At 50.4% G+C, this 70,562-nt stretch overlaps 4 protein-coding genes across 5 annotated transcripts; 2 read left to right on the forward strand and 2 right to left on the reverse strand.

Annotated features, from left to right (window-relative positions):
- Positions 1–10,515: 10,515 nt before the first annotated feature.
- Positions 10,516–13,856, reverse strand: LOC103634831 (GDSL esterase/lipase At1g28590). The gene is made up of 4 exons (XM_008657421.2): positions 11,968–13,856; positions 11,602–11,841; positions 11,352–11,500; positions 10,516–11,193 (listed from the first exon to the last, which is right to left on the reverse strand). Exons 1-4 carry the CDS (start codon positions 12,209–12,211, stop codon positions 10,696–10,698), a joined length of 1,131 nt encoding a protein of 376 aa, XP_008655643.1. The 5' UTR covers positions 12,212–13,856; the 3' UTR covers positions 10,516–10,695.
- A 225-nt stretch (positions 13,857–14,081) lies between these two features.
- On the forward strand, positions 14,082–28,802 carry LOC100192076 (GTP binding protein). 2 transcript variants are annotated; one of them, XM_008656048.3, is made up of 3 exons: positions 14,082–14,469; positions 14,639–16,381; positions 23,321–28,802. In XM_008656048.3, the coding sequence occupies exons 1-2, from the start codon at positions 14,403–14,405 to the stop codon at positions 16,177–16,179; spliced, it is 1,608 nt and encodes a 535-aa protein (XP_008654270.1). In that variant the 5' UTR covers positions 14,082–14,402; the 3' UTR covers positions 16,180–16,381; positions 23,321–28,802.
- LOC103634832 (probable LRR receptor-like serine/threonine-protein kinase At3g47570) lies at positions 18,509–23,312 on the forward strand. Its single transcript, XM_008657422.2, has 2 exons — positions 18,509–22,065; positions 22,167–23,312. Exons 1-2 carry the CDS (start codon positions 19,287–19,289, stop codon positions 22,544–22,546), a joined length of 3,159 nt encoding a protein of 1,052 aa, XP_008655644.1. The 5' UTR covers positions 18,509–19,286; the 3' UTR covers positions 22,547–23,312.
- LOC103634833 (probable LRR receptor-like serine/threonine-protein kinase At3g47570) lies at positions 23,662–27,749 on the reverse strand. The gene is made up of 2 exons (XM_008657423.3): positions 24,576–27,749; positions 23,662–24,468 (listed from the first exon to the last, which is right to left on the reverse strand). Exons 1-2 carry the CDS (start codon positions 27,397–27,399, stop codon positions 24,089–24,091), a joined length of 3,204 nt encoding a protein of 1,067 aa, XP_008655645.1. The 5' UTR covers positions 27,400–27,749; the 3' UTR covers positions 23,662–24,088.
- Positions 28,803–70,562: the final 41,760 nt, after the last annotated feature.

Consider the following 70,562-nt stretch of genomic DNA (forward strand, 5'->3'; position numbering starts at 1 on the left):
CAACGGTCGGCCGCGCGATCGGCGCGCGACACGTGGCCGAGCCAACGGTCGGAAGGAAGCACCGGACTGTCCGGTGTGCACCGGACTGTCCGGTGCGCCAGATCTGCAACGGTCGGCAACGGTCGGCTTCGCTTTTTATGGAAACAAATCGGGCACCGGACAGTGTCCGGTGTGCACCGGACTGTCCGGTGCGCCACGAGACAGAAGGCAAAGATGGCCTTCCAGATTTGTTCCCAACGGCTCCTAGCTGCCTTGGGGCTATAAAAGGGACCCCTTGGCGCATGGAGGAGTACACCAAGCATTCCTACAACTCTTCTAAGCACCAAGACATCAATCTCACGCATTCGTTTCATTGTGATAGCATATAGAGCTCTTGTGGAGTTGTGAACTCTTTGTGTTGCGTTGCGAGCTCTTGTTGCGACTTGTGTGCGTGTTGTTGCTCTGATTTTCGAGTCTTGTGTGCGTTGCTCATTCCCACCTTACTCCGTATTCTTTGTGAACTCAATTGTAAGGGCGAGAGACTCCAAGTTGTGGAGATTCCTCGCAAACGGGAAAAGATCAAAGGAAAGAAAAACACCGTGGTATTCAAGTTGATCATTGGATCACTTGAGAGGAGTTGAGTGCAACTCTCGTCCGTTGGGACGCCACAACGTGGAGTAGGCAAGTTTTGTACTTGGCCGAACCACGGGATAACCACCGTGTCAACTCTGTGATTGCTTTCTTGTGGTTATCGTGTTTTGAGTTCTCTCTAGCCACTTGGCCATACTTGTGCTAACCCTTAACAAGTTTTTGTGGCTTAAGTTTTGAACTTTTACAGGATCACCTATTCACCCCCCCCCCCTCTAGGTGCTCTCAATTGGTATCAGAGCCGTTCTCTTCAAGAAAGGGACTAACCGCCCGAAGAGATGGATCCTAAGGGGAAGGGAATTGTGATCAACGACAAGGAGAAGGAGTCCTTCGTCAACGAGCCAAGGGATGACAAGTCCAATGACTCGGGCTCGGGCCACAAGCGAAGAGATGGGAAGAAGAAGAAGACAAGACGCATCAAGGAGATCGTCTACTACGACAGCGATGAGTCCTCTTCTTCCCAAAAGGACGACGACTACGACAAACAAAGGAAACCGGTTAATTCTAACTTTTCTTTTGACTACTCTCGTATTCCGCATAGTTCAAATTCACATTTGCTTTCCATTCCACTCGGCAAGCCCCCACACTTTGATGGGGAGGACTACGGATTTTGGAGCCACAAAATGCGTAGTCACCTATTCTCTCTCCATCCTAGCATATGGGAGATTGTAGATAGTGGAATGCACTTTAATAGTTCGGATAGTCCTATATTCATTAATGAGCAAATCCATAAGAATGCACAAGCTACTACTGTTCTTCTAGCCTCATTGTGCAGGGATGAATATAATAAAGTGAGTGGCTTGGATAACGCCAAGCAAATCTGGGATACCCTCAAGATCTCTCATGAGGGAAATGACGCTACCTTGCTCACCAAAATGGAGTTGGTGGAGGGCGAGCTTGGACGGTTCGCGATGATAAGGGGCGAGGAGCCAACTCAAACATACAACCGGCTCAAGACCCTTGTCAACAAAATAAGGAGCTACGGAAGCACGCGATGGACGGACCACGACGTCGTCCGACTAATGCTCAGGTCCTTTACCGTTCTTGATCCTCATTTGGTGAATAATATTCGTGAGAATCCAAGGTACACCAAAATGTCGCCCGAAGAAGTACTAGGAAAATTCGTCAGCGGGCGAATGATGATCAAGGAGGCAAGGTATGTGGACGACGCCTTGAATGGACCGATCAACGAGCCGCAACCTTTTGCTCTCAAAGCCACAGGGAACAAGGAGGCGCTACCCAGCAAGGTGGCGCAAATTGAGGCGGCCGGTCTTAATGAAGAAGAAATGGCCCTCATTATCAAGAGATTCAAGACGGTGCTAAAGGGTCGCAATGGACAGCCAAGCAAGACTAAGACCAAGGGGAAGCGATCATGCTTCAAATGCGGTAAGCTTGGTCATTTTATTGCTAACTATCCTGATAATGATAGTGACCAGGAAAAGGGGAACAAGAGGGAAAAGAAGAAGCATTACAAGAAGGCAAAGGGCGAGGCGCATCTAGGCAAGGAGTGGGACTCGGATTGCTCCTCGTCCGACTCCGACAATGAAGGACTCGCCGCCACCGCCTTCAACAAATCAACCCTCTTCCCCAACGAGCGTCACACATGCCTTATGGCAAGAGAGAAGAAGGTATGTACTCGCAACTCTACCTATGCTTCTTCAAGTGAGGACGAATCTAGTGATGAGGATGAAGTAGATTATTCATGTTTGTTCAAGGGCTTAGATAGATCTAAGATAGACAAAATTAATGAATTAATTGATGCCTTGAATGAAAAGAATATACTTTTAGAAAAGCAAGAGGATTTGTTGTATGAAGAGCATGATAAATTTGTTGAGGCACAAAAATCCTATGCTTTAGAAGTTAAGAGAAATGAAATGCTTTCTTTTGAACTATCTACTTGTCATGAAACCATTTCTACTTTGAAAGGTGTCAACAATGATTTAAATGCTAAATTAGAAGTAGCAAACAAATCCAATTCTTGTGTAGAACATGTTGAAATTTGTACTAGGTGTAAAGACTTTGACATTAATGCTTGTAGTGAACACCTAGTTTCAATTTCCAAGCTTAATGATGAACTGGCTAGTCTTAATGCTCAACTTAAGACTAGCAAGAATGATTTCGATAAGCTAAAATTTGCAAGGGATGCCTACACAATTGGTAGACACCCCTCAATTAAGGATGGACTTGGCTTCAAGAGAGAAGCTAAGAACTTAACAAGCCATAAGGCTCCCATTCCCGCCAAGGAGAAAGGGAAGGCCCCTATGGCTACTAGTGCTAAAAGGAACCATGCATTTTTGTATCATGATAGAAGACAAACTAGAAATGTAAGTCATGATGCTTATGATTCATATGTTTATGATTCTCATGCCATGTTTGCTCCTAGTTCCTCTTATGTGTATGATAGAAATGTTACTAGGAGAAATGTTGTTCCTAAAAGAGATGCTATTCATCATGTGCCTAGAAGGAATGTTATTCATGCTCCTAGGAAAATAGCAAATGAACCTTCTACAATTTATTGTGCTTTGAATGCTTCATTTGCAATTTGTAGAAAGGATAGAAAAGTAATTGCTAGGAAGTTAGGGGCAAAATGCAAAGGTGATAAAACTTGCATTTGGGTCCCTAAGGAAATTGTGACTAACCTTGTAGGACCCAACAAGAGTTGGGTACCTAAGTCCCAAGCCTAAATTTGCCTTGCAGGTTTATGCATCCGGGGGTTCAAGCTGGATTATTGATAGCGGATGCACAAACCATATGACGGGGGAGAAGAAGATGTTCACCTCCTACGTCAAGAATAAGGATTCCCAAGATTCAATCATATTCGGTGATGGGAATCAAGGCAAGGTAAAAGGGTTAGGTAAAATTGCAATTTCTAATGAGCACTCTATCTCTAATGTGTTTTTAGTAGAGTCACTAGGATATAATTTACTATCTGTTAGTCAATTGTGCAATATGGGATATAACTGTCTGTTCACAAATATAGATGTGTCTGTCTTTAGAAGAAGTGATGGTTCACTAGCTTTTAAGGGTGTATTAGACGGCAAACTTTATTTAGTTGATTTTGCAAAAGAAGAGGCCGGTCTAGATGCATGCTTAATGGCTAAGACTTGCATGGGCTGGCTGTGGCATCGCCGCTTAGCACATGTGGGGATGAAGAACCTTCACAAGCTTCTAAAGGGAGAACACGTGATAGGTTTGACTAACGTTCAATTCGAAAAAGATAGACCTTGTGCAGCTTGTCAAGCAGGGAAACAGGTGGGAGGCTCTCATCACACCAAAAATGTGATGACGACATCAAGACCCTTGGAGATGCTGCATATGGACCTTTTTGGACCCGTCGCCTATCTGAGCATAGGAGGAAGTAAGTATGGTTTAGTTATTGTTGATGACTTTTCCCGCTTCACTTGGGTGTTCTTTTTGCAGGATAAGTCTGAAACCCAAGGGACCCTCAAGCGCTTCCTCAGGAGGGCTCAAAATGAGTTTGAGCTCAAAGTGAAAAAGATAAGGAGCGACAACGGGTCCGAGTTCAAGAACCTTCAAGTGGAGGAGTTCCTTGAAGAGGAAGGGATCAAGCACGAGTTCTCCGCTCCCTACACACCACAGCAAAATGGTGTGGTAGAGAGGAAGAACAGGACGCTCATCGACATGGCGAGGACGATGCTAGGAGAGTTCAAGACTCCCGAGTGCTTTTGGACGGAAGCCGTGAACACGGCTTGCCACGCCATCAACAGGGTCTACCTTCATCGCCTCCTCAAGAAGACGTCGTATGAGCTACTAACCGGTAACAAACCCAATGTATCGTACTTTCGTGTATTTGGGAGTAAATGCTACATTCTAGTGAAGAAGGGTAGAAATTCTAAGTTTGCTCCCAAAGCTGTAGAAGGGTTTTTGTTAGGTTATGACTCAAATACAAAGGCGTATAGAGTCTTCAACAAATCATCGGGTTTGGTTGAAGTCTCTAGCGACGTTGTATTTGATGAGACTAATGGCTCTTCAAGAGAGCAAGTTGTTGATTGTGATGATGTAGATGAAGAAGATGTTCCGACAGCCGCTATACGAACCATGGCGATTGGAGAAGTGCGGCCACAGGAACAAGATGAGCAAGATCAACCCTCTTCCTCAATTATGGTGCATCCCCCGACTCAAGACGATGAACAGGTTCATCATAAGGAGGCGTGTGATCAAGGGGGAGCACAAGATGATAACGTAATGGAGGAAGAAGCGCAACCGGCACCTCCAACCCAAGTTCGAGCGATGATTCAAAGGGATCATCCCGTCGATCAAATTCTGGGTGACATTAGCAAGGGAGTAACTACTCGATCTCGATTAGTTAATTTTTGTGAGCATTACTCCTTTGTCTCTTCTATTGAGCCTTTCAGGGTAGAAGAAGCCTTGCTAGATCCGGACTGGGTGTTGGCCATGCAAGAGGAGTTAAACAACTTCAAGCGCAATGAAGTTTGGACACTGGTGCCTCGTCCCAAGCAAAATGTTGTGGGAACCAAGTGGGTGTTCCGCAACAAACAGGACGAGCACGGGGTGGTGACGAGGAACAAGGCTCGACTTGTGGCAAAAGGTTATGCCCAAGTCGCAGGTTTGGACTTTGAGGAGACTTTTGCTCCTGTGGCTAGGCTAGAATCAATTCGTATCTTGCTAGCATATGCCGCTCACCATTCTTTCAGGTTGTTCCAAATGGATGTGAAGAGCGCTTTCCTCAACGGGCCAATCAAGGAGGAGGTGTACGTGGAGCAACCCCCTGGCTTCGAGGATGAACGGTACCCCGACCATGTGTGTAAGCTCTCTAAGGCGCTCTATGGACTTAAGCAAGCCCCAAGAGCATGGTATGAATGCCTTAGAGATTTCTTAATTGCTAATGCTTTCAAGGTTGGGAAAGCCGATCCAACTCTTTTTACTAAGACTTGTGATGGTGATTTGTTTGTGTGCCAAATTTATGTCGATGACATAATATTTGGTTCTACTAACCAAAAGTCTTGTGAAGAGTTTAGCAGGGTGATGACGCAGAAATTCGAGATGTCGATGATGGGCGAGTTGAACTACTTCCTTGGGTTCCAAGTGAAGCAACTCAAGGACGGCACCTTCATCTCCCAAACGAAGTACACGCAAGATCTGCTAAAGCGGTTTGGGATGAAGGACGCCAAGCCCGCAAAGACTCCGATGGGGACCGACGGACACACCGACCTCAACAAAGGAGGTAAGTCCGTTGATCAAAAAGCATACCGGTCAATGATAGGTTCTTTGCTTTACTTATGTGCTAGTAGACCGGATATTATGCTTAGCGTATGCATGTGTGCTAGATTTCAATCCGATCCTAAGGAATGTCACTTAGTGGCGGTGAAGCGAATTCTTAGATATTTAGTTGCTACGCCTTGCTTCGGACTCTGGTATCCAAAGGGGTCTACCTTTGACTTAGTTGGATACTCAGACTCCGACTATGCTGGATGTAAGGTCGATAGGAAGAGTACATCGGGGACGTGCCAATTCTTAGGAAGGTCCCTGGTGTCATGGAACTCTAAGAAACAAACCTCCGTTGCCCTATCCACCGCTGAGGCCGAGTATGTTGCCGCAGGACAGTGTTGCGCGCAACTACTTTGGATGAGGCAAACCCTCAGGGACTTTGGCTACAATCTGAGCAAAGTCCCACTCCTATGTGACAATGAGAGTGCTATCCGCATGGCGGAGAATCCTGTTGAGCACAGCCGCACAAAGCACATAGACATCCGGCATCACTTTTTGAGAGACCACCAGCAAAAGGGAGATATCGAAGTATTTCATGTTAGCACCGAGAACCAGCTAGCCGATATCTTCACTAAGCCTCTAGATGAGAAGACCTTTTGCAGGTTGCGTAGTGAGCTAAATGTCTTAGATTCGCGGAACTTGGATTGAATTGTAGCATACATGTGTTTATGCATTTGATCAGGTTCATTCTGCATTTTGTTGCTTATTGTGGTGCTCAAGTTGTACCAACACTCCCTGGACCTCACAAGTCCGTTGCAAAGTGATGCACATGTTTAGGGGGAGATGTGTTACAACTTGACCCTTTGAGACTAACCATTTGCTTGAGTTTGCTTGATTTAGTCTCGAAGGAGGATTGAAAGGGAAAAGGTGGACTTGGACCATGAAAGACTTCCACTGCACTCCGATGAGAGGGTAACTAATTCCAAGTTCATCTCATGAAATCTTATTGCCATTTGCTCTTAATTGAAGACTTTGGTGAGGCAATGGGGTTAAAAGGCCAAGATTGATCCCGTTTTGGTGCTTGATGCCAAAGGGGGAGAAAATAAAGGCCAAAGCGATAAATGGATCAGCTACCACTTGAGAGATTTTGAAAATAGTAGGATAGAGTTTTTGTTTTGTCAAAAGCTTTTATTGTCTCTTATTGTCTCTATTGTCAAAAGTTGGCTTCTTGTGGGGAGAAGTATTGAGTATGGGAAATAGGGGGAGTTTTTGAAATCTTTGATCAATCTCTTTTGGAATGACTCTCTTTATACTTCAACATATGTGTTTGACTTAGAGATAGAGATTTGAGTTTGATTTGCAAAAACAAACCAAGTGGTGGCAAAGGATGATCCATATATGTCAAAATTGAATAAAACCAATTTGAGTTTTTATTTGAAGTGATTTTGCACTTGTGCTATCTACTTTATGTTGTGTTGGCATAAATCACCAAAAAGGGGGAGATTGAAAGGGAAATGTGCCTTTGGGCCATTTCTAAGTATTTTGGTGATTGAGTGCAAACACAAGTGCTTAAATGTGAAAATATGCCCAAGGATGAACAAAGTGCAAATCACAAGTTAAGGTATGTTTCTAAGCCTTAGTACATTGGTTTTGTGTACTAATATATTTGTCTAAGTGTTAGAAACAGAAAGAAGAAGAGAAGAGAAGACTTGGCTGTGTACAGCCAAGAGGCTGTTTCGGTCTGGGGCACCGGACTGTCCGGTGGTGCACCGGACAGTGTCCGGTGCGCCAGGCTGCCTCGGCCGAAGAGGCAGCTCTCGGGTTTTTCTCCGGCGACTTCGGCTAAAATTCACCGGACTGTCCGGTGTGCACCGGACTGTCCGGTGAGCCAACGGTCGGCCGGGCCAACGGTCGGCCGCGCGATCGGCGCGCGACACGTGGCCGAGCCAACGGTCGGAAGGAAGCACCGGACTGTCCGGTGTGCACCGGACTGTCCGGTGCGCCAGATCTGCAACGGTCGGCAACGGTCGGCTTCGCTTTTTATGGAAACAAATCGGGCACCGGACAGTGTCCGGTGTGCACCGGACTGTCCGGTGCGCCACGAGACAGAAGGCAAAGATGGCCTTCCAGATTTGTTCCCAACGGCTCCTAGCTGCCTTGGGGCTATAAAAGGGACCCCTTGGCGCATGGAGGAGTACACCAAGCATTCCTACAACTCTTCTAAGCACCAAGACATCAATCTCACGCATTCGTTTCATTGTGATAGCATATAGAGCTCTTGTGGAGTTGTGAACTCTTTGTGTTGCGTTGCGAGCTCTTGTTGCGACTTGTGTGCGTGTTGTTGCTCTGATTTTCGAGTCTTGTGTGCGTTGCTCATTCCCACCTTACTCCGTATTCTTTGTGAACTCAATTGTAAGGGCGAGAGACTCCAAGTTGTGGAGATTCCTCGCAAACGGGAAAAGATCAAAGGAAAGAAAAACACCGTGGTATTCAAGTTGATCATTGGATCACTTGAGAGGAGTTGAGTGCAACTCTCGTCCGTTGGGACGCCACAACGTGGAGTAGGCAAGTTTTGTACTTGGCCGAACCACGGGATAACCACCGTGTCAACTCTGTGATTGCTTTCTTGTGGTTATCGTGTTTTGAGTTCTCTCTAGCCACTTGGCCATACTTGTGCTAACCCTTAACAAGTTTTTGTGGCTTAAGTTTTGAACTTTTACAGGATCACCTATTCACCCCCCCCCTCTAGGTGCTCTCAGGTAGTGTCGGTATCAAAGTCAATGACGACATAGGCCACTACTTTCAAACAAAGAAAGGACTTAGACAAGGTGATCCTCTGTCTCCGATCCTCTTTAATATCGTTGCGGACATGTTGGCCATTTTAATTGAGAGAGCAAAGAATACTGTTGACTTAGTAGGATTAGTACCACACTTAGTGGATGGAGGACTCTCTATACTTCAATATGCTGATGATACTATCCTATTTATGGAACATGACCTCGATAAGGCCAAAAACCTTACACTAGTGTTAAGTACTTTTGAGCAGCTATCGGGTCTTAAAATAAACTTCCATAAGAGCGAGCTATATTGCTATGAAGAGGCTAAAGATTTTGAGCATGAATATGCAAATCTTTTTGGGTGCAAAACTGGTTGTGTTCCCTTTAAATACCTTGGAATCCCCATGCACCATAGGAAGTTATCAAACAACGACTGGAAGATAATTGAGGAAAAATTTCAGAAAAAACTCAGTAGTTGGAAAGGAAAATTTTTGTCAGTAGGGGGTAGGCTAGTTCTGATTAATTCTATGCTTACTAGCCTTGCCATGTATATGTTGTCTTTCTTTGAGATACCGAAAGGTGTGCTTAAAAAACTCAACTACTATCGCTCACGTTTCTATTGGCAATGTGATGAACACAAGAAGAAATACAGGCTCACTAAGTGGAGCATCTTGTGTAGGCCTACAGACTGTGGGGGTTTAGGCATCCAGAATTTGGAAACCCAAAACAAGTGTCTTTTGAGTAAGTGGCTTTTCAAGTTAATTAATGAGGAAGGCATTTGGCAAAATCTTCTAAGAAGGAAATATTTGTCACATAAAAACCTTGCCCAAGCTCAAAGACAGCCCGGGGATTCCCATTTCTGGTCTGGACTCATGAAAGTGAAAGACCAATTCTTACATTACGGACGTTTCAAAGTTCATAATGGAAAGGAAACTAGATTCTGGGAGGACAACTGGGTTGGTGATAGGTGTCTTAAAATCGCCTATCCTAACCTCTATCAGATTGTGCGCAAAAAGTTCGCAACGGTAGCCGAGGTGCTAAGCACCACACCGCTAAATGTGACCTTTCGAAGGGCGTTAACGGGCGTTAACTTGGAGTCGTGGTACAAATTGGTGGCATGTGTCCTCAGCACTAGCCTTACAGGTGATAGGGACATTTTTATTTGGAATTTACACAAAAGTGGGGTATTCTCAACACACTCTTTCTATAGGGTATTGATTTGTGATGGTATTGTTCCACTTAAGTCCCCAATCTGGAAGATTAAGATACCACTTAAAATTAAAATTTTCCTGTGGTACATCAAAAATGGAGTTACTCTCACTAAAGATAACCTTGCAAAGCGGGATTGGAAAGGAAATCTAAAATGTTGTTCGTGTAGTTCTCTAGAGACTATTGAACATCTTTTCATCCAATGTCACTTCGCCCACTTTATTTGGAATACAATACATATCACCTTTGGAATTCAACCTCCCTCTAGCACCCACGACTTGTTTGGTTCTTGGCTTGCTGGTTTTCGGCCAGCATTTAGAAATCAGATTTGTGTAGGTTTTTCTGCTATCTGTTGGGCTATATGGTTGAATAGAAATGATATGGTGTTCAATTGCGCCAAGGCTAACACTTTCATGCAGGTTATTTTCAGGGCGACATATTGGGCACGTTCTTGGTCGCTGCTGCTTAGAGACGAGGACGCGAGGACCGATCTGAACAGGGCATGCCGCTTATTGGAGTCGGTCGTTATGGAGGTGTTCGCTAAGTTTGGGTGGAAGTTCTCAAATAGAATTGCGGCCTAGTCGTCTAGCTGTCTTGGGTAAACTTGGTTTTTTGAGTCTGTTTGTGAGCCTAAGCGCTTGTTGGATGTATCGATACGCTGTGTACGCTGTCTTGGATGGTGTAGAGGCTGGGACCTTATTTCTGTTCCATTATCTAAAAAATACATGCCGAAAATGTCGAGGCCCTCCTCCTCCTTACTTTAAATTCAAAAAAACGTTCATCGATCAGTGCCTCGTGAATCAGACGATCAGACACAAAACTCAGCAAATTATTTACGTGATTCCGGCCGCAAGAAATTGAATTAATACACGCATCCGCATCGCCTAGTTCGCTACGCTGTGGCGAGAATGGGCGGGTTGGCGTAGGGTCCCCTGAGCCAGCCATCGGCGACGCGGTGGTACGCCGCCTCGGTGAGGTGGACGCCGTCCCAGTTGACGTACGCCGACGGGTTCGGGCAGGCGGCCACGCCGGGCATCCCGCACGCGGCGCTCAGGTTGAAGTTGTACTTGCCGCCGCCACCGCCGCAACAGTCTCTCAGCACGGAGTCGAAGCCGAAGCGCGCCGGCGCGGCCGCGAAGGCGATGACGGGGCCGTACAGGTCGGCGTAGGTGACGAGCGCGCCGGGGTACCTGCCGCCCAGCGTCGTCAGCGCCTGACTCAGCTGCGCGTTGTGGTCCCTGGATAGCTCGTTCATTCCCTTGAGGCACCCCGTGTCGGTCTCGTAGTCGGCGGGGTCCTGGCTCGCCAGCAGCACCAGGTTCCCCGGCGCGCAGCCCATCGGCGAGATCCCCGACACCACGACCGCGGTGGCGCCGTCGTTGATGAGCTTCTGCATGCATGCATCATGCACACGACGGCAATAGTGGTGGAGTGTGAGTGATCGGCGCCTTGCGTTGATGTGCGAATGTGCGATCGAGAGGGCATATGGACCATGCAAAATTAAGCACAATGCATGCATGTCAGCTACAGTTGGTATGGTATACGTGCCTCCGTGGCAGCGACGATTGTTGCGATGATCTGAGGCACGTAGGATTGCGCTTCGGCGACGCTTTTGCCGCCGACCACCATGACCCCGTAGTCGTTCCAGCCCAGCTCGCCCACGACGAACAGCGCCTTCGCGAAGTAGTCCTTGCATGCTACAGAGAGCGCAACACATGCATCGGCAATGTGATGATATAGGATGATGGCGTCGTACGTGGCGTCTCAAACGGCGACGGCGGCCGGATCAGTTACGTACCTTGGGGTGAGCCGCAGAGCGCGGGTTTCATGGCATCGAACCAGCCCAGCTCGTCAGCGAGGGAGATGTTGTTCGGAGGAGGCACGGCACCGCCGGCGACGGCCAACTGCGGGTAGAGCGCTGGGCTCGTAGTGCTCGTCTTCAGCGCCGTGGCGCCAGCCACGGCGAAGTTCGCGCCTTGCTTGAAGCTCTGGTCCTTCGCCAGCGAGGGCGGAAGGAGAGGTAGCCCCAGTGCCTGGGCTGTGTACATACACCGAACGTCGAACGGGCAACGAATTAATCGATCGATCGGCATTGCCGGCGTCGAGCGAGATAAGGAGCGGATAATGGAACTATAGATGCTCGATCGCCGTGGAAGAGACTCACCGATGAAATCTATGACCAGTCTGCCGTCGGAGAGGCGCCCGGCCGGATGGCCGAAGAAGGTCATCCCGAACGGCGGCTTGTTGATCCACAGATCCGCCGCCGCCGGGCCGTAGAGGATGATCTTGTTGCCGGTGTCGGTGTAGGAGTCGCCGAAGCTAAAGATCGAGGTGTACTGGGCTTGCATCGAATAGGAGAAGCTGGAGAGTAGCAGAGAGATTTGCAGGCAAAGGATTACGTGCTGCATTGTTCTTTGTCCTGACGAACAACAAAGGGCTGCTTTCTGTACTTCTCAATCTCAAGACAAAAGACAGAGAATACTTCCGAAGAACTTGTATCTGAGTCTTTTTATAGAGAACATTTGGCGGATCATCAATGACTTCCTTACTATTTGAAACGGAAATAACTAAACAGAGAATAAGATCTTATGTGCGTTTTTGGCATCTGGTCATTGAAAATTATAAAGTATAGCCATAAGCTGTATATATACTATAAGTATTGTCTACATGAATGTAAATACTAATAGCATTTACTATTTTTATTCCATATATCGCCCTTCCCTGTCGATTTGTTATGATTTTCTCTTCCTTGTTTTCTTCTTCTACAAAACTTTTAAGAGGAAAGCTTCAAGTCAATATCTAGAACCCCAGGATTGGCGCAGCTTTCTCAGCCCTTGGCACAGTGTGAGCAGCTCGCCAGCTCCTGCTCGGGTGGCCACTGGCCACAGGATCATCCTTCTTCCTTCCTGCATGCAGGCGACACAGTGGGCTCTTATTTGTTCTTACGAATTAGGCCCAACTAAAACCAACGAGGTAACACAGGCCTGCTGCAGGTATGATTTTTTTCCCTTCGTCTAGTACTTGCGAGTGTTAGGCTGCCAAAAACATAACTCCAGCGGCGTTCCTATTATATCCCTCAGATTTAAGTGAGTTCTTGATCCAACCCTCATTAAGCTATCTGGAGCAGTCTTACTTATTAAAACTCCTATTTCAAACTCCACTATATAAATTAACAACATAATTTATAGTGTAAAAGATATGAAACAATATTTTGCACTGTGATATGCGCAGTCTGCTGACCATAGCCTTATTGGGGCCTTTGCAGGAAGAACTGCAATCACCGTTTCATCGTTTTCCTGCACGACATCTCTCCTCGTTCACTCCTCATGCCAAGCGTTTCCTACCTGCATCTAGGGTGGCAATGAGTTCTAAATTTCACACTATATAGTTTAAGGATCGAAGCAAATTAGGATCGAACTTCATTTCTATCCATTTTGAACAAAAATTATCAAAGGTCCTAACTTATTGTGAACAAACATTTAGATCGTGATCCATTATCACCCCTACCTGCATCCCTCGCTAGCACACGCCGCTCGCATACCCGTTGTCATGTATATATGATAGGTTACATCGATAGATACTAGAGTCCATTCCGTTCGGTACCGTGCAATTAGCACTAGGTGTAGCTCTCTACACTTGATTGTAGTTTATAGTACTGAAAGGGAAATGTGTACTTAGGTTATTTCTAGTTGTTTTGGTGATTATATGCTCAACACATTACTATAGACTAACAACTTCACATCTGAGCATGAGCACAGATGTTTGTAAAGGCAAATTAAGAAATATAAGGAAAAATGCATTTTGGAGCATAATGCAAATCCCATTGCATTGAAGGAACAAAGGTATCACTATCGGAATTCGGCTTTTTGTCGAGTGTCAAATGATTTGCCAAGTGTTTTTTTCGGGCATTCGGCAACGAAGCTTTTTGCCGAATGCCAAGCAAAAAACCCTCGGTAAAAAAACATTCGACGAAAAACTCTTTGACGAGTGTTTTTTTTGCACTCGACAAAGAGTCTTTGCCGAGTGTTTTATTTTTGAACACATAAATTATACATATAGATGGTCCTAACTGTCATAGACACGAGATGACATAATAACATAAACCTAAAAGTGAGGGTGGCAAAATAACAAATTTCTCCTCCGGTAGTCAGGCTACGTGGGCCCCACCCCCACCTTCTCTGGACGTCTGGTGGGCTATGTACGGAACACTTCAGCATGCGACCTCTCCTGCAGCGGGCCGGCCCATTTCTACACACCAGTCCATCCCGCTTTCTGTTCAGAGATCTCGGACGTTGGACCTGAGGCCCGAGCCGGGTAGCCGAGCAAAGCGAGAGCTCCCCTCTCCCTGTCTCCTCGTCTGTGACTGTGCGCCGCCATCGCCCGTCGACCAGCGCCGTCCGCCCGCTCGAAAACTGAGACGCACGCTGCCCGCGCATCGCCGTGGCCTGCTCCAGTCTGTGGAAAAGTGACGAACCAACTCGGGGAATTCTACTCTCGAGGCCGCCACCTCCGCCTCCGCCTCCAGCCCTCCACCGACTACTGTCTGGAACTGGAAGTGTACCACTACTATTCAATTGGCCCTAGCCCTCGCATAGCACGATGCCGCCGCCGCTGCTTGAGTTCGCGATCCTCGCCACTGCCTGCAGGTTCAGCAAGCCCCTTACCGGTACGCATCGTGTCCACCTCCTTCCTCTTCTCATTGCCCGAGGAAACTCTACTATCTAACGAGTTCATCGTTCACGCGATGGAATCCTCTGTCCAACTGCAAAATATTCCAATTTCTGCTCTATGGAGACGGGGACTAATCCGCTGCCGATGCTGGTGTTTGTGCGCAGTTCTCAGGAGGCTTGGCGTTCTTGGCCCACCAACCGTTCGACGCAATGCCGCAGAGGCGTTCGTGCCTTCACCGTTTCGCCAGGTTGTCGTTCAGAGTGGAAAGCTTCTTGGGACACCAAGGTTCTGCCACACCACTGCCGGCATGTCAGAATGTCTCCCGGACGTCTACGCCAGTCAGGTACTGAAGGTTCTCAAGTCCACCAGTGCTGACAACACGGATCTCAGCGGTGCTCTTCATCAGTTCGCGGTCCACATGGATGAGGATATTATCCTCATGGTCCTCCAGAAGCAGCGGTCCAACTGGCAGGTCGCCCTGGCATTCTTCAACTGGGCGGCAACCCTGCCGGGGTATGCCCACGGGTCAAGGGCCTACACCGAGATGCTGGACATTCTTGGGCGGATGAAGAAGGTCAGACACATGAGGCAGCTGTTTGACGAGATTCCTGAGGAGCGACGTCAGGTGGTCGTGACGAATAAGATGTTTGCCGTGCTGTTGAACCGGTACGCTGGTGCGCACAAGGTGCAGGAGGCGATAGAGGTGTTCTACTTGAGGAAGGATTACGGGTTTGAGCTTGACTTGGTCGGGTTCCAGATACTACTGATGTCGCTGTGCAGGTATAAGCATGTCGAGGAGGCGGAGGCGCTGTTCCGTGAGAAGAAAGATGAGTTCCCGCATGTCACAAAGAGCTGGAACATTATACTAAATGGTTGGTGTGTCAAGGGAAGCCTGAGGGACGCTCAAAGGATTTGGAATGATATCATTGCATCTAAGGTTGAACGAGACCTATTCACCTTTGGTACGTTCATAAACGCATTGGCCAAAAATGGCAGAATTAGTGCCGCGGTGAAGCTGTTCAAACAGATGTGGGAGAAAGGGATCAATCCTGATGTTGCGATTTGCAATTGTATCATCGACCAGCTGTGCTTCAAGAAAAAGATTCCAGAAGCACTTGAGATTTTTGGTGAGATGAATGACCGGCTTTGTCAAGCCGATGTGGCTACCTACAACACTTTGATAAAATACATGTGTAAGATAAAAAGGATGGAGAAAGTTTATGAACTTTTGGATGACATGGAAGCAAAGGGCTGCCCTCCAAACAATAGGACATACTCCTACATTCTGAAGACGACTGAGAAACCCAAAGATGTCATTGCCTTGATGCAGAGGATGGAGCGAACCGGCTGCAAATTGGATTCTGATATATACAACTTGATATTGAACCTTTATATCAAATGGAAATATGAGAAGGGGATGCAACAGATATGGGATGAGATGGAGAGAAGAGGGTCAGGCCCAGATCAGCGGTCGTTTACTATTATGGTTCATGGTCTTCATTCCCAAGGCAAGCTCGATGAGGCTCTGCAGTATTACACAACAATGAAGTCTAGAGGGATGATTCCAGAACCTAGGACCAAGATACTGGTGAAAGCTATGCACATGAAGAAGGACGGGGCTGCCACTGAAGATGACTCGGCAAGTATGGCAGGGAAGCATCTAAAATTGGATCATCGTTCAAGACTATTCAATGTTCATAGATAGTCTGCTTCCAGGTCTTTGTTCTATAATCTGAGCAGGGGATGCTGTCCATATAGGTTTATGGGTTGAAAGAAAGAAAAACAGTTCTTTTTTCTATGGGTGTCTAAATCACAATGGCTGCACCTTGGGCTAAAAAGAATCATCAGCATAGATTCATTGGCAATATGATTTCTCAGTAACTTTTGCTCAGACTTTCAGTGCCAGGGTATGTTTTTCCCCTTCAAATATCTAATATAGGATCTGTATTGCAAGTACTGTTTTTTTTTTACATGCTTGTAGTCTGAAGTATATATACGGATATGTCATGGACCTTCGGTCCATGGGGATAGCTGTCTTCTCCGGCGAGGTTATACCCCTCTGCCGCAGGCTTGGTTCTAGGGTAGCAGCCCTAGACGCTTGAGAGGGTCATTGCAAGGGAGAGAGATTGGTTTGATAATGATCTTGCTTGATTTATTCCCTGCTGCTATGCGGCTTATAAATAGCCCTATGGCTAACCAACTTCTCCTACAAACTCTCAACTAACTCCTACTTTCTTGGACTTATCTTATACTAACCAACTCTCCACAATTCTCTCATCCCAATCTTATTCTCTAGCCTTATCCCAGCTCATCTCAATCTTATTCTCTAGCCTTATCCTAGCCTGGCTGTTGCGTCTCGCTCCCTATGATGCCCATGACATCTCCCCCTCCCTTGAGGACCAGCTTGTCCTCGAGCTGCCATAGACTTACATGACACGACTTAAGGTTAAGCCTTTTACATCTCGGCTTAACTTTATTATTTAAGACGAAAATACAAAATAATTGTGGAACTAAAATATAAATTTGAACTGCAGCTATGTCCTCCTGTCCTCCTGGATCCCAAGGAAAGAGCTGAACTGCGGACTTCACGTTGGATGAAAGGTGAAGGAGGAACCAGCCCGTTCTTATGTTGGGTCTGTCTAGCACCAAGGCAGTTGCCCGAATGAAGGAGACGACCCTCTTTGGCCGTGCAGGGGGGCTGCATACCCAGAACTCGACTTCTGCAGGGGGTTCAAAAAGTATAGACGAGACCTGGTGGTTGGGCGCGCAGGGTGCGAGTTGGTGCAGCGATGAGCTGATCAGCAAGTGCAGCTTCCGCACCGCCCGCCTAACAAGGAAGCCGCGCACTGCGGCTTGCAGGCGCACCATGGCCTGCTCATGTGATGATGGCCATGGGGTGGCCCTGGAGGCCACAGCAAGGTGCTTCTCCCCACGAAGGGACTGTACCTGGCGGCGTGCCAGGAACCCTCGCGCTGCCGCCTGAAGCCGCACCGCTGCTTGGAGTTCCTTCTCTGTCTTCTCCTTGTAGCGGTGGAACATCACAACGAATTGATCCCACTTCTCTTCGAGACGGCCAAAACTCTCTTCGAGCCGAGTGAATGCATCTGGAGTTGGTGAGGGCGGGTGGGAGGGCGTTGCGGCGGCTAATGGCGCGGCGACTGGTGGTGGTGAGGGATGAGCGGCTGGTGGTGGTGAGGATAACCTGGAGCTGATACCAGGTGTCATGGACCTTCGGTCCATGGGGATAGCTGTCTTCTCCGACGAGGTTATACCCCTCTACCGCAGGCTTGGTTCTAGGGTAGCAGCCCTAGGCGCTTGAGAGGGTCATTGCAAGAGAGAGAGAGAGATTGGTTTGATAATTGATCTTGCTTGATTTATTCCCTGCTGCCATGCGGCTTATAAATAGCCTTATGGCTAACCAACTTCTCCTACAAACTCTCAACTAACTCCTACTTTCTTGGACTTATCTGATGCTAACCAACTCTCCACAATTCTCTCATTTCGATCTTATTCTCTAACCTTATCCCAGCTCATCTCAATCTTATTCTCTAGCCTTATCCCAGCCTGGCTGTTGCCTCTCGCTCCCTATTATGCCCATGACATCTCCCCCTCCCTTGAGGACCAGCTCGTCCTCGAGCTGCCATAGACTTACCTGACACAACTTAAGGTTAAGCCTTTTACATCTCGGCTTACCTTTATTATTTAAGACAAAAATACAAAATAATTGTGGAACTAATGGGGATAGCTGTCTTCTCCGGCGAGGTTATACCCCTCTGCCGCAGGCTTGGTTCTAGGGTAGCAGCCCTAGGCGCTTGAGAGGGTCATTGCAAGAGAGAGAGAGATTGGTTTGATAATGATCTTGCTTGATTTATTCCCTGCTGCTATGCGGCTTATAAATAGCCCTATGGCTAACCAACTTCTCCTACAAACTCTCAACTAACTCTTACTTTCTTGGACTTATCTTATACTAACCAACTCTCCACAATTCTCTCATCCCAATCTTATTCTCTAGCCTTATCCCAGCTCATCTCAATCTTATTCTCTAGCCTTATCCTAGCCTGGCTGTTGCGTCTCGCTCCCTATGATGCCCATGACATGATATTTGTTCGTTTCATCTGCTATGTTTGGTTGTGTGTCTAGTTGTTGCCAGCACATGATGCAGCAGATAGCTTCAGAAGGTCTGACAACATAAGCAAGTGCATGGCTGCTGAACAGGATTACGTGCGATAGGTTGCAGCTGATGGATTTTGTGAGATCGCATGAGCGAGCCGCTGGACGTGTGAGTAGCCTCCCTGGACCTCCACGCAGGCAGCTTCGAGCGAGGCTTCTGCAGCCGTAAAATCTGGAGAGGCAAATGGTGGACCGTCCTCTTTGTCCGTGTGGGACCTTTTGGAGACGGGAGTGGCACTCAGCATCCAGCATAAGGAAGGAAACAAGAAGGTTCCATCCCCTGAACTGCATTGTGGAGGTTTGCATGACCTTGACCTTCGCGCCGACCGACGCCGCACGCTGGCTGGAGCATGCAGGTCAAAGATCGAAGGAGGCAGCGTGCAGCGACGTCTCACCAGTCACCATCACCACACCACTAGACCGCGAATCAGATGCGATGCATTTGCATGCTGCATGCATTATAGCACGCTCCCATCATTATCGTTAATAAATACAGCAAGTTGCTCGCTCCCATGCTCTGACTCTAACTGAGAAAGGCTAGACCCTCTTTTCTTTTTTCTTTTTGGATAAGTACAAGGCAAGGCCTTCGTCTGAACAACAGCCAGCTCGTGGCAACTCTCCAGGCTCCAGCACAGCACCACCATGGCATTGCGTGCCATGAGCCTGCTGCTGCCTGCTGCCACCTTCGTCATGGTTGCAATGGCCTCCTGGGGAGCGCACGGTGGTGCCAGCGACAGCGATGATGCCAGTTCTCTACTTGCCTTCAAGGCAGAGCTCGCTGGCAGCGGCTCCGGTGTGCTGGCCTCCTGGAACGGCACCGCCGGCGTCTGCAGATGGGAAGGCGTGGCGTGCAGCGGCGGCGGCCAGGTGGTGTCGCTGAGCCTGCCCTCCTACGGGCTCGCCGGCGCGCTCTCCCCGGCCATCGGGAACCTGACGTCCCTGCGGACGCTGAACCTGAGCTCTAACTGGTTCCGCGGGGAGGTCCCGGCGGCCATCGGCCGCCTAGCGCGTCTGCAGGCGCTGGACCTGAGCTACAACGTCTTTTCCGGTACGCTGCCCGCCAACCTCAGCTCCTGCGTCAGCTTACAGGTGCTGAGCCTCAGCAGCAACCAGATCCATGGCAGCGTCCCTGCCGAGCTCGGCAGCAAGCTCTCGAGTCTTCGGGGGCTCCTGCTGGCCAACAACAGCCTGGCGGGCGCCATCCCAGGATCGCTCGGTAACCTTTCGTCCCTCGAGTACCTTGATCTGACAGAGAACCAGCTCGATGGTCCGGTGCCCCACGAGCTTGGCGGCATCGGAGGCCTCCAGTCCCTTTACCTCTTCGCGAACAGCCTGTCGGGTGTGCTCCCACGGTCCCTGTACAACCTGTCCTCGCTCAAGAACTTCGGGGTAGAATACAACATGCTGTCTGGAACTCTCCCTGCCGACATCGGCGACAGGTTCCCCAGCATGGAAACTCTTAGCTTCTCTGGCAACCGGTTCAGCGGAGCTATCCCGCCTTCGGTCTCCAACCTCTCCGCTCTCACGAAGCTTGACCTCTCCGGAAATGGCTTCATCGGGCACGTGCCTCCTGCCCTGGGGAAGCTGCAAGGCCTCGCTGTCCTGAACTTGGGCAACAACCGGCTAGAAGCCAACGATAGCCACGGGTGGGAGTTCATCACTTCCCTGGCAAACTGTAGCCAGCTTCAGAACCTGATCCTTGGCAACAACTCCTTCGGTGGTAAGCTGCCAGCTTCAATCGCCAACCTATCGACGGCTCTCGAAACTCTCTATCTGGGAGACAACAGGATCTCTGGGCCTATTCCATCGGACATCGGCAATCTGGTTGGTCTGAAACTACTTGAGATGGCAAACATCTCCATCTCCGGAGAGATCCCGGAGAGCATTGGGAGGCTGAAAAACCTGGTTGAACTGGGCCTTTACAACACCAGCTTGTCAGGCCTCATACCTCCCTCGCTCGGAAACCTTACACAGCTCAACAGGCTCTACGCATACTACGGAAACCTAGAGGGACCCATTCCGAGCAGCCTCGGAAACCTGAAGAACGTGTTCGTCTTTGATCTGTCAACAAATGCACTCAACGGTTCGATTCCCAGAGGGGTGCTGAAGCTTCCTCGGCTTTCCTGGTACTTAGACCTGTCATACAACTCGCTATCTGGTCCACTCCCAGTGGAAGTCGGCGGCTTGGCAAATCTTAACCAGCTGATTCTGTCGGGAAACCGGCTGTCGAGCAGCATACCTGACAGTATCGGGAACTGCATTTCACTGGATCGGCTGCTGCTGGATCACAACTCGTTTGAGGGAACCATACCTGAATCCCTGAAGAACTTAAAAGGTCTCGGCTTGCTGAACCTGACCATGAATAAGCTGTCTGGTGCAATTCCTGACGCTCTGGCCGGTATCGGCAACCTGCAGCAGCTGTATCTAGCACACAACAACCTTTCGGGTCCGATTCCAGCAGTTCTGCAGAACCTGACGCTGCTGTCAAAGCTGGATCTGTCCTTCAACGATCTCCAGGGCGAAGTGCCAGAAGGGGGTGTTTTCGCGAACGCAACGGCCTTGTCAATCCATGGAAACGACGAGCTTTGCGGCGGAGCCCCTCAGCTACGTTTAGCTCCATGCTCCGAGGCTGCCGCGGAGAAGAACGCGAGGCAGGTGCCAAGGTCGGTCGTGGTCACTCTCGCATCACTCGGCGCGCTTGGATGCTTAGGTTTAGTAGCTGCTCTTGTCCTTCTGGTCCACAAGAGGTGCCGCAGACAGAGGAAGGCAAGCCAACCCGTTTCCTCGGCGATCGATGAACAGTTCGGGAGGGTCTCGTACCAAGCGTTGTCGAATGGAACCGGTGGTTTCTCGGAGGCGGCTTTGCTCGGGCAAGGGAGCTACGGCGCTGTTTACAAATGCACTTTGCATGATCATCAGGCTGGTAACACCATCACCACGGCTGTAAAGGTGTTCAACGCACGACAGTCCGGGTCTACCAGAAGCTTCGTGGCCGAATGCGAGGCCCTGCGGAGGGTCCGTCACCGCTGCCTCATGAAGATCGTCACCTGCTGCTCGAGCATCGACCACCAGGGTCAGGAATTCAAGGCGCTGGTTTTCGAGTTCATGCCCAACGGCAGTCTGGACGACTGGCTGCATCCGGCATCTGGAGCACACCCGCTGAACAACACGCTCAGCCTGGCCCAGAGACTGGACATCGCTGTGGACGTCTCGGATGCCCTGGAATACCTTCACAACCAGTGTCAGCCACCGATTATCCATTGCGATCTCAAGCCGAGCAACATCCTGCTTGCGGAAGACATGAGCGCTCGGGTTGGAGATTTCGGCATATCGAAGATCCTTTCCGACGACACTAGTAAAGCTCTGCTAAACTCAATCAGCTTCACTGGACTAAGGGGCTCGATCGGTTATGTTCCTCCAGGTAACAGAGACTCCTTCCGTCTTTAGCTTCCATTCTGCCATGTCTAGCTAGCTATCTGAATCCAAATTCAACTGATGTCTGAAACCTGAATGACGCTGCAGAGTATGGCGAGGGTCGATCTGTCTCGGCTCTTGGGGACGTCTACAGCCTCGGGATACTGCTGCTCGAGATGTTCACCGGGAGGAGCCCTACCGACGGCGTGTTCCAAGGCTCGTTGGACCTCCATCGCTTCGCCGAGGCTGCCCTCCCAGACAGAGCCTCGGAGATAGCCGACCCGTCCATCTGGCAGCACGACGAAGCCACCGCAAAAGATCCTGCAGACGCTGCCGCGTTGAGGAGCCGGAGCGAGGAGTGCTTGGCTTCAGCGATCCGGCTCGGCGTCTCCTGCTCGAAGCAGCAGCCGAGAGAGCGGGTGGCGATGCGGGATGCCGCTGTGGAGATGCGTGCGATTAGAGACGCGTACCTCAGGGTTGCCAGCTAGCTGGTTGAATGGAGGTGTGGGCACACAAGCATCTTGCTCTGATCGATTTTCGGTGTTCAAAATCCGAAGCAGCAAAGCTGGATGTCCAGCTCTGAAGTAAGAGAGTGTTTGAATGGACTACAGTTAATAGTTAGTTAGCTAAAAAATTGCTAGTAGAATTAGCTAGCTAACAAATAGATAGCTAGCTATTAACTAATTTACTAAAAATAGCTAATAGTTGAACTATTAGCTAGCGTGTTTAGATGTCTCCAATTAATTTTAGTTATTAACTATTAGCTCTAGTGCATTCAAACACTTCCTAAATCTTCGTACGGTTTAGAAAATTCATTCATAGTTATGAGAAATGCAAAATCAACACATTTGTATTTGTTGTTATGTCCTCTGTCCTAAATTATATATGGTTCTAGTTTCTTTTAAAGAGCCAAAGCATCCTAAATTTAATAAACTATATAATAAAATCATTATATTTATGATAGCGAAAAGAACTCTAGTGGTCTAGCCTAGTTGTTAATGGCTTTCGAGTAGCATCTCAAAGTTCTATAGTTCTATGTTCGATCTCCTTTGAGAGTGAATTTCCAAACTTTGTTAAAAAAATTTCTCGTGTTCCATCCGCTCTCGGGTTACGATGTCTTATGCACCACTCTCCGGTTGGTCTGTTGCAGATTAGACGGGGTTTTGGAATTTTTTCGCATAGGACCATTGTTTCAGTTTTTTCTTAATATAATACTGAGAGAGCGATTTTTCCCTATCCGACTGATTACTCTTTGTGATCAGATCATCAGTCAGCTGTGAAAACGTTTTCCTAGCAGGTGAAATTGGGAGTTCAAGGTGCGTACCGATATCCAAATTTATTTAATGTGTTGCGCAAGAAACAAACAAATGTGGTGGGAGCACTTAAATTCTACACCTTTTAATGTGGAATGGCAAAGTTTTATTTATTAGATTAAACAAGGATATGGATATTTTTATCTAGAACCTAAATAAAAACGGCTTGTTCTCTATGAGGTCCATGTGTTACTGTTTTTGCTACTTCAAACACTCGTTTGCCAGTGCGCTGAAATGTGATTCTGTAGGGCTACAAAATTGGAACACTATGTTCGTACACACATTTCCACTTTTGGGTACTCTAGTATTCACTCTCAGTACATATAGATTAGAGTACCAAAACAAAGCCGTATACACGGTCTCAGGCTTCTTACACAGTTACCTAGATGCAGTAGGTTTAGGCATCATTTGCGGTGTGGAAGTTTAAGAATGCGGAAGAAGCCGTGATTTATCGACTCCGGCATGGACATTGTTGTTTTGCTATTCCGGTGCTTCAAATGTAAACATATGCAGACTGTTAAAGGAGTGACAATGATTTTGAGTCACTCATCTAACTTAATGAACAATCTCCACAGAAAGGAGTGATGTATTATGTTTTTCACTTAGATTCCTTCATAATAATTTGCGTAGCAACTAACTGAACTACTAAGCACAAGATTTATTAACTAACAGTAAGATGATTCAGCTGAAGCGTATTTTAAGCAAGAGATGTTTCTGCTACTCGAGTTCTGTGACAAGAGATCTGGCAAACTTGCAGTAGGAATCTCTGATATCATGCATTTGGATGGCTGCGACCTGTATCGGCGTCCTCTCTCTTGGCTGCTTCTTTGAGCAAGAAACTCCGAGAGCGACGACAGAAACCAAGCAGTTCTCAGTTTCAGCTGTGGCGACATGGTTGGTGTTTGTGTGCAACCACATTTTTGCATCGGCTATCTCCCAGATTCTCTCTGGGAGAGCATCCTCTGAAAACCTGTGCAAGTCCAATGATCCTCTGAACATCTCATCAGTTGGGCTCCTTCCCGTGAACATCTCAAGCAACAGTATGCCCACGCTATAAACATCTCCAAGAGTCGAAACACAAGACCCTTCACCGTACTCTGTTATATATATTACGGAAAAAAGAATCGATCAAAAACCAACCAGTTTTATACAAGAAACAAGGAACAATGAATAGAAACCCAAACACACGTATAGTTTCAGTCACCTGGAGCAACGTAGCCGATGGAGCCTCTTATTCCAGCTGTGCTGCTTGAATTCTGCAGGGTGTTACTTCTTGCAATCTCTGGAAGGATCCTTGATATGCCAAAGTCTCCGACCCGGGCACTCATGTCCTGTGCGAGAAGGATGTTGCTTGGCTTGAGATCGCAGTGAACGATTGGTGGCTGACAGTGGTTGTGAAGGTAATCCAGACCGTCCATGACATCTACAGCAACGTTGAGCCTCTGTACGATGCTAAGAGTGTTACTCACTGTGGGCATGCTGCTAGTGCTAGGTTTTGGATGAAGCCAGTCACCTAGGCTACCATTTGGCATGAACTCAAAAACCAGAGCCTTGAACTCCCGGCCCTGGCGGTCGATGCTCGAGCAACACGTGATGATCTTCATGAGGCAACGGTGACGCACCCTTCGCAGCGCCTCGCACTCGGCCACAAAGCTTCTACTAGATCCAGATTGCTCGAGGTCGAAAACCTTGACCGCGGCAAGAGTAGTCCCCTCCTCGTCTTGAAAGGAGCATCTATAGACTGTCCCAAAGCTTCCTCTACCGAGCAAGTTGGTCTCTGAAAACCCGCCGGTTCCGTTTTCTAATGCATGGTAAGAAACCTTTTCGTACTGTTCCTCGATCATTGGTGGCCGGAACGAGCTCTGCTTGACCCTTTGTCGTCTGCGCTTCCAGTAGATCAACCCAAAGACAAGTGCCATAAAGGCCAGAAACAGGAACGCTGATGTTGTTGCTAGAGCTATCGTAAGAGACTTGACCCGCCTCTTCTTGCTTCCTTTCTTCAGAGAGTTCTTGCGGCATGGCTGTAAACGAAGCTGAGGTATGCCGCCACAAAGCCCACTGTTCCCGGCGACTGAAAAGTTTCGGGAAATCCTGAATATTCCTCCCTCTGGCACTTGGCCTTGTAGACTGTTGAAGGACAGATCTAACTCTGACAGTGATGTCAAGTTCTGCAACGACGTTGGGATCGGCCCTGACAAGTTGTTGTGTGCTAGATCCAGTTGCTGAAGGTTGCGAATGGCACCGATGCCTTCTGGAATAGTGCCGGATAGCTTGTTCATGGACAGGTTGAGTGCGAGTAGATCCGTCATATTCTTGAGAGACTGGGGTATCTCCCCCTCCAATGAGTTATCCTCCAACCAAAGCCCCTGCAGCATGATGCACTCCCCGATGCTGTCAGGTAGCTCGCCGGATAGCTGGTTTCCAGATAGATCCATGCTGTTAAGGTTCACCAAGCTACCGACTTGAGGAGGAAGAGGGCCTGACAGCGAGTTAGACGACAAGTCCAAGTACTTGGAGAGGAGTGGCAGTTCGAAAACCTCTGCGGGGATCGAACTGTTGAGACGGTTATTAGCTAGATCAAGGGATATTAGGTTCTTCAGCTGTCCGAAGCTCGTTGGAATTGCGCCCTCCAGGTTGGCATGCTGCGCGTACAGCTCAATCAACCTCGAGAGGTTTCCGATGGATGTCGGTATGAGGCCTGACACCTGAGTGTTGTACAGACCTAACCGAGCCAAGTTTCCTAGCTTGCCCATGCTGTCCGGAAGCACGCCGGAGACGGACGTGAACCCCAGACCGAGGAGTTCAAGGCTGGCCAGGTTGCCGATGGCTGAGGGGATGCTTCCGGATATCCCGTCGTTGTATTCTAAACGGAGGATCTGCAGGGCCGTCGTCGAGAGGTTGCCTACCGAACCTGGCAGCCGCCCTGTGAAGCTGTTGTCGGCGATGTTTAGATCCTGGAGCTGGGTACAGTTTGACAGGGAAGCCATGAATTCCCACCCGTTTCTGTCGTCTGCTTCCAGCTCGTTTTGGAACAAGTACAGGAGCTGCAGACCTCTGAGTCTCCCCAGCGCCGGAGGCACGCGCCCGTGGAGCATGTTTACAGAGAGCTCGACCCGCTGGAGCGTCGTGAGGTTAGTGAGCGAAGCGGGGATGGATCCCGTGAACTGGTTCCAAGAGAGGCTAAGGATCGACATGCTGGGAAATCTGCTGCCGATCTCGGCGGGGATGGTACCATTGAGCTTGTTCGCTTGGATCTGCAGTCTTTCCAGCGACGACAGGTTGTACAGAGAGCGTGGGGGCTCGCCGGAGAGGTAGTTGAAGGCGAGGTCAAGTCTCGTGAGGCCTACGATGCTGCCGAGGCTACGAGGGATGGCGCCCTGTAGCTGGTTGAATGCGAGGGACATGACACGAAGCGACGACAGGTTGCCTATGGACTCCGGTACGGTGCCAGTGAGGTTGTTTCGAAACAGTATGAGCTCCTCGAGGCGTGCGAGCTTGTTGCCGAGCTCAGAGGGCAGGCCTCCGCGGAGGTGGTTGGACTGGAGGCGCAAGTCCACCAGGCTGGTGCATGAGCTTAGGTTGGCGGCGGAGAGCTTACCGGAGAAGGCGTTGTAGCTTAGGTCAAGCGCACGGAGGTGGCGCAGGCGGCCGAGGCTCGCGGGGATGGCGCCGCTGAGGGCGTTGGAGCTCAGGTTGAGAAGCCTCAGGGACGAAAGGTTACCAACCGCCGGGGAGAGGACGCCGGTGAGCCCGCGAGAGGGTAGGAACAGCGCCACCACTCGACGCCGCCTGCCGCTGCCTCGGCACCTCACCCCTTCCCAGCTGCAGTACCCGCCGCCGCCGCCTGCGCTACCGTTCCACGAGGCAAGTACGTCTCCATAGCCGCCAGGCCCGCCATGGACCGCCGCGACCTTGATGGCGTCAAGTGCGGCCTCGTCGTTGGCCTGTGTGGCCGCCGCGAGAGTCCAAAGCAGGCACATGGAGGCGGACAGCACCAGCAGGTTCACTGGGTCTCGGTGCTTTACCATGTCAGCCGGCGTCGAGTATTGACTGAGACTGACTGGGTGATTGACTGGGTGTGCGGAGACGGAGAGGGTCCGCTGCGCTCCAAGATGGTATGCGAGCTGCTCTAAATATATAGGTGTGCGCCTGCATTGTCAAAGTGGTGGGGACCTACATGCATTTACCAGGATCGAACGTCGAATCCATTTAGATTTTAAAGAAATGAAATTCATTAGCCCACTCGGCTCCGATTGTCTTCGTTAAAAAAAAACTAGCCAATTCAATAACAAATTGACTAGTCATCTACGGCAGCCAGGAGCGGAGCCAGGATTATAGTATAAAAGGGGTCGAACAATTCATCAAATATTATAAGATAAAAAAATATTATAGAATATATAAACATGTGCATACTAATTTACGTATAGCATAGATAATAAATTAATAAAAAAAGACTTACACCATATAATTGTATATTAATTAACTCCAACAAAGGTCAATTAATTTGCTTTTACGATGATCATTCAAATTAAAAGCTTTGATTATATCACGAGAGTTGATTATAGCTATCAATTCCATATGAATATAGATTATGAAGTAACTTCACACAAAATAATCTTCCATTTATTTCGTAGATGTGTCTTCATAAGTTTTGTAGCTAAAAGGCTCTCTTCGTGATTGCAGTTGAGACCAGAAGAGTGTCCATTAACCTTAATAATCCATAAACTATTTTATATATGAAATTTTTACACAATTTGACAAGACTTTTTATCAAATCGACAAGTGATCATAATGTATTTGGTTTTAGATGGTTATATATTCAAGGTGAAGCACAAAATTTGACGTGCACATCAACTATCCACTGACAACTTTGGGCTGAAATTTGCGACAAATTTTATGCTTAAAATATGTGATTTTTTTTACTTGGATACAAATTTATTTTAACAAAAAAATCTATATTTCATATTGTGTCATTATAAATATATAGTAAATTTTATTGCTCGCCCCCTTGTCTCCGGATCCATAAACATGTTATGTTATGCCAAGGATAACCCATATAAGGCTAAAAATCTTACTAGCCGTAGAGTATTACATGTAGCATAGTTTCAAAGAAAACATATATAACGATATCGTTTTAAAAGCTCAAACAATATGTAAAAATTGATGCTAGAAAAAGTACCAAATAAAGAGTCTTAGACGATAAAAAAAATATATCTTAATCATCTTACACCATTTGTGCCGACATCTTTGGTATAAAAAACATGCGGTCCTTTTTGTTGATCCACATCTTTTAATTAGTTTTGGCATTACTCTTTGACGTGTCTTTCTTATCATATATTTTCTATTCTAGCGATGTACCTTATGTAACCTAAGATATAGAATGTTGTATTGCAAAGCAAGTTCAATGGATAATGAAAACCATCAAATTCAATCCTTCTTGTCGTTGTGAACGTCACTGTTGGGGGCCTTCGGCTTCCGAAGGACCTCAAAAACATGATTTAACAATGTTTCTGGAGTAAAGTACATTAACAGGTATCTTCGGACTCGGATCAGAGCCACGGTATGAAGAAGCACAAAGAACACGAAGGTTGGCGCAAAGCCGAAGCTGCGTGTAGAAGAGCTTCGGGACAGCGGCGGAAAAGGAAACCGACTTAAAGATGAAAAACCATATTAGACCTCGAAGAATTATCATAGAGTTATTGATAAATGTAAAGGGTATTAATGTAATTTTGCATGGGCTGTGACCCGTGTCTATAAATAGGTGAATAGTATCCCCGTACTGTTCACGCTGACTGGGCATTCACTTTTGCGTCACGCCTGTACTTTTCTCCTTCAAACCGAAGGTACACTTGTAACTTATTCTTGTTCAAATAAGCAATAAAAAGAAGAAATAGAATAATAATAATATTTACAATAATTGTGTCACTTTCTATATTTTGTTTAAATGTTCTTCATTTTCTATTATGATTATGAAGGTATGACCTTCATAACTTTCGTCCTAAATTCACTATGTCCGAAAGGAAATAATGATTTGTAGGACGAAGGACCTTTTGATATTTAACATTTTGTGTTGCCTTGTTCTTGATTTATAGTATTTGAGAACAAGTCCCCAACATTGGCGCCCACCTCCGGTGAACACACTTCTATTTTTGAGTCTTGAACACTTTCGGCAAGCATCACCTTCGTCATGCCGCCGAAAAAAGCTTCAGCGACAGGAGCTGGTACTTTACAGCCGCTGGATCCCAATCAGGATGTCCTTTCTCTTAGAGAGGCCCGAAGCCAGAAGAGGAAGGCTGTTAGTCCAACACCTCCGGAGGATGACCTGGATCAGGAGATCCAAAACCTGGAGATCCTTCAGCAATAGGTGCAACGCAAGAAGGAGAAGATGACTCGTCTAGCTGATCTTCAGAGACAGATAGACGAAGCTTCTGAAGAGGTTCGTCATCTTGTTCAAGATGATCAAAGCCGAAGGCCTCCACGCAGAGAGCTTCATCAGGAAGGCTTCCACAATGAGGATGACTGGTATGAAGATTTTCATCATGGAAACTTTGCTTTTGATGATGCTTCTCCTCTCTCAACAGAATTGCAGGCTACACCATGGCCACAGTCTTACAAGCCACCCCAGCTCCCCATGTATGACGGTCACACAGACCCGAAGCAATTCCTAATGAGCTATGAAGCAACCATATCTTCGTATGGTGGCAATACGACAGTCATGGCAAAATCTTTTGTCATGGCCGTCAGGAGCGTTGCTCAGACTTGGTACTCTTCTCTTCGGCCAGGGACAATCACTTCTTGGCAGAAATTGAAGGATATGCTGATAACTAGCTTCCAAGGGTTTCAGACGAAGCCAGTCACCGCTCAGGCTCTCTTCCAGTGTACCCAGGACCATGAAGAGTACCTTCAGGCGTATGTCCGGAGGTTTCTGCGCCTGAGGGCACAGGCGCCAACAGTGCCCAATGAAATTGTCATCGAGGCCATGATTAAGGGGCTTCGGCCGGGACCATCAGCGCAGTACTTTGCCAGGAAGCCACCACAAACGTTGGAGAAGCTGCTCCAGAAGATGGACGAATACATTCGAGCTGACAATGACTTCCGCCAAAGAAGGGAGGAAGCATTCAGGTTCTCTGAAATGACCAGGGGCTTCGGAGGAAGATTTCACCCGAGGCATGTTAGGTCAATCCATAACTCTGCTCAAACTGATGATCGAGGGAGCCAGCAGCAAAGGCCACAACACTCTTCACAAGCTTCGGCCCAACAACAAAGTTCTTTTCGGCCGCCAGCGCCAAGGGGCAGAGGCGCCAGGGGCTTCGGGGGAAGGTTTGGAGACCAGCCAAGAAAAATATATTGCCTATTCTGTGGTGAAGACAAGGGCCACACTACCAGGATGTGCCATGTTACCATCCAGAACCAGAAGGAAATAGCGGAAGCAGCAGCGCAACAGAGTCAGCCGAAGCAGGTCATGCATACTGCTTCGTATCACTCACCTTATATTCCAGAATATGTAGGCAACCACCCTGCAACTTCTGTTGCTTCGGCGAGCCAACCCCAAGCATCTTGGCAGCAACCTCCACCGCCACCGCCGACCCAGCGAGGACAACAGCCAGAAGGGAGTCAGCACAATCATCTTCAGAGGGATTTCAGAGAGGAGTCCGAAGCTCGCACAGTCAACAGCACTGTGCCAGAGTCGAAGCACATTTATTGACAAATATCCTACCTTAACAGCAGTTCTTTTTCATTTTCTACATTCACTATTACCCTTTTGGTTAATAAGGAACAATTATGAAGAGTTTAAATGTCTTTTATTTAATTTCAATTCCTTGTAATACTTTCGTCTTTTACCATAATAAAAATATGTTTTTTCCATAGGCTTGAGTTGCCGAAGCATACGAACTTATACTGATTTGAAGGACCTTTGTATTATCAAAAATTTGATCTAACGGACACAGTACAAATTGTTCGAAGCAGTAAAAAGTCGTTCCTAAGGGAGCGCAGTGTAAGTTTTCTAAACCTACAGCGAAAAATAAACGCTGATTCCGCTGAAAGTAAAAGGCGAAGAAGCTCCTAAGGGAGGCTTACAGCGAAAAATAAACGCTGATTCCGCTGAAAGTAAAAGGCGAAGAAGCTCCTAAGGGAGGCTTACAGCGAAAAATAAACGCTGATTCCGCTGAAAGTAAAAGGCGAAGAAGCTCCTAAGGGAGGCTTACAGCGAAAAGTCAGCGCTGATATAAAAAGTGTGTGTGCTTTATTACAGGGATATGTATCTGCGACACAAATATCATTTTGCATAACATAACATCATCACATCATTTTTGCATAACATAAGCATCATACAACATAATGCATCTGGAACAAGAAGGGGATACAGTGTTGACCTTCGGAACATATTTTGGAAAAGAGAAAATCGTGCTAAGGCACAAGACAAATCGAGATGAAGTGTAGCCTCATCGGAAACGCAACACAAAACTTTTTTATAGCTTCGGAAAATATTTCACGAAGCTTGGACATTTTTCATCAGAGAAGTAAGCGAATTCTTGTGATATAGAAATGATTTTCTTCACGAAGCATGAAAAGAAGGGAAGGTGTTTTTTCGCCGAAGGCTCAAAGAATGGTATGTATGCAAAGTTTCATGCATCGTAAAGAATTAAACTATAAATAGATTATATATTACATTTAAAGTTACAATATATTACACATTTTTACGTTTCAAATGTTTCTACAATGGCATTCAATCCTCTTTAAGCACTATCTCTGCAGCTTCATTCAGTAGTTGGTTGACAACCTTGTCCATAATGGCTTCGGCCATTTTTCTAATTTCATCGTCCCCCTTCGGGTGGGGCCCGGAGATGCCTCAGCAGGTTCTGAGGGAAGAAAAGATATGGCTATATTACTATTACAAACCGAGAATAGAGTCTGGAATTAAAATTACAGCATGATAAAAACCACTAATTAATACCTATTTGCCCTTCGGGCTCTGTACTTTTCTCGGCAGCTTCCGTTACTTTTCTAGCATCATGGATGCCTTTTTCACTCCTTTGAATAATTTCTTGCGCCAATTCTCGGCCGCCGTTATCCCAGATATCGGTAAAGAATTTCCCACCGACCATGCTTGCTTCGGGTGAGGGGTTTTTAATGTCTTCAGAGGACAAGGTAGCTTCGGACTGCGCTAAGGATTTTACATGCTCGCAGCCTTTCCTCTCCAAAACAGTAGCAATCCCCCTAGCACCCGAAAAAGCGCAGATGTCACCACGGCTATTCAGGATTTCCTCGAAGGCCTCTGCTTCGTGACTGATCCATTCCATTGGACCTTCAGGATTGCCTCTTGAAAAATTCTCTTCACTAGAGAATGCGCCAACGCTGGCGAAGCTAGATTTTATCTTTTTGACGCACTCTATGGATTTAACATAGCATTTTATCTGGGATGCACGAAGCTCTTTAACACTTATCTCTAAATGATTGGCCAATTGATCACTAAGCTCTCGTTTTGTTTCTTCAAGTATACGCTCTTCTTTAGCTCTAGCTAGCTGTTTCTGGAGATCTTTAATTTCACGTCTTTGGGCTTCGGCCTGGACCTTTGAGGCAGCTTCGTCCTTTTTTACCTTGTCCACCAATGTAAGCAGAATTTTATCCTTTTCCAGAGCTTCATTTCTCAGTTTAATAACTTCTGATCGTAGGTTGTTGAATGCAATTTCATAGCTCTCGTCTTCGGCATTCTTTTGTGCTCTCAATGCGTTGCTTAGAATTAAACCCTATATGTAAAAAAAGAGGTTGGTATAAGAATAAAAGAATGAGTTACAAATTATAAAATTTGTAAACATCCAATTCCCATACCTTCAGGCTATTGTACGCAAGACTATCCGCAAGATCCTCCTTCGTCATAGCACATAATCCAGCTTCGAGTTTCGGAAACCCCATGCTTCTAGACATCTCCCGGCAGACAGATAATTCTTTATTGTCTGTTGTGGACTTGTTCTCAAGTGCTAAGAGTTAAGAACAAGGCAACATAGAAAATGTTAATTGTTAATTCCCTTCGTCCTCCGAAGCATTATTTCCCTTAGGATATAATGACTTGCGGACGAAGGTCATGAAGGACATACCTTCATAAATTCATCAAATAATGACAAAGGATGAAATATAAAGAATGTAAAAGAAAACATGAACAATCAATTATTATTATTGAGCATGAATAAAAATATTATTGAACAACAAGTGTACCTTCAATCGGAAGGAAATGACAGTACAAGCGTGACGCAAAAAGCGAATGCCAAGTCAGCGTGAACAGTACGGGGATACTGTTCACCTATTTATAGACACGGGACACAGCCCTTACAAAATTACATTCATGCCCTTTACATTTGATAATAACTCTATAGTAGTCTATTGAGGTCTGAATAGCCTTTTTATCTTTAAGTCGGTTCCACTCTTTGCTGTCGCGCCGAAGCTTTCCTGCTCGCACCTTCGGCTCTGAATCAACCTTCGTATTATTCCGGTCCACTGCAATGCCGACTTTTAGTCCGAGGATACCTGTTTACACATTGTACTGCAGGAATACTGTTAAATCCTGTTTTTGAGGACCTTCGGACGCCGAAGGTCCCCAACAGTAGCCCCTCGCAATATTAATTTGTTTGAAATAATAAATTTAGATTGCGATATGGACGAAGGCTTTACGCCGAAGGTCCGAAAAAACACCTTCCCTTTGCTAGAATAGCAACATTCAATGACAAGTGGGGTCTTTCAACTTTCAACGCACTGAGCGTATAAATACGGCCATACCGCAAACTCATTTTGCACGCTTTCTGGCCAACCACTCCCGCTCACTCAATTTTTAGCTCTTGTGCACTGTGATTTGCTAAGCTTTTAGCTTTGAAGCTTCGGCTTTGAAAACAGTTTTTTAGTGTTTCCGAAGATGTCTGAAGCTGCTAAGAAGGCTGCTGCTGAGATGAAGCTGAGTCTTGATGAAGAGAAGAACTTAGGATTTCTTATAGCAATGTCGAAGACCAACACAGAAAAAATCACCAAGGAGATTCTGGAAGGGCTGTCTGAAGATACTGGTGACAGTGAAAGTTATGATGTGGACAGCGGTGGCGAAGACTCCGAAGATCGCCCCTGGCGACCAAGCCATTCAGTTTATGGTAAATCAACTATCAAAGAGAATCATCTTGTTAACATGAGAGGAAGGTATTTCCGAGATTTGTCCATTGTGAGGGCCGACGAAGGGGAGAAGACTTGTCCACACCCCGAAGAGAATGAAGTCGTAGTGTTCCGAAGCTTTTTGAAGGCTGGGCTGCGATTGCCCTTGAGCAGCTTCGTCGTGGAGGTGCTGAAGATTTTTGAAGTCTATCTTCACCAACTTACCCCCGAGGCAATCATAAGGCTGAATATCTTCGTGTGGGCCGTGCGAAGCCAAGGTCTGAACCCTGATGCAAAAAGTTTCTGCAATATGCACGAATTATCATACGAGACAATACCTTGGGGTAAGGAACAGTATCACAATAACTTTGGCTGCTACAATTTTGTTTCTCGGTCTGGGTCAAGCTGCCCCGTGCCAACTTTTCGGAAAAGATGGCCCAGCGGCTGGATGACAGAATGGTTCTATGTAAAAAATGATCTGAAAGCACGAGAAGACATCAAGGGTATAATTATGCGCCCTATTTGGCAAAGCTTCGGCCTTCGCAGGCCGAAGGTTGAAATGAATGAAGCTGTCGAAGAATGCCAGAGAGCCTTCGGCATTGTCTATTCTTTTATAGGAACAAGGGACTTAGTACAAGAGCATATCGCCTTCAGGGTGTGGCCGCTTGCAGAGAACTGGGAAATGCCACAAGAAACCATTAAAGAGGCCGACGAAGGTGGACTTATCAGGTTTAAGTACACTTTTAAGTTTGGAGATAAATTTATTGAGCCAGATGATGAGTGGTTGAAAAGCATTGATAATTTAAGTGATGAGCTGCTTGGGACCTACTCGAAGGCCGAAGATACTGCGATGTCAGCAGCCTTCGGAGGCCGAAAAAAGAAGAGGCTGAATCGGGTTTTTGATGCCATCGGGTTTGTCTACCCTGACTATTGCTATCCCACTCGAAGGCAGAAAAGAAAAAACACAACCTCTGCAAAAGAAGAAACTGCAGCTGCTCCTAGCGAGCCAGAACCGAAAAGGAAGAAGATAAAGGTTCTTACGCATCGGCCGCGCTATAATGAACCAGCTTCGGTGCCTGAGTTTACCGGAGAAACTTCTTCGGCCGCCGAAGCTAAAAAACCAGCCGAGCCAACTTTGATGCCAGAAGTCGCAGAAACGGCCGAAGTGCCAACAAAGACAAAATTGGAGGAATCAAAGATATTGTTACCAGAAACGAAAGAGAAGGCCGAAGCGCCATTTACAGAAAAAATGGAAGAGGTAAAGGAAGCAACTGAGGGCTCCAAAACATCAGAAGTTTTGAGTCCTACAGCAATTATTGGGGCAGCAAAAAATGAAAAAGTGCCAGCCGTAACTCCGAAGAGAAAGAGAATGGCTAATGTGCTAGATGTACTGGAAACGATTATATCTTCGAGCACACCTCCGAAGAAGGCTGCTGTTACTTCTGAAACAACAGCTGAAATTTCTGGTTCTACAGCTCCAGAGCAAGAAATTGAAGCCGAAGCTGGGCCCTCAGAGCCCGCAAAGGCAAACGCCTTGGAAAGTGAGGCAGAAAAAATAACAAAGCCAACTTTTGTTGAAGAAACTGGTGTTGCTACCCCCGAAGCATCCCCCAAAATTCGTGATTATATTTTTCGTCATGCTTCGGGGAAAAAATTATCAGAAAAAGAAGAACAAGAGGCCCAGTATTATGCCCAAAAGTTGAAATATCCAAAGGGGGCGTTGATATTTAATGGCAGTGGAGAAGAAGATTTCTTGTATTGTCTCCCCGACAGCAAGGAAATTTCTGTCTGTCGGGAGATGAGCAGAAGCTTCGGATTCCCAACCTTAGAAGACGGACTTTCGGTGCTGTCAAAGAACGATCTGGCTGACAGCCTAGCTTACAACAGTTTAAAGGTGCGACAAATGGAATTCTTGTATTTTTTGTTGAGTTTAAAATTTTTCGTTTGTTTAAAACTATTGACACAGATATATTCCTGTTTGCAGGGCCTGATACTCAGCAATGCCCTCAGGGCACAGAAAGATGCTGAGGACGAAGGATGTACTATAGCCCTGAGCAACCTTCGTTCCGAAGTAATTGAACTGAGGAACGAAGGTCTTGAAAAAGATAAAATATTATACTCATTGATAAATAAAATAAAGGAAGACGAAGCTACTTTTAAAAGTCAAGCTGAAGCTCAGAAGCGTGAAATTGAAGACCTTCGGAAACAACTGGCCAAAGCCAAGGAAGAACGCGTACTTGAAGAGACAAAGCGTGAACTGAGCGATCAATGGGCAGATCACCTAGAAGTGACTGTTGAAGAGCTTCGTTCGTCCAAAAAGAGATGCTACAACAAATCTATAGATTGCGTTAAGAAATTAAAGGCTAGCTTCGCCAAGGTCGGCGCATTCTCAAGTGAGGAAAACTTTTCGAGAGGCAATCCCGAAGGTGTTATTGAATGGATTGACCACGAAGCTGAAGCCTTCGAAGAAATTTTAAATAGCCGAGGAGATATATGCGCCTTCTCTGGCGCCAGAGGGATTGCCACCATCTTAGAGAAGAAGGGCTGCGAACATGTAAAAATTCTAGCACAGTCCGAAGCTGCCTTGTCCTTTGAAGATACAAGAGATCCTTCGGCCGAAGCTAGCATAATTGGTGGAAAGTTTTTTACCGATATCTGGGATAATGGTGGCCGAGAAATGGCCGGAGAAATTATTCGAAGAAGTGAGAAGGGCATTCACGATGCTAGAGAAGTAGCTGAGGCTGCTGACAAGAGCGCAGAAGCCGAAGGTCAATTAGGTACTAAATAATAGTTTTTATCGTGTTGTAATCTTTAGGCTTTAAGATCTGTTTGCGATTTGTGATAGCAATGTAGCCGTGTCCTGCTTCAGATCCGACTAAAGCGCCTTCGGACCCTCAGCCAAAGGGGGACGACGAAATTAAAAAGATGGCCGAAGATATTATGGACGAAGTCGTCAATCGGCTCCTGAATGAGGCTGCAGAAGTCGTTTTGAGAGAGGATTAAACATTTTTGTAAAAAACTTCTGAAAAGTAATATAGTGTAACATCTTGTAACCCCGAATGTAATATATCTATTTTTGTTACTCAATTCTTTACGATGCATGAAACTTTACACACATACCGTTTTTGAGTCTTTGGCGAAAAAACACCTTCCCTTCTTTTCATGCTTCGTGAAGAAGAATTACCATTTATCACAACAATATCCGAAGTATCCTGAAAGAGTGTTGAAGCTTCGTAGAAACATGCTTCAAGGCTATACTTCAGAAATCAATATTGTTGCTCCTTGTGACTTGGCATGATTTGCCCCTTTTTCAAAGCATTTTCCCGAAGATTGATATCATATTTCTTTCTTATGCCACATGCAGTATGATGTATGATGCTTATGTTATGCAAAGATGATGTGATGATGTTATGCTATGTAAGGTGATATCCCGAAGGTACACGCATATCTGCGCGATAAAACACATAATCTTTTTGTGAATCAGCGTTGACTTTTCGCTATAAGCCTCCCTTAGGAGCTTCTTCGCCTTTTACTTCAGCGGAATCAGCGTTGACTTTTCGCTGTAAGCTCTGCATTCCCTTAGGAACGTCTTTGGAGCTTCTTCGCCTTTTACTTAGGCGGTATCAGCGTTGACTTTTCGCTGTATGCTCTGTATTCCTTTTGGAACGACTTTGGAGCAGAAAACTTACACTGCGCTCCCTTCGGAGCGGCTTTTTGTGACTTCGTCAAACTTACTCTGCGTTCGTTAGAACGACTTTTTGTTGCTTCGAAGAATTTTTGATAGTTCGAAGGTCCTTCTTATTATCACAAGTCTTTGAATTTCGATCAATTTAAGCCTGTGGAGAAAACAACATATTTTTTGTAGGAATTAACGAAACTAATTACACGAAACCTAAACAATGTCCTTTATTACAGAAAATAAAACTGAATGAAAAAGATTGCTATTAAGGTAGGATATTTGTCAATAGATGTGCTTTGACTCTGGCACGGTGCTATTGACTGTACGAGCTTCGGACTGCTCTCTGAAGTCCCTCTGGTGTGGGGTATACTGGCTCCCTTCTGGCTGCTGGCCTTGCTGCAACGGAGGTGGAGGCGGAGGCTGTTGCCAGGAAGCTTGAGGCTGGCTCGCCGAAGCAACAGAAACTGCAGGATGATTACCCACATATTCTGGGATGTAGGGCGAATGATACGAAGCTGTATGCATGACCTGCTTCGGCGGAGCCTGTTGTGCTGCTGCTTCAGCTATTTCCTTTTGCTTCTGAATAGTAACATGGCACATCCTGGTAGTATGGCCTTTGTTCTCACCGCAGAATAAGCAAAAGATTCTTCTCGGTTGGTCGCCAAATCTTCCTCCGAAGCCCCTGGCGCCTCTGCCTCTTGGAGCTGGAGGTCGGAAGGAGCTTTGTTGTTGCCCTGAAGCCTGTGAGGAGTATTGTGGCCTTTGTTGCTGACTCCCTTTATCATCATTCTGAGTAGAATTGTGAATTGACCTGACATGCCTCGGGTAAAACCTTCCTCCGAAGCCCCTGGTCATTTCAGAAAACCTGAAAGCCTCCTCCCTTCTTTGACGAAAATCATTGTCAGCTCGAATGTATTCGTCCATCTTCTGGAGCAGCTTTTCCAGCGTTTGTGGTGGCTTCCTGGCAAAATACTGTGCTGACGGCCCTGGCCGAAGCCCCTTGATCATAGCCTCAATGACAATTTCATTGGGCACTGTTGGCGCCTGTGCCCTCAGTCGTAAAAACCTTCGGACATATGCCTGAAGGTACTCTTCATGGTCCTGGGTACATTGGAAGAGAGCCTGAGCAGTGACCGGCTTCGTCTGAAACCCTTGAAAGCTAGTTAACAGCAAATCCTTCAGCTTCTGCCATGAAGTGATCGTTCCTGGTCGAAGGGAGGAATACCAGGTTTGAGCAACACTTCTGACAGCCATAACGAAAGATTTGGCCATGACTGAAGCATTGCCACCATACGAAGACACTGTTGCTTCGTAGCTCATCAAAAACTGCTTCGGATCTGAGTGGCCATCAAATACGGGGAGCTGAGGCGGCTTGTAGGACGGAGGCCAAGGTGTAGCCTGCAGCTCAGCGGACAAGGGAGAAGCATTATCAAAAACAAAATTCCCATGATGGAAATTGTCATACCAGTCATCTTCGTTGGGAAAGCCCTCCTGATGAAGGTCTTGATGTTGAGGCCTTCGGTGTTGCTCATCCTGAGCAAGATGACGAACTTCTTCAGAGGCTTCGTCTATCTGCCTCTGCAGTTCAGCTAGCCTGGCCATCTTCTCCTTCTTGCGTTGAACCTGCTGCTGAAGGATTTCCAGATCTTGAATCTCCTGATCTAGATCATCCTCCGGAGGTGTTGGACTGGTAGCCTTCCTCTTCTGGCTTCGTGTCTCTCTAAGAGAAAGGACGTCTTGATTGGGGTCCAGCGGCTGCAGCGTGCCAGCCCCTGGTGCTGAAGCCTTCTTCGGCGGCATGACGAAGGTGATGCTTGCCGAAGGTGTTGAAAAGCTCAAGAAATGGAAGTGAGTTCACCGGAGGTGGGCGCCAATGTTGTGGACTTGTTCTCAAGTGCTAAGAGTTAAGAACAAGGCAACATAGAAAATGTTAATTGTTAATTCCCTTCGTCCTCCGAAGCATTATTTCCCTTAGGATATAATGACTTGCGGACGAAGGTCATGAAGGACATACCTTCATAAATTCATCAAATAATGACAAAGGATGAAATATAAAGAATGTAAAAGAAAACATGAACAATCATTTATTATTATTGAGCATGAATAAAAATATTATTGAACAACAAGTGTACCTTCAATCGGAAGGAAATGACAGTACAAGCGTGACGCAAAAAGCGAATGCCAAGTCAGCGTGAACAGTACGGGGATACTGTTCACCTATTTATAGACACGGGACACATCCCTTACAAAATTACATTCATGCCCTTTACATTTGATAATAACTCTATAGTAGTCTATTGAGGTCTGAATAGCCTTTTTATCTTTAAGTCGGTTCCACTCTTTGCTGTCGCGCCGAAGCTTTCCTGCTCGCACCTTCGGCTCTGAATCAACCTTCGTATTATTCCGGTCCACTGCAATGCCGACTTTTAGTCCGAGGATACCTGTTTACACATTGTACTGCAGGAATACTGTTAAATCCTGTTTTTGAGGACCTTCGGACGCCGAAGGTCCCCAACATTGTCTGGAAGGCAGTATAGGAAATCTTCTTCGTTCGTCCCATTGAACACTAGTGCCCCCTTCGGATATTTCAATTCTTTGGCATAGTGATTAGCTTCAAAAACTTCTTCTTCCGATAACTTTTTCCCCGAAGCATGACGCACAATATAATCGTATATTTTGGAAGATGCTTCGGGGACAGCAGTATCAATTTCTTCGACCAAAGTAGGCTTTGACATTTTCATTTCTTCAGTTGCCCTTGCAATTTTTGCTTCTTCTGCTACCAAAGGTATTACCTTGGTTGGTTCTGAAGGCCCGGTTTCAACTTCAGTCTGTTGCTTCGGAGCCTTAGCAACGGATACTTTAGCAAGCGCCTCAGAAGTTTCAGCAGTTTTCTCTGGGGTTGTGCTTGGAAGTTTAATTGTTTCCAAAACATCTAACACATTAACCATTCTTTTTCTTTTTGGGGTCACTGTTGGCCCCTTTTTAATTTTCGCTGCTTCAATTCCTTCTGAAGGACTTAAAATTTCTGATATTTTCGTTCCCTCAGTTGATGCTTTTGCTTCTTCCATCTTTTCTATCGATGGCACTTCGGCCAGCTCTTTGGTTTCTGGTAACAGAATCTTTGGTTCATCCAATTCTTTTGTTGTTGGTTCTTTGGCCAGCTCTTTGGCTCCTGGCAGCGGAGTTGATTCCTTAGCTTTGGGGGCCGAAGACGCTTCACTGCCGAGTTCAGGTACTGTGGCTAGTTCAATGTAACGTGGCCGGTGTGTGAGAACTTTCACCCTTTTTCTCTTCGGCGCTGGCTCGCTAGGAGCAGCTGAAGCAGTTTCTTTCGCAGAAGCCGTACCTTTCCTTTTCTGCCCCCGCACTGGATAATGGTAGTCGGGGTACACGAACCCAATTGCATCAAAAACTCGGTTCAGTCTTTTCTTTTTTCGGCCTCCGAAGGCTGCTGATAATGCAGTATCTTCGGCTTTCGAATATATCCCAAGCAATTCATCACTTACAGTCTCAATGCTCTTTAACCAATCATCATCTGGTTCAACGAACTTGTCTCCATACTTGAACGTATACTTCAGCCTGACTAGCCCACCTTCGTCAGTTTCTTTAACAGTTTCTTTTGGCATTTCCCAATTATCTGCAAGAGGCCATACTCTGAAGGCAATGTGTTCTTGTATTAAATCCCTTGTCCCAATAAAAGAGCAGACTACGCCGAAGGCCCGTTGGCATTCTTCGGCTGCTTCATCCATTTCTACCTTCGGTTTCCGGAGTCCGAAGCGCTGCCAAATGGGGCACATGATGACATCCTTAATATCCTCTTGAACCTTCAAATCATTTTTTACATAGAACCATTCTTTCATCCATTCTCCGGGCCATCTCTTACGAAAGGTGGGCACGGGACAGCTTGATCCAGAGCGAGCGCCGAAGCTGTAGCAGCCAAAGTTGTTATGATATTGCTCTTTACCCCAGGGCTTCGTTTCATATAACAATTCATGTATATTGCAAAAGCTTTTCGCACTTGGCTCTAGACCCTGACTCTTCACAGCCCAGACGAAGATTCCCATTCTTATTATTGCTTCAGGGGTAAGTTGATGAAGGTAAACCTGATATATTTTCAGAACTTCTACCACGAATCTGCTTAGAGGGAATCGTAGCCCAACTTTTAAAAAGCTTCGGAAGATAACGACTTCATCATCTTCGGGAGTTGGCACAGTTCTTTCTCCAGCATCTGCTCTCACAATGGACATATCTCGAAAGTATCTCCCCTTCATGTTTTCAAGATGACTTTGCCCAATAGTTGATTTTCCGAAGACTGAATGGCTTGGTCGCCATGGCCGATCTTCGGAATCTTCACCCCCACTGTCTGCATCGTAACTGTCACTATCACCAGTATCTTCAGATAAACCTTCTAAAATCTCCCTTGTAATCTTCTCCGTATTCGTCTTTGCCATTGACTCAAGAAAACCCAGATGCATCTCTTCAGAAAGGCTCAGCTTCATTTCGGCAGCAACCTTCTTCTTCTCAGACATTCCTTCGGAATTCTTGCCTCTCGCTTCCGAAGCTTAAAACTAGGGAGGCAACCAAATATTTGTAGGCACAAAACTATTTGAGCAGGTAAAACAGATGGCAAGAGAGCGTGCCAAATAAATTGTGGCGAGCCCCTATTTATAAACCCATTATGTCGGAGACTGGAGGGTCCCATTTGCCAATGACTGTTGCTATTCTAGCAAGCGGAAGGTGTTTTTCGGACCTTCGGCTCATAGCCTTCGTCCATTTCGCAATCTGAATTTATCATTCTAACAAATTAATATTGCGAGGGGCTACTGTTGGGGGCCTTCGGCTTCCGAAGGACCTCAAAAACATGATTTAACAATGTTTCTGGAGTAAAGTACATTAACAGGTATCTTCGGACTCGGATCAGAGCCACGGTATGAAGAAGCACAAAGAACACGAAGGTTGGCGCAAAGCCGAAGCTGCGTGTAGAAGAGCTTCGGGACAGCGGCGGAAAAGGAAACCGACTTAAAGATGAAAAACCAGATTAGACCTCGAAGAATTATCATAGAGTTATTGATAAATGTAAAGGGTATTAATGTAATTTTGCATGGGCTGTGACCCGTGTCTATAAATAGGTGAATAGTATCCCCGTACTGTTCACGCTGACTGGGCATTCACTTTTGCGTCACGCCTGTACTTTTCTCCTTCAAACCGAAGGTACACTTGTAACTTATTCTTGTTCAAATAAGCAATAAAAAGAAGAAATAGAATAATAATAATATTTACAATAATTGTGTCACTTTCTATATCTTGTTTAAATGTTCTTCATTTTCTATTATGATTATGAAGGTATGACCTTCATAACCTTCGTCCTAAATTCACTATGTCCGAAAGTGTCGGGGACCATAATTAGGGGTACCCTCAAGACGCCTAATTCTCAGCTGGTAACCCCCATCAACATAAAGCTGCAGAGGCCTGATGGGTGCGATTAAGTCAGGGATCAGTCCATACGAGCGACTCGATCACGCCTCGCCCGAGCCTAGCCTCGGACAAGGACAGCCGACCCCAAGGGATTTCCGTCTCGCCCGAGGCCCCCTCCAACGGCGGACACGTCTCTGGCTCGCCCGAGGCCTTGCCTTCGCTAAGAAGCAACCCTGACTAAATCGCCGCGCCGACCGACCGAGTCGCAGGAGCATTTAACGCAAAGGTGGCCTGACACCTTTATCCTGACGCGCGCCTCCCGGCAGAGCCGAAGTGACCGTCGTCACTTCGTCGCTCCACTGACCGGTCTGACAGAAGGACAGCGCCGCCTGCGCCACTCCGACTGCAGTGCCACTTGACAGAGTGAGACTGACAGGCAGTCAGGCCCTGCCAAAGGCACCATAGGAAACTCCGCTCCGCCCGACCCAGGGCTCGGACTCGGGCTAAGCCCCGGAAGACGGCGAACTCCGCTCCGCCCGACCCAGGGCTCGGACTCGGGCTAAGCCCCGGAAGATGACGAACTCCGCTCCGCCCGACCCAGGGCTCGGACTCGGGCTAAGCCCCGGAAGACGGCGAACTCCGCTCCGCCCGACCCAGGGCTCGGACTCAGGCTAGGCCCCGGAAGACGGCGAACTCCGCTCCGCCCGACCCAGGGCTCGGACTCGGGCTAGGCCCCGGAAGACAGCGAACTCCGCTCCGCCCAACCCAGGGCTCGGACTCGGGCTCAACCCCAGAAGACGACAAACTCCGCTTCGCCCGACCCCAGGGCTCGGACTCCAGCCTGGCCTCTGTCGAACGACCTCCGCCTCGCCCGACCCAGGGGCTCGGGCTCGGCCTCGGCCATAGAAGACAGACTCGACCTCGGCTTCGGAGGAGCCTCCACGTCGCCCGACCTAGGGCGCAGGCCAGCCACGTCAACAGGAAGCGCCATCATCACCCTACCCCGAGCCGACTCGGGCCGCAGAGAACAAGACCAGTGTCCCATCTGGCTAGCTCCGCCAGATAGGCAATGATGGCGCCCCGCAAGCCCTGTGACGACGGCGACTCTCAGCTCTCTTACGGAAGCAGGAGGACGTCAGCAAGGACTCAACCGCTCCGACAGCTGTCCCTCCGCCAGGCTCCGTTGCTCCTCCGACAGCCACGACATCACACCAGCTGGGTGCCAAGATCTCTCCGGCTGCCACATTGGCATGTACTTAGGGCGCTAGCTCTCCCCCGCTAGACACGTAGCACTCTGCTACACCCCCATTGTACACCTGGATCCTCTCCTTACGCCTATAAAAGGAAGGACCAGGGCCCTCTTAGAGAGGGTTGGCCGCGCGGGGACGAGGACGAGACAGGCGCTCTCTTGGGGCCGCTCGCTTCCCTCACCCGCGTGGACGCTTGTAACCCCCTACTGCAAGCGCACCCGACCTGGGCGCGGGACGAACACGAAGGCCGCGGGATTTCCACCTCTTTCACGCCCGTCTCCGGCCACCTCGCTTCCCCCCTTCGCGCTCGCCCACGCGCTCGACCCATCTGGGCTGGGGCACGCGGCACATTCACTCGTCGGCTTAGGGACCCCCCGGTCTCGAAACGCTGACAGTTGGCGCGCCAGGTATGGGCCTGCTGCGTGTTGACGAACAGCTTCCCGTCAAGCTCCAGATGGGCAGTCTCCAGCAACCTCTCCGGCCCGGGACGGTGCTCCGTTTCGGGAGTCTTGAGTTCATGTCCTTCGACGACAGCTACGACATGATACTCCTTCCACCGCCGCGCGACAACGACAATGGCGGCCGACAACCCGCCCGCCGGCGGCGGAATCGACGACATCTTCCCCGCGTGGTGGAAGAACAACATTCGAGCTCGCCCCGTCCTCTCCCCCGCCAACGGAGGAGGAGGCGGGGCAACCAAAGCCAAGCGGGAGGCCGCGCTTCGTCGGCTGTCGAGCGAATCAACGTCCCCAGCGCCCCAACGGGGGGCGCGTCGGGCGTCGACCTCGCGTTTGAGACGAAGGCGGGCGCCGTCCCCCCGTGACACGCCAATCCCGAGCAATTGGACGACGCCAGCGCGCTCGCGGAGAGCTTGCAGGACGTCGCCCTCGTACCTGAGACGACAGTGCAATCAGTCCCCGACGTGACTATGTCGCTCCTCGTCGACCAAAAGGTACCGACTGATTCCCATCCTACGTCATTTCGACTCAGCCTCAACCCGCCTAGCGACCTTGCTTTGGCGGGCGCTTTCGTTGAGGCGAGTGCAACCCCTCTGGGGTTTCGCACGCGGTCGCCTTGGGACCGGCTGACGGACGTCTCAACCTACGGGCCCTTTGGGTCCGAGGAAGATGACGATCCCAGCATCTGTTGGGATTTCTCTGGATTTGGCAACCCCAGTGCCATGCGGGACTTTATGACCGCATGTGACTACTGCCTCTCCGACTGTTCCGACGGTAGCCGCAGCCTCGACGACGGGGACTGCGGCCCAAGCCGCGAATGTTTCCACGTCGAGCTAGGGGATCCCTCCGAAGGCAACCATCTCGGCATGCCGGAGGACGGTGATCTCCCTAGGCCGGTGCCTCGCGCAGACATCCCGCGGGAGCTAGCTGTGGTCCCCGTTCCGGCGGGGGGTCACGACCCACAGCTCGAGCAAGTCCGCGGGGCGCAGGCCAGGCTCGACGAGGGAGCAGGAGCGCTTGAGCCGATCCGCCGGGACGTCGGGCAGGTATGGGTGGGCCAACCCCCGGCCGGAGAAGTACGTCACCTGCCCCAGGGTTTCCAGCACCGCGTCGCCAACGACGTCAGGGTCAGGCCGCCACCCGCATCCAGTGGGGTCGGTCAGAACCTGGCAGCCGCAGCGATGCTCCTCCGCGCGATGCCGGAGCCATCAACCACCGAGGGTCGGCGAATCCAGGGAGAGCTTAAGAATCTCCTGGAAGGCGCTGCGGTCCGACGGGCCGAGAGCTCTGCCTCCCGAAGGCAGGGATACCCCTCGGAACCTCATGCCGCGACTTCCCGATTCATGCGGGAAGCCTCGGTCTACACCGGGCGCACGCGCAACACCGCGCCTGCGGCCCCGGGCCACCTCGGCAACGAGCACCATCGTCGCGACCATCGGGCCCACCTCGACGAAAGGGTGCACCGAGGCTACCACCCCAGGCGTGGGGGACGCTACGACAGCGGGGAGGATCGGAGTCCCTCGCCCGAACCACCCGGTCCGCAGGCCTTCAGTCGGGCCATCCGACGGGCGCCGTTCCCGACCCGGTTCCGACCCCAACTACTATCACAAAGTACTCGGGGGAAATGAGACCGGAACTGTGGCTCGCAGACTACCGCCTGGCCTGCCAACTGGGTGGAACGGACGACGACAACCTCATCATCCGCAACCTCCCCCTGTTCCTCTCCGACACCGCTCGCGCCTGGTTGGAGCACCTGCCTCCGGGGCAGATCTCCAGCTGGGATGACTTGGTCCAAGCCTTCGCCGGCAATTTCCAGGGCACGTACGTGCGCCCCGGGAATTCCTGGGACCTCCGAAGCTGCCGGCAACAGCCGGGAGAGTCTCTCCGGGACTACATCCCGCGATTCTCGAAGCAGCGCACCGAGCTGCCCAACATCACCGACTCGGATGTCATCGGCGCGTTCCTTGCCGGCACCACCTGCCGCGACCTGGTGAGTAAGTTGGGTCGCAAGACCCCCACCAGGGCGAGCGAGCTGATGGACATTGCCACCAAGTTCGCCTCTGGCCAGGAGGCGGTCGAGGCTATCTTACGAAAGGATAAGCAGCCCCAGGGCCGCCCATCGGAAGATGCTCACGAGGCGTCAACTCCGCGCGGCGCCAAGAAGAAAGGCAGGAAGAAGTCGCAAGCGAAACGCGCCGCCGCCGACGCGGACCTTGTCGCCGCCGCCGAGTACAAGAACCCTCGGAAGCCCCCCGGAGGTGCTAACCTCTTCGACAAGATGCTCAAGGAGCCGTGCCCCTATCATCAGGGGCCCGTCAAGCACACCCTCGAGGAGTGCGTCATGCTTCGGCGCCACTTCCACAGGGTCGGGCCACCCGCAGAGGGTGGCAGGGCCCGCGACGACGACAAGAAGGAAGATCACCAAGCAGCAGAGTTCCCTGAGGTCCGCGACTGCTTCATGATCTACGGTGGGCATGTGGCGAATGCCTCGGCTCGGCATCGCAAGCAAGAGCGCCGAGAGGTCTGCTCGGTGAAGGTGGCGGCGCCAGTCTACCTAGACTGGTCCGACAAGCCCATCACCTTCGACCAAGCTGACCACCCCGACCACGTGCCGAGCCCGGGGAAATACCCGCTCGTCGTCGACCCCATCGTCGGCGACGTCAGGCTCACCAAAGTCCTGATGGACGGGGGCAGCTGCCTCAACATCATCTACGCCGAGACCCTCAGGCTCCTGCGCGTCGATCTGTCCTCCGTCCGAGCAGGCGCTGCGCCCTTCCACGAGATCATTCCCGGGAAGCGCGTCCAGCCCCTCGGACGACTCGACCTTCCCGTCTGCTTCAGAACGCCCTCCAACTTCCGAAGGGAGACTTTGACGTTCGAGGTGGTCGGGTTCCGAGGAACCTACCACGCGGTACTGGGGAGGCCATGCTACGTGAAGTTCATGGCCGTCCCCAACTACACCTACCTGAAGCTCAAGATGCCGGGCCCCAACGGGGTCATCACCGTCGGCCCCACGTACAAACACGCGTTCGAATGCGACGTGGAGTGCGTGGAGTACGCCGAGGCCCTCGCCGAGTCCGAGGCCCTCATCGCCGACCTGGAGAGCCTCTCCAAAGAGGTGCCAGACGTGAAACGTCATGCCGGCAACTTCGAGCCAGCGGAGACGGTTAAGGCCGTCCCTCTCGACCCCAGTGGCGACACCTCCAAGCAGATCCGGATCGGTTCCGGGCTCGACCCCAAATAGGAAGCAATGCTCGTCGACTTTCTCCGCGCAAACGCCGACGTCTTTGCGTGGAGTCCCTCGGACATGCCCGGCATACCGAGGGATGTCGCCGAGCACTCGCTGGATATTCGGGCCGGAGCCCGACCCGTCAGGCAGCCTCTGCGCCGATTCGACGAGGAGAAGCGCAGAGTGATAGGCAAGGAGATCCACAAGCTAATGGCAGCAGGGTTCATCAAAGAGGTATTCCATCCCGAATGGCTTGCCAACCCTGTGCTTGTGAGAAAGAAAGGGGGGAAATGGCGGATGTGTGTAGACTACACTGGTCTCAACAAAGCATGTCCGAAGGTTCCCTACCCTCTGCCTCGCATCGATCAAATCGTGGATTCCACTGCTGGGTGCGAAACCCTGTCCTTCCTCGATGCCTACTCAGGGTATCACCAAATCCGGATGAAAGAGTCCGACCAGCTCACGACTTCTTTCATCACGCCCTTCGGCATGTACTGCTATGTCACCATGCCGTTCGGTTTGAGGAATGCGGGCGCGACGTACCAGCGGTGCATGAACCATGTGTTCGGCGAACACATCGGTCGCACAGTCGAGGCCTACGTCGATGACATCGTAGTCAAGACAAGGAAGGCTTCCGACCTCCTCTCCGACCTTGAAGTGACATTCCGATGTCTCAAAGCGAAAGGCGTCAAGCTCAATCCCGAGAAGTGTGTCTTCGGGGTGCCCCGGGGCATGCTCTTGGGGTTCATCGTCTCCGAGCGAGGCATCGAAGCCAACCCGGGGAAGATCCCAGCTATCACCAGCATGGGGCCCATCAAGGACTTAAAAGGCGTACAGAGGGTCATGGGATGTCTCGCGGCCCTGAGCCGCTTCATCTCACGCCTCGGCGAAAGAGGTCTGCCTCTGTACCGCCTCTTGAGGAAGGCCGAGTGTTTCGCTTGGACCCCAGAGGCCGAGGAAGCTCTCGGGAACCTGAAGGCGCTCCTCACAAAGGCGCCTATCTTGGTGCCCCCAGCTGATGGAGAAGCCCTCTTGGTCTACGTCGCCGCGACCACTCAGGTGGTTAGCGCCGCGATTGTGGTTGAGAGGCAAGAAGAGGGGCATGCATTGCCCGTTCAGAGGCCAGTTTACTTCGTCAGCGAGGTACTGTCCGAGACCAAGATCCGCTACCCACAAGTTCAGAAGCTGCTATATGCAGTGATCCTGACGAGGCGAAAGTTGCGACATTACTTTGAGTCTCATTCGGTAACTGTGGTGTCATCCTTCCCCCTGGGGGAGATCATCCAGTGCCGAGAGGCCTCGGGCAGGATCGCAAAGTGGGCGGTGGAAATCATGGGCGAGACAATCTCGTTCGCCCCTCGGAAGGCCATCAAGTGCCAGGTATTGGCGGACTTCGTAGCCGAATGGGTCGACACCCAGTTGCCGACGGCTCCGATCCAACCGGAGCTCTGGACCATGTTTTTCGACGGGTCGCTGATGAAGACGGGAGCCGACGCGGGCCTGCTCTTCATCTCGCCCCTCGGGAAACACCTACGCTACGTGCTACGCCTCCATTTCCCGGCGTCCAACAATGTGGCTGAGTACGAGGCTCTGGTCAACGGGTTGCGGATCGCCATCGAGCTAGGGGTCAGACGCCTCGACGCCCGCGGTGACTCGCAGCTCGTCATCGACCAAGTCATGAAGAACTCCCACTGCCGCGACCCGAAGATGGAGGCCTACTGCGATGAGGTTCGGCGCCTGGAGGACAAGTTCTACGGGCTCGAGCTTAACCACATCGCTCGGCGCTACAACGAGACTGCGGACGAGCTGGCAAAAATAGCCTCGGGGCGAACGACGGTTCCCCCGGACGTCTTCTCCCAGGATCTGCATCAACCCTCTGTCAAGATCGACGACACGCCCGAGCCCGAGGCACCCTCGGTCCAGCCCGAGGTACCCTCGGCTCAGCCCGAGGCACCCTCAGTTCGGCCCGAGGCGCCCTCGGTTCAGCCCGAGGTACCCTCGGCCCCCGAGGGCGAGACACTGCACGTCGAGGAGGAGCAGAGCGGGGCCACGCCTGATCGAAATTGGCAGACCCCGTACCTGCAATATCTCCGCCAAGGAGAGCTACCCCTCGACCAAGCCGAGGCTCGGCGGGTAGCGCGACGCGCCAAGTCGTTCGTCTTGCTGGGCGATGAGAAGGAGCTCTACCACCGCAGCCCCTCGGGCATCCTCCAGCGATGCGTCTCCATCGCCGAAGGTCAGGAACTCCTGCAAGAGATACACTCGGGGGCTTGCGGCCATCATGCAGCGCCTCGAGCCCTTGTCGGGAATGCTTTCCGGCAAGGCTTCTACTGGCCAACGGCGGTGGCTGACGCCACTAGAATTGTCCGCACCTGCGAAGGGTGCCAATTCTATGCAAAGCAGACCCACCTGCCCGCTCAGGCTCTGCAGACGATACCCATCACCTGGCCCTTTGCTGTGTGGGGTCTGGACCTCGTCGGTCCCTTGCAGAAGGCGCCCGGGGGCTACACGCACCTGCTGGTCGCCATCGACAAATTCTCCAAGTGGATCGAGGTCCGACCTCTGAACAGCATCAGGTCCGAGCAGGCGGTGGCGTTCTTCACCAACATCATCCATCGCTTCGGGGTCCCAAACTCCATCATTACCGACAACAGCACCCAGTTCACCGGCAGAAAATTCTTGGATTTTTGCGAGGATCACCACATCCGGGTGGACTGGGCCGCCGTGGCTCATCCCATGTCGAATGGGCAAGTAGAGCGTGCCAACGGCATGATTCTACAAGGGCTCAAGCCTCGGATTTACAACAACCTCAACAAGTTCGGCAAGCGATGGATGAAGGAACTCCCCTCGGTGGTCTGGAGCCTGAGGACAACACCGAGCCGAGCCACGGGTTTCACGCCGTTCTTCCTGGTCTATGGGGCCGAGGCCGTCTTGCCCACTGACCTGGAATACGGCTCCCCGAGGACGAGGGCCTACAGCGATCAAAGCAACCAAGTTAGCCGAGAAGACTCGCTGGACCAGCTGGAAGAGGCTCGGGACAAGGCCTTACTACACTCGGCACGGTACCAGCAGTCCCTGCGACGCTACCACGCCCGAGGGGTCCGGCCCCGAGACCTCCAGGTGGGCGACCTGGTGCTTCGGCTGCGGCAAGACGCCCGAGGGAGGCACAAGCTCACGCCCCCCTGGGAGGGGCCATTCGTCATCGCCAAAGTTCTGAAGCCCGGAACGTACAAGCTGGCCAACAGTCAAGGCGAGGTCAACGGCAACGCTTGGAACATCCAACAGCTACGTCACTTCTACCCTTAAGATGTTTTCAAGTTGTTCATATACCTCGCACCCACGCAAAGTTTAGTCATCAAGGAAGGGTCGGCCTCCCCTCGGCAAAGCCCGACCCTCCCTCGGGGGCTAAAAGGGGGGGGGGACCCCCTCTGCGTCGAAATTTTCCTCGAAAAAAGATCTCTTTTAGCAGAATATCTTTCGTGCTTTTTGACTACTTCGAAAAGCGGATCCTGAAAACGACGGAGTACACGTAAGCAGCCAAGGCTGACCGAGCCGAGGGACTCCTACGCCTCCGAGATACGGATACCTCACTCATCACCTTCTGCGATAAGTAACTCGCGTTCGGATAAAGTGATTCCGCGGACCGAACAAGTCTTTACGTTCGGAAGCTCTTCTGCCGAAGCGATCCTTCGAGCCTTCTCGACTGAGTCGGTGACAGGGCCTCATGGACGGGTGAAAGTACGCGTAAGCGGCAAGGCCGACCGAGCCGAGGGACTCCCACGCCTCCGGGATACGGATACCTCACTCGTCACCTTCCACGAGAAGCAACTCTCGCTCGCACAAACATCCCTGTTACCGACAAAAAAGTCCAGATACTCGAAATAAGAGGAAAAGAGACACAGCTTTACAACGCAGCGAGGGTGTGTGTTCTGGCCTCAGCGGCCGCAGAAGGCACACGCTACAAGACAATCTGATCCTGCAGGCTCAGGTCTTCACGCTGGAAGGGGGCTGTAGCACCCTCGGCATCGACGACACCTTCAGCGAGGTCCGACCCAGCCTCGGACGGTGACGCGGTCCAGGGACTTCTCCGGGAATCCGGCCCGAGCAGGCGGCTCGGCCGGTTACTCCTGGGGCCTCGGCCAACCATCTTCCAAGGGCGCCAGCCCGATCCGAGGCCTCGGCTGATCAACTCCGGCATCGGCCCCGCTGACGGACGACACGGTTAGGCTTCGGCCAACCAAGTTTTCATTTTCGAGCCAACTCCGCCTCTGTTCGTGCTGATATCGCTACCCCTGGCCTCGGCTCGTCGAAGAGCGGCCAAGGGGTCTCTTTAACTAAGCTAGAGGAGCCTCAGACAACAAGGCCGATCGAGCCGAGGGATTCCTACGCCTCCGGGATACGGATACCTCACTCGTCATCTTGACACGGGGCGACTCATGCTTGGTGAAGCGGTTCAGATAACCAACAGGCGAGTCTTAGTGCTCGAAAATGAGGAAAAAACATGGCTCCGTGCCAAAATTACATACATGTTCAGGCCTCGACAGCCACAATAAACAAAGAACCCTGGCATTCAAAGTGCCATTACAAACGGAACTCCGGTTCCCCCTCCGCAGGTACGAACAACCCCACTCCATGGGGGAAGGCCTGCGGAGCAACGGAAGACCGACGAACGGCGCGCCGTCACCTGCTCCAGCAGCGGCGACGACGACGACTTCTGCTCCGGGGGGCCGAACAGCGGCAGCACTGACCTCAGGGCGGATGCTGCTGCCAGGAGGCCCCCGCCCATGCCAAAACTCGTAAGACAAGGACGGGCAGAAGGCCGTAGAGTTGGAGGTCGGTCCGTGGCCTGCCTTGGCTATCACGCTGGCGGAAGAACCTCTTCCAGCTGCCGCGGCAGACGCCAGCGCCGCGAGCGGCTCCGAAGCCACTCGCGTCCGAAAGCCGGGCACGTTGCAGCTGCCAGCGCCACGGACGACAACCGCCCCTCCCCCCCATCACTGAGTGAAGGAGCGGGCCACCGCCCACGCAGGGGCCGACCCCAACTCGGCACACTCCCCTCCCCTGCCTTGGTGATGAAAATCCTTGAGGCAGAGGGAGGGGGAGAGGCCGCAGCCCGGCTCGCTTTCCCCCACCATCAAGCTGGAGGTCACCATCTTGGGTGACCGCCGGTGGAGGGGTGCAGCCGGGCTGCATGACGAAAATCCTTGAAGCCGAACGATGGCTGAAAGGTACCAACTCCCGCGGAGTTGCGTTCCTCCAACGATGAGGTGAAACGACGGCGGGTTCCCCCCATCCGGGGGCTTGGAAGGTGAAAAGACGCGATGCATAAGGAAGGGAGAAGACATGGTCGCCTTCCGAAAGGGGTCGCCCTCCTTTTAAAGGCAACTCTCCCTACGTGCGCCCCCAAACGTCACGGGCTGAGTCTTCTCCAACACGCTCCAAGGCCCTCCCCTGCGGCGCGGGGGCTGGGTCCCGCATGTCATGCAAACCGGCTCAGAGCAGAAGAAGCCAAACCGCCGCGCGTGGTGCACACAACCGCCCAGCGGTTACAAGAGACCCCCCACTTCTGCCTAGACCAACGGGCGGAAGGGGCGGGCAGCCATGCAGGCGGCATGCAACCGCGCCAGGTGGACGCGCTTCCCCGACTCCCAACACGCCAGCATGGAGGCCCAGGCCCACGCGTCACGCAACCAGCGCGCCGGATGCTGCATGCAAGCAACTGCACCGCCACTTGCGCCACCACCGCGCCTCTTCGGTTGCGGAACCAATACCGCGACTCGAGGCGGCCCAGTGCACGACCCAGCAGCGCCAGCCTGGCGCGACGGTCAATGCAGCCAAAAGTGGGCCGGCAGTAATGACGGTGGCAGGCGGGCGGGAGCAGCGGTCACGTCGTCGGCCAGGCTCACGTCCCATCCGGGGGCAGCAAGAGGACCCCCTCTCACGGCGTGAAGACAGGGCGCCCGTGATCCATTCCTCGAACGGCTCGCGCACGCGCAACGGCCGCCCTGCCAACCACTCGCCCCGTCGCATTAACTCCGCGGCGGGACAGGCGGCGCTTCTGGCAGGAGAAGCGGGCGACGCTTCGCCTTCGCCGTAATAACCACGCCAAAAAAGGTACGCCACGTCGTTCGATTTCGTATCCTTTTCCTTTTTTCCTCTTTCTCTATCTCCTGCAACAGGGACCGGGAAAGGGGGATACCCCGAAAAGGATCCTTCCCTGTGAAGGAACCGGGCTCCGAGCCCCCCCTACTGATCAGAGGTTCGAAGGCTGGCCCCCCGAGGGGTTCAACAGCCGCCTCAGATCGCGTGGGCCCTACACCCACTACTGGTTAGAGGTTCGAAGGCTGGCCCCCCGAGGGGTTCAACAGCCGCCTCAGATCACGTGGGCCCTACACCCACTACTGGTCAGAGGTTCGAAGGCCGGCCCCCCGAAGGGCTCCACGGCCGCCTCAGGCTACTCGGGCTCCGCGCCCATTACTGATCAGGGGTTCGAAGGCTGGCCCCCAAAGGGTTCATAGTCGCCTCAGACGCCGAGCGAGGGATGACTAGGGGTACGTTCGATACATAACCAAGGCTCGGGCTGCGCTCCCGAGGTACCCTAGGACATTTCCGAGACCAGCGGGAGCGATCTTGTAACGGAATCCCATCGGAGGGAGGCATCGAGCCCTCGGACCCCGTCGCCAGGGGACCGGGTCCGGCAGATCACCCGCAGGTACTTTTGGGCGTGCCTCTGGGCCCCTAGCCGACCCCCAACGAACGGGGCACGGACGTCCACTCGGATTACCCGCTTGCAGCTCACCGGAGACACCATGTTCGGTGCCCATCGAGGGTAACATGGCGCTCTCCCCCCTCCTCCTTGCGGAAAGGCGACGTAGGGGCGTATGTAAAAAAGCCGAGTCTGTCCCTGATCGCCCTCTCGCCCTGTGCGGAGGCTCGGGGGCTGCTCTCGCAAAACTGGCTCCGGCCGAACCGTTGACAGCGTCAACATACCAGCCCGAGAGCTTGGGCCCGGACCGTGCACCCGGGCTACGACCAGTTCGCATGAGGGAACAACCAGACCAGCCGAAGCATTACGCAAGGCATTAAGACCTCGGAGGAATGAAACCACTCCTCCGAGGCCTCGGGGGCTACACCCGGCGGGTGCGCTCGCGCGCACCCACCGGAACAGAATGCAACTGAGAAAGGCTGGTCCCCTTGCAAAAAAGTGCGACGAAAGCCTCCAAGCGAGTGCTAACACTCCCTTCGAGGCTCGGGGGCTACTGTCGGGGACCATAATTAGGGGTACCCTCAAGACGCCTAATTCTCAGCTGGTAACCCCCATCAGCATAAAGCTGGAGAGGCCTGATGGGTGCGATTAAGTCAGGGATCAGTCCATACGAGCGACTCGATCACGCCTCGCCCGAGCCTAGCCTCGGACAAGGGCAGCCGACCCCGAGGGATTTCCGTCTCGCCCGAGGCCCCCCTCCAACGGCGGACACGTCTCCGGCTCGCCCGAGGCCTTGCCTTCGCTAAGAAGCAACACTGACTAAATCGCCGCGCCGACCGACCGAGTCGCAGGAGCATTTAACGCAAAGGTGGCCTGACACCTTTATCCTGACGCGCGCCTCCCGGCAGAGCCGAAGTGACCGCCGTCACTTCGCCGCTCCACTGACCGGTCTGACAGAAGGACAGCGCCGCCTGCGCCACTCCGACTGCAGTGCCACTTGACAGAGTGAGACTGACAGGCAGTCAGGCCCTGCCAAAGGCACCATAGGAAACTCCGCTCCGCCCGACCCAGGGCTCGGACTCGGGCTAAGCCCCGGAAGACGGCGAACTCCGCTCCGCCCGACCCAGGGCTCGGACTCGGGCTAGGCCCCGGAAGACGGCGAACTCCGCTCCGCCCGACCCAGGGCTCGGACTCGGGCTCAACCCCAGAAGACGACGAACTCCGCTTCGCCCGACCCCAGGGCTCGGACTCCGCCCTGGCCTCTGCCGAACGACCTCCGCCTCGCCCGACCCAGGGGCTCGGGCTCGGCCTCGGCCATAGAAGACAGACTCGACCTCGGCTTCGGAGGAGCCTCCACGTCGCCCGACCTAGGGCGCAGGCCAGCCACGTCAACAGGAAGCGCCATCATCACCCTACCCCGAGCCGACTCGGGCCACAGAGAACAAGACCGGTGTCCCATCTGGCTAGCTCCGCCAGATAGGCAATGATGGCGCCCCGCAAGCCCTGTGACGACGGCGACTCTCAGCTCTCTTACGGAAGCAGGAGGACGTCAGCAAGGACTCAACCGCTTCGACAGCTGTCCCTCCGCCAGGCTCCGTTGCTCCTCCGACAGCCACGACATCACACCAGCTGGGTGCCAAGATCTCTCCGGCTGCCACATTGGCATGTACTTAGGGCGCTAGCTCTCCCCCGCTAGACACGTAGCACTCTGCTACACCCCCATTCTACACCTGGATCCTCTCCTTACGCCTATAAAAGGAAGGACCAGGGCCCTCTTAGAGAGGGTTGGCCGCGCGGGGACGAGGACGAGACAGGCGCTCTCTTGGGGCCGCTCGCTTCCCTCACCCGCGTGGACGCTTGTAACCCCCTACTGCAAGCGCACCCGACCTGGGCGCGGGACAAACACGAAGGCCGCAGGATTTCCACCTCTCTCACGCCCATCTCCGGCCACCTCACTTCCCCCCTTCGCGCTCGCCCACGCGCTCGACCCATCTGGGCTGGGGCACGCGGCACATTCACTCGTCGGCTTAGGGACCCCCCGGTCTCGAAACGCTGACAGAAAGGAAATAATGATTTGTAGGATGAAGGACCTTTTGATATTTAACATTTTGTGTTGCCTTGTTCTTGATTCATAGTATTTGAGAACAAGTCCCCAACAGTCACCTTCACCAGGGTTTGCCCCTCAAACTTGCTTGGTCTGCCTTTCGGTGACATAGTGCATGCTGAGGGTAACACGTGTGTCGTAGGCCCTACCTAGACGTCGTCATATCAGGGTGCACGATATCTGGAGTTCCTTGGTCATGTCGTCGTCGCCTCAATCATGGGGGCGGCGCAGACGGCCTCCGTCCGCCAGCTGACTCCCCTTGAAAAAGAGGTGGCTTGCATGGAGGCGTCATGGTATTGGTACCGTTGGGTGTCCACGTGCTCGATCAGCCCCTGGAGCTCAAGGTATGTGGTCTTCGCCTAAGGGTCCTCTAGCTCCATAATTGCCCACAACATATTACCATCGTGACAATGATGTTTTGGCCGGCATACGGAAAGTATAGTGGCCCACCGCTTCGTCCTACATCAACATCGTTGTAGGAGGGGTGACGTTGGGCGCATGTGCCCTTAATACAGATATTGGCGAATTTCTCCCTATAAATTCGGTCTTCCCTTATTTGTGGGCCTCTACATCGAGTCATCTCTCACCACACCACCACTAAGTCTGAAGACACCTTGCCATTGCCATCGCAAGCAACAATGGTGCCCTATCTTCTCAGTGATTATATCTGAAACCAAAACTTTGTTATTCATTATTCTTGACTATTCAACTAGTAGAATACACATCCATGTTTTCCTTTTTCTTGTGGTCCATAATGTCTACATCGTTTAGGGTTTAGGGTCATGGCTCGAAGTAGTTTGGTTTAGTGTTATTTTAACAAGGACATCCATTGTTATTAAATTCAACAATAAACCCTAATTTTTCTATTTAATATGTTTTTCATAGGAATCATGCTAAGATGGATCACTGTGAAATAAATAAAAAGTTGAATTACGAACTAGGCCTTAGCTAGGCAGGAAATAAGAAAATACATCCAACTACAAACTAGCCCTTGAGCTATAAGTGATGTATTATGAGCGATGCATTGGTAAACTAGCCCTTAGAATTATGAGCTAGTTGAATATATTTTTTATTTTATGTGCTAAGGGCTAGTTTGTGGCTAAGGGCTAGTTCATGAACGATGTGACCAAGTGAATCCACCAATAATTTGTCTATTTATCACTTTGCGTCCTTGTCACTTTTGTTCAATAGCTATGGGTGATGTTTCACTTAGATGTAATTTTCCATTGCCTGTCTTAAAGCCTAGTTTATATACAATGTATGTTGACACAACACCTGTGGGGGACAGATATCCCCCGAGTCCACTGGAAGGCTAAAAGACCTCGCGAAAGGCCTGCGGGCCCAATAATTCGCAAGGCCATCCCTTCGTGGGCCTGGGGAGGCACGTCCGGTAAAGTGGATTGACACAGGCCCAGATGGACCAATGAGTTTGAACGGCAACCGCAACAAGGATCTGACCTTCCCGCGCAGGGGCCCCATACATCGGAACAGAGCGGAGATAGGTCGGCAGAATTATAGGAAGATAGGTTTAGTCGGTTCACTATTACTTAGGCTCACATTGTTATCATATCCACATGTAATGCCCCACGGTCGAGTATGTAAGGCCTAGGGGGCATCCCCTCAAAAATATATCTCACTACTTAGCCATCCACCTAGTTCTCTAAACATCCTCGATACTAGAGAACCTCCTTGTAACCCACCACACAAAGTATTCACGCCAGGACGTAGAGTATTACGCATCTCAAAGCGGCCCGAACCTGTATCAAATTGTCCATTGTCTCTTGTGCATCTAGCGCGAACCATCAAGCTACAGTCGGTAACACCGTCCTACTCCAAAAAGCACCTCGAGGGGCAACCCTGGGTGCGCGGTCGGGCCCAAAACACCGACAGCTGGCGCGCCAAGTAGGGGGTGTCACTGATCCAAGCTAGCTCAATGGCCATCACTTTCTAGCGCAAGATCGTCCTCTGCCCCGGGTCCACATTCTGCTTCGGAACCATCTCATCTGTGGTAGATGAAGAAGGAACTCTACATCGCATCGCGGATCCACCAGAGAGAGAGCCTTCCTCAACAAACTCCGGAAAAGCTAGAGTGAAGCAGGAAAAAGCGCAACCTCCGGCGCCCCGAACAAAGACTCCCTCCTACAAGCCAGGGGCAGAGGGTCCATCAACCCGGAGAACTCCGCTGTCCACCTCTTCCACAGAGACGTGGACACAGATCACTAGGAGAAAGGAGGCGAACAAGGTCAAGGATCATCAAACTGCTCTTCTGGTACCTCCGCCCTCAAAGGAGAACAAAAAGAAGCTCGTCACTACAACGATTTCGTTCTACCCCGACGTCCTCTTCATCGGGGGAAGAGTATAATCGAATCCAGTCTCCAACAATGAACCAACCGCGCCAGGAGAAGAACCTCTTCAGCGGGAATCTCGCCGACGAAGGAATAGACGCTGAAATATTCGGCGACATCACGAAGCCAGAGAGCGGACCCGGTGCAGCCCGTGTCACGAGACGAGGTCTCAGAGATGGGAGAGACTCCAAAAGAACGGGTCTTCAGGGAAAGGAGGAATTCCCGAAGACGTGATCGTCGCCAAGCTCAAGAGTAGGCTGAGCAGGAAGCGAGACAACGCCGAGAGAATCCACTCTTCGGACGAAACCTGAACCCTGACTTCACCCAAGCCATGAACACACCGAGTGAGGTCGGTGGAGTATTGGCCCGGATAGCCGATGGCCTCCCCCGGACTCCGGACGCCGAGGGCTATCGGTGGCTATTCACTCGGGCAGCACCTTCTACCTCTCGCTCATCCACCGAGTGATCTACGACACGCCATCAATAGTCGGCGAGACGCACGGAGCTCCATCAACGCCTCGCGCGAACGATTACACGAGAACGAGATCCGGCGCTGAGAAGAATATGACCGGTACCACGGCATCCCTGCGTGGAGTCAGGCCACCAGAACCGAGTCGGCAACGGCTTCGACTGGTGGCACGACCCGGAGACGGTCGAGGCACCACGACAACAACTCCCCTCCTCGGGACAGACATCATCATCGACGACAGGAGGACATGTGTGGAGTATCGGCGCTCACTCCACGCCTCAGGGCCATTCAATGGCCCCCTAACTTCAAAGTCTCCAACGTTGACAAGTACGAGCCTAAGCAGGATCCGGGAGGCTGGTTGGCCGTCTACACCACTACCGCCCGAGCTGCTGGGGCAACCGAAGATGTGATGACCGCATACTTGCCTATCGTCCTCGGGCAGGATGCACTGCAATGCCTGCGACACCTACCCCGACACTGCATTGACGACTGGAGCGACTTCAGTTGACGCTTCACCGCCAACTTTCAATCTCTCTCCGACAAACCGGCGCAGCCATGGGACCTCAAATCCATCAAGTGCCAAGGGGATGAAACTCTCCGGTCATACCTCAAGAGATTTCAGACCATGAGAAATCGTATCCCTGAGGTCGCGGAAGCGGCAGTGATCGAGGACTTCTACTGGGGATCTAATGATTCAGCATTCGTCCGAGCCATACTGCAGAAGGGCCGACTACCTCCGAGCAGCTATTCTGAGAAGCCGACCTCTACATCACCACCGACGAACGAGCTCAGGACCTCATCGGAGGAGCAAAGCCTGCACCGACGGCACCGCGACACAACACGAACCAACAACCCGACAAACGTTGGGAGAAGAGGCCTCGTGAAGAAGTCCACACCGCCGGACCACCCGCCTCTCGCGCCCGAGGAGGACCTCGCGGAGGCGAACGTATGTTGGACGACATCCTCGACGCCCAGTGCCCGTACCACAAGGACATGCACCACACCCTCCAGAACTGCAGAGACTTCAAGCACTCCGTGGGGAACGACCGACCCTTCCAACCTCTGCCACCTCCCCCACCACGAGGAGGACCTAGAGAACCTCGACAACCCCAACAGCAGGAGGGGGGAGGAGGCGGAGCATTCCCGCGCGTCGACGGAGAAGTCAACGTCATCTTCGGCGGACATGGGTCGCAAGAAAGCAAGAGGCAACAAAAGCTCAACGACCGTCAGATACTGGTGGCGACCACTGGTCCTCCCGCCCTGTATCGATGGTCCGAACACCCGATCACCTTCACTCGGGCAGATCAGTGGCTCAACTTCGACCACCCAGGCAAGTACCCGCTCCTCGTCGATCCAGTGATCCGAGAAAGCAGGGTAAAAAAGGTATTAGTGGATGGGGGAAGCAGCATCAACATCACCTTCCTCCGGACGCTTCAAGGCTTGGAGGTTCCCCTCAAAGAGCTCCATGAGTCGGACACTCCTTTCTTCAGCATCGTGCCGACTGAGGGAGAATATCCACTGGGACACATCTACATGCCGGTCACCTTCAGAACTCCGGAAAACTACAGAACCGAGTTCCTGAGGTTCGAAGTGGCGAACTTCGATTGCGGATACAACGCCATCATCGGCAGGCCTAGATTGGCGAAGTTCATGGCCATATTCCACATTATACGTACATGATATTGAAGATGCCAGGACCACAAGGAATCATAACTATGCACGCTGACTTCCAAGACACCGCAGAGTGTTTCCGAGTGGCCATTCAGGCGGCCCTCACCACCAAACCATTGGCGACTTCTTCTGCGCAGGCGAACTCAAAGCCTGAGGAAGACCTCACGGTACCCGCGAATGAAGCTCAATCCGTGACCTCTATACGGCCGACTAAAGAAACCAAGAGAATCAACCTCGGGTTCGCCGATGAACGCAAGACTACCATCATCAGTTCCAGCCTGGATGACAAATAGGAAGGCGCACTCGTCCAATTTCTACAAGATAACCGAGACGTATTCGCATGGCAACCTTCGGATATGCCGGGAGTCCTGAGAGAACTGGCCGAGCACAAACTAAAGGTCTACCCCCAGGCGAGACCGATCCGACAGAAATTACGTCGTTTCACGCCCGATAAGAGAGAAGCCATCCGTGCAGAGCTGGCTCGCTTGGTCGCGACATGATTCATTAGAGAAGTGTTACATCCCGAGTGGTTAGCAAATCCTGTTCTTGTACTCAAAAAGAATAAAGTGGATTGGCGCATGTGTGTCGACTATACGGATCTCAACAAACATTGTTCGAAGGATCCCTTCAGACTTCCTAGAATAGACCAGGTGGTAGACTCAACCGCCGGGTGTTCTATGTTGTCTTTCTTAGATTGCTATTTCGGATATCATCAGATCAGCTTAGCAAAAGAAGACGAGGAAAAAACAGCATTCATCACCCCGTTCGAAGCCTTCTGCTATACCTCCATGCCATTTGGCCTCAAAAACGCTGGAGCGACTTACCAGATGGCTATTCAGACATGCTTAGCCGACCACTGGGGCAGGCATGTGGAAGCTTATGTGGATGACATGGTGATCAAGACAGAAAACTCAGAAAATTTCATTGAAGATTTACAGCTGGTTTTCAACAGTCTGTGGCGGTATCGATGGAAGCTTAATCCTGAAAAGTGTGTCTTTGGAGTACCAGCGGGAAAATTGCTTGGGTTTATTGTCAGTCACCGGGGAATTGATGCTAATCCAGAAAAGATTGAGGCTATCATGAGAATGGAGGCACCACGATCACAGAAGAAAGTACAAAGACTTACTGGATGCATGGCAGCCCTAAGGAGGTTCATATCAAGGCTGGGAGAAAAAGGCCTACCATTCTACAAGTTGCTCAAGAAGGTGGACAAGTTTCAGTGGACTTCAAAGGCTTAGGAAGCTCTAGACGCACTGAAGAAATTCCTGACAACACCACCAGTGCTAAAGCCGCCGCGCCGAGCCACACCGAGTCAACCGGCCGGAGATCTGCTATTATATATCTCTTGCACGACTCACGTGGTAAGCACCGCGTTGGTAGTCGAGCGAGCATAAGAAGGACATGCATACCCAATACAACACCCCGTCTATTTCATCAGTGAAGTCCTGGGTCCCTCAAAGAAGAAATATCCTCAAGTTCAAAAACTATTGTACACAGTACTTCTAACTGCACGCAAGCTCCGTCACTACTTTGACGATCACAAAGTCATAGTAGTCACTGGATTTCCAATAGGGGATATTCTCCACAATAAAGAGGCCATCAGAAGAATAGCCAAGTGGGCCTACGAGTTGGGAGCTCACAACATTGAGTTTCGACCTCGTACTGCAATCAAGACTCAAGCACTAGTTGACTTCATATCAGAATGGACCGAGCAACAAGTGCCAGATAACCCGGAGACTGCAGAAGTATGGCGGATGTATTTCGATGGCTCGTTGAAGCTGAAGGGGGCAGGCGCAGGGATCCTCTTCATTGCACCTGGAGGTGAAAAACTCAAATATGCTCTTCAGTTATTATTATCAGCGTCCAATAATGCAGCAGAATATGAAGCTTTAATTCATGGACTGAACATTGCCATATCACTGGGCATCAAGAGACTGATGGTATATGGAGATTCACTGGTGGTCATAAGTCAGATAAACAAAGAGTGGGGTTGCTCGAATGACTCCATGGGGAAATACTGCACCGTCGTCCGAAAGCTAGAAGACAAGTTTGAAGGGCTAGAATTTCATCATGTGGAGAGAGATCGCAACACGGCAGCTGATGCATTGTCAAAGCTAGGATCCAGTCGGACTCAGGTCCCGCCTGGAGTTTTCGTCCAAGAAGTACTGTGCCCGAGCATTTCATTAGATCGGGTAGAAGAGTGCAATATTCTGAGCCAACCAGAGTCAGATCCTGATGACTGGAGGGAACCAATCATCAGATACATAAAGAATGAGGAGGAGCCAAATGATAAAAATGCAGCAGAGCGCCTCGCAAGACAGTCAACTCACTACACTCCCATTGGGGAAACACTATACAGAAGGGGCGCGACAGGAGTCCTCATGAAATGCATTCTTTTGGCTACTGGGAAGCAACTGCTAGATGAGGTCCACGCTGGGCAATGCGGGATACACGCAGCATCCAGGACTCTGGTTGGGAAGGTCTTTAGGTCCGGTTTCTACTGGCCAACGACAAAGAGTGATGCAGCCGAGTTAGTCTAGAGGTGCGAAGCTTGTCAATACTTATCAAAGCAGCAGCATTTACCAGCACAACAACTGCAAACCATACCTGTAACATGTCCGTTCGCGTGCTGGGGACTGGATATGGTTGGACCCTTCAAGATGGCTCAAGGAGGATACACTCATGTACTGGTTGCTATCGACAAATACACTCATGTACTGGATATGATTGGACCCTTCAAGAAGGCAGTGGAATTCATACAGAACGTAATATTCAGGTTCGGAATACCGAACAACATCATAACTGACCTAGGATCTAATTTCACTAGTTCGAAGTTCTTTGATTTCTGCGAACAAAAAAGCATCCAGATCAAATATGCATCAGTGGCACACCCAAGAGCCAACGGGCAGGTAGAAAGAGCCAACATAATGATATTGGAAGCACTCAGAAAGAAAGTCTTCGACAAGAATGAAAAGTTCACAGGAAAGTGGATCAGAGAGTTGTCGTATATGGTCTGGAGCCTAAGAACTCAACCCAGCCGAGCTTTGCATGGAAACACTCTCTTCTTCATGGTTTATGGTTCGAAGGCAGTGCTACTTGCTGATCTCAAGTTTGGGGCACCAAGATTGATCTTCGAAAACATAGCTGAAGCTGAAGGTACTAGACTGGAGGATATTGATATACTAGAAGAAGAGCGGTTGAATACAGTAATTCAGTCAGCAAGATACCAACAGACTCTGAGACGCTATCATGATAAGGCCATACGACATCGATCCTTCGTAGTGGGAGATCTTGTCCTCCGCCGAATTCTAACAGGGGAGAGACGGCACAAATTGTCGCCACTATAGGAAGGGCCATACATAGTAGCGGAAGTCACTCGGCCTGGATCATATCGTATTACTCAAATGGATGGCACGGAAATAGGGAACTCATGGAATATAGAGCATCTCAGGAAGTTTTACCCCTAGCTAGATTTCAAAAGCTATTGGGACGACATTGTATTCTGAAATTGAGAGATACACCATCAATAAAATGACTTCATTCTCAAAGGCACTCGAATTGTTTATTATCAATCTGCCTACTTACTCGACTCAGGGTGACCACTATACCCTACAAACGGAGTAATTGGCTTAAGTCGGCAATGACTTAAGGAGGTGTGACATGCTCACGCTTACTTAACCTAGGGTGACCACTATGTCCTATTAACGAAACAATCGGCTTAAGTCGGCAATGACTTAAGGCGGTGTGACATGCTCATGCTTACTTACCTTAGGGTGACCACTATGCCCTAGTAACGGAGCAATCAGCTTAAGTCGACAATGACTTAAGGCGGTGTGACATGCTCAAGCTTACTTACCTCAGGGTGACCACTATGCCCTATTAACGGAGCAATCGGCTTAAGTCGGCACTGACTTAAGGCGGTGTGACATGCTCACGCTTACTTAACTCAGGGTGACCACTAGACCCTACCAACGGAGCAGTCAGTTTAAGTCGGTAGTAACTTAAATCGGCATGACATGCTCGCGACTACTCGATTCAGCATAAGCACACTTGTGAATTGTTTGTCTTAGGGCGATCTCTATGCCCCGTGAAACAGGAAGAAGTTTCAAAACCATCACACTGCACGTACTTCTGCAATCATAACGACCGTTGAGTTCAAACAACAGAAAAATAATAATAGCGTTTAGTACCGAGAACATTTTCTAATAGAATATTCAAGCACATTGACCACATACGCAATGCATTCAGTGTTTCTACTTAGTAATGTTTTTCTTAGGAGCGACTGATGAAGAAGGGCGACTCGAAGAGTCAGGAGCAGCGTTGACATCAGCAATTATGTCGTCAGGAACAATCACACCCGGTCTTCTCATCAAGATCCGCCCCGCGTGAATGGCTTTGTCCATAGCCTTGTCGCGCTGAGCCTTCAAAGTGGTGGAGGTGTCTTCAGCAGCCTTGATAGCCAGCCGAGCAGTTTCTAACTCCTGGACGGCTGATCTTTTGGAAGCGCGCATATCCTTGATGACAGAATCTTTGCTTGACACCAATTGCCTAACACGAATGAGTTCATCCTGGGACTCTTGCAGCTTGTAACGATGATTATCCAAGTCTGCCATGGTAAAGCGATGGCTCCTCTCCAAGATAGTCAAAGAATTGTTGGCGTCGCGATACAACCTATCAAGGTTATCGCGAGAAGCTGCAAGGGCACGTTTTTCTTCCTGCAGACAAGAATCAGCTCTCAAATACCCAGTGGGCAGTAAGAACACATCAGAGAAAGTCAAAGCAAACTTACCTCGTTAGCCACCCTTTTAGAGTCAAGCTGAGCATTGAGAGAGGAATTCAATAAGTTGGCGTCGTCTAAAGAAGCATAAACTCGAGCCAGGTCCATCTGACCTTGAGAGTACTTCTCCTCGAGCTCATAGTACCGCCGGACCATATCTAGCAAGAAATGGTTGAAGAAGGACACTCAGTAAAAAGCAGACTAATCAAGTGGCCAAAGAGGAAACAGAGGCTCTAACCAGCATTTGTCATCTCTAACTCAGATACCCACCGCTGAAGTAGCACTGGATTCCAATGCATCAGAGACAGAGCTCTTTCTGGGACAGAAGCACCCTGTGATCTCAGCTGATCAGCCATCTCGTCAACCAAAGCCTGGTATTGAAAATAAGTGAGTGCAAAGACAATATTTCGCCCGAAGTTTAGCCAGATCAGGAAAAACCAAGTTACCTGAAGATTGGAGAAGAATGAAGGAAGCCCCAAATCATGAGAAACCAGTTGGTGACTCGATGAGGGAATATCAGCCGAGGCAATCTGAAGAGCATCATTGGAGATCAACTCAACATCACCAGCAGGAATCAAAACTCTAGTGTTGGGTGTGCCGGTCTCTATGGCGACTTCCTGATTTGAAGCACCTGCTGCTGCCATGCAATCAGAATGTGGAGGAGAAGACCCGACGTGGACATTCATGGAGGTATGAGAAGGAGAGCTCGCTCGGACACCCTCAGGGGCTTGGTCGCAGCCTGCATTGCCCATTGGAGCCGGATCACCACCGGCAGCACCCTCGGGGGCTGGGTTGCAGCTCGCACTACCCACCCGAGCCGGATCATTGTCGGCAACACCCTCGGGGGCTGGGTAATCGCTGGTGCCATCCTTGGGGACCGGGTTCTCTATAACAGCCACCTCTAAGGCTGAAACATTCTCAGTTACCTCCATGGGAATGGAGCAACCTAGACCAGCTTCTTGACTCTGAAGACCGCACTCCAAGGTCGATGAGGCTCGAGACGCTGCTCAGGATAACTCTAACCCCACATCCGGGATGTCAGTGCAAACGTCCATCATACCACCATCTGCTGGCTCGGACAGCAGATCTTCAAGAACCATATCCTCGAGAGCCTGATCAAAATTTGCTATGGACAACTCTTGCAGACCAACGAGTGTAGACAAGGCCGGAGAAGGAATATCACTACTCCCCCTACTGACCAGGTAGCGCCGACTGTTTTTCCGAATTAAGGGGATTTCCTCCTCCTCTCCCTCATCCTCGTCAACAATACGAACAACACACCCATTGGGGTCAGTGCTGGCCGGATTACACCCATTGGGATTAGCATCATCAAGGTCACACCCATTGGGATCAGCATCATCAAGGTCACACCCATTGGGTCAGCGTCAGCAGGGTCACACCCATTGGGATCAGCTCCAGTAACAAGTTCCACTGGCACTTCCTCAGCAGCAGGAGCAGAAGGGCCGACATCCTGATTCAAACATGACACTCGCCGAAGCCTCCTCTTTTTCTTCTTCTTCCCCTCGGCAGGAGCAGTTAGATGACTGGCCGGGCGAAGGCGCTTCGGGTGAGCACCATCAAATTTTTGAGCAGTCAAGGTCTTTTCAGTCTCGGGGACAGTTGCAATAGCTATGGTTTCAGCAGGGACGGAATCAGATGAATCCTCAGCCAACATGTCTAGCATAGCACTTATCTTTGCATCACTCGGGTTTATAGGCATCTCAAAGTGAACTTGCCTTTCATCGTTGGGGAGATCACCAAATGAAGCAACCGGAGCCTCGACTTCTTTGAGAGAGGGTTGCACTCTAAGACCTAGGCCACTGTCGCTAGCAGGAGGATTGGACACAAAACTGAAAAAAGTCTTGGAAGGTGGCAGATTCCAGGAAGAATATGCAACAGGAGCACCAATATTCGACACTTTGCCTCTAAGGATCATCTCCAACCGGCTTACCAAATCCATAGCAGGAATCCTCCTGTTGGTAACCCGGGTTGAATCAGTGACACCACTATACAAATAAGCCAGGTATGCTCTGTCCTTCAGTGGCTGAATGTTCTTAAAAACAAAGTCTGCAACTACCGCATCGGCAGTCAGACCTCTCTCCTTCAACAAACCAACTTCGGCAAGCAGAACCCTGGACTCAACTATCTCCAAGTCTGTGGGGGATTCAGTCCAACTTGGAGCACGAACATCTGGTTGCCTCCCTGACCGAGGGGCAGGGACTTGCCATGATTCTCCACAATAAACCACTCCAAGCGCCATCCTTTGATGATGTCCTTGAGTGGGATGTCGAGGTACTCTGTCTTCCTTCCACGGCGCATCTCCAAACTCGCGCCACCCATGAGCTGGTGCTGCCCCCCGGCCATTCTAGACCGACAATGATATAGGTACTTCCACAAGCCAAAATGTGGCAGAATTCCGAGATAGGCTTCACACAAGTGAACAAAAACAGAAACTTGCAGAATGGAGTTGGGATTCAGATGAGTTAGATTCAGATGGTAGAAATCAAGGAGACCGCGAAAGAAAGGAGAAATAGGAAGAACAAGGCCATGGATGAGGAAAGGAACGTAAATAACAGACTCGTGTGTGTCCTCCGTCTGGACAGTAACCCCACGACAGATCCACCAAGAGCAAAGCTCCTTTGGGGGAAGAACTCCGACAGAGACAAGATGAAGAAGGTCCGACTCGGAAACAACAGACATGTGATTACCTGCAAAAGGCAATTGACTGTTGGGATCAATGGGAGGAATAATCGCAGCGGTGGAATTCTGGCTCTTTCGGTTGGGTGCCATCTCAATCTCGCCTGTGAACTGAGCGGAAGTGAGATCAAAGGGAAACAGAGGAGGTCTGGAAGCAAAAAGTAAGGCTAGGGCTCATAAAGCAGAGGCGTGCGACAGCACGGTACAAATGGGGTTTTCCCGGGCCAAGCACCAATTCTAAAAGTGCCCCGTCATCACTCGGTTGTTACTTCTAAAATGCCGACGTGGCTCGATATAACTCAGCGGTTAGTTCTAAAATGCTGACGTCACCGGTCTTCACTCGACTGTTACCTCTAAAACGCTGACATGGTTCGATATAACTCGGCTGAAGCGCTGACGTTACTGGTCTTCACTCGGCTGTTATTTCTAAAACACTGACATGGCTCAGTATAACTCGGTCGTTACTTCTAAAACGCCGATGTCACACGTAATCACTCGGCTGTTATGTCTAAAACGCCGAGATGGCTCAAAAGGACTCGGTTACTTTAAACACAAATACAGTTGATCGGCCAATTGCAAAAGAAACGCTGGAAAAGCAAGAAACACGCACAAAACGAGGATAAGTCTTCTTCATTATATAAGGAGGGGAAGTATTTTCACAAACTTAAAAACCAACTCATTATGAGTTGATTTTCTTCCCACTATTCAGTACATTACACTAATACATTACATTTCACTATGCTATACTACTAACTACTACTACATTATTCTACTAATACTACTTCTACTACTATACTAACATCTAAGCCAGTGGTGCCTAGCCACTGGCCTTGCCGCTGCCACTGTCGCCCTTGCCGCTGCCGCTGCCGCTGTCGCCCTTGCCGTCGCCCTTGCTGCCGTCGCCACCGCCATCGCCGTCGCCCCCGTCGCCCTCACCGCCGTCGTCGCCATCGCTCCCCTCCTCAGACGAGTCAGAGGAGTCCCCCTTGTCTGAGGAGACTTCCGACTCATCCGAGCCCTCGAGCCCAGCGCGCTCGACGGCCCGGATGTATGTCCACACCTTCGCTGCAATCCCCTGGGAATCGTCTGAGTCATCAGACGATGCCAGGGGAGAGGCGTGGACCGACGACCCTTCGGACTCAGAGGAGAACTCCTCCTCCGAGTACTCGGAATCGCCGAAGTCCTCCGAGGGAGGAGTCGGCTCGCGCTTCCGTTTGTCGTCGGAGTGGTGCGACGAACTTCTGCCCTTCTTACTCTTGCC

Source organism: Zea mays, chromosome 8 (genome assembly GCF_902167145.1).
Source record: "Zea mays cultivar B73 chromosome 8, Zm-B73-REFERENCE-NAM-5.0, whole genome shotgun sequence".
Taxonomy (NCBI): domain Eukaryota; kingdom Viridiplantae; phylum Streptophyta; class Magnoliopsida; order Poales; family Poaceae; genus Zea; species Zea mays.

Excerpts from the sequence above, each read along its gene's own strand:
- LOC100192076 (XM_008656048.3), top strand. The coding sequence starts at position 14,403 with ATGCCGCCGCCGCTGCTTGAGTTCGCGATCCTCGCCACTGCCTGCAGG. Across the intron at positions 14,470-14,638 it reads GTTCAGCAAGCCCCTTACCG|TTCTCAGGAGGCTTGGCGTT; the intron begins GTACGCATCGTG and ends GTTTGTGCGCAG.
- LOC103634833 (XM_008657423.3), bottom strand. The coding sequence starts at position 27,399 with ATGGTAAAGCACCGAGACCCAGTGAACCTGCTGGTGCTGTCCGCCTCC. Across the intron at positions 24,469-24,575 it reads CATCGGCTACGTTGCTCCAG|AGTACGGTGAAGGGTCTTGT; the intron begins GTGACTGAAACT and ends TATATATAACAG.
- LOC103634832 (XM_008657422.2), top strand. The coding sequence starts at position 19,287 with ATGGCATTGCGTGCCATGAGCCTGCTGCTGCCTGCTGCCACCTTCGTC. Across the intron at positions 22,066-22,166 it reads GATCGGTTATGTTCCTCCAG|AGTATGGCGAGGGTCGATCT; the intron begins GTAACAGAGACT and ends ATGACGCTGCAG.
- LOC103634831 (XM_008657421.2), bottom strand. The coding sequence starts at position 12,211 with ATGCAGCACGTAATCCTTTGCCTGCAAATCTCTCTGCTACTCTCCAGC. Across the intron at positions 11,842-11,967 it reads ACTGGTCATAGATTTCATCG|CCCAGGCACTGGGGCTACCT; the intron begins GTGAGTCTCTTC and ends GTATGTACACAG. Across the intron at positions 11,194-11,351 it reads CAATCGTCGCTGCCACGGAG|AAGCTCATCAACGACGGCGC; the intron begins GCACGTATACCA and ends GCATGCATGCAG.